This window comes from Pinus tabuliformis, chromosome 9 (genome assembly GCF_031772625.1).
Source record: "Pinus tabuliformis cultivar Carrire ecotype Pingquan chromosome 9, CPIR1, whole genome shotgun sequence".
Lineage (NCBI taxonomy): Eukaryota > Viridiplantae > Streptophyta > Pinopsida > Pinales > Pinaceae > Pinus > Pinus tabuliformis.
In genome coordinates this window covers 1,116,447,431-1,116,519,519 of record NC_142307.1, presented here as the reverse complement: position 1 = coordinate 1,116,519,519, position 72,089 = coordinate 1,116,447,431, and the positions used below count along the sequence as shown (strand labels likewise).

The following is a 72,089-nucleotide window of genomic DNA, read 5'->3' as shown; positions in this document are numbered from 1 at the left end:
AGTGGTTAGTCATTTTGTAGCTGGTAGATTAGTCATTGCATAGTCTTGTTGTAGGCAATTTGTAATTCGATTTTTATGCAATAGATTAGCTTTGCTTTCAGCTCATTCTCAAGCTCTCCTTGTGGACAGTTTTGATGTAACTTTTCATTCTTGATTAATAAAGATGAATCCAGCTTTGCACCAGCTCTAAATCTCTCTTGGGAGGCTGTAGCTCTTGGGGTTGGGCCCATCTCAAGCGCCCAATACCTCCCTTGTTTATCTTTATGTGTTTGTTGTGTTCTTAAAATAAAATCTGCTCTTTAGACTTACATCTTGCTTTATTATTTAGATTTCTTTTGATGGTTAAAGTAGCTGTTTATGTTAGCATATATTGATAGGATATTGACAAGGAAAAGCTCTACAAAAAGGCCATCAAGTACCTTGGATCTCACCTCTCCCTCAGTGGGATAATGAGCTGGGACCAATGTAACCTTGCTGCCAACAAAAACACTTTCTTTGCTTCACCATGCAATCATTAGTGTTTGAATCTCATTTGCAGAACTCGATATCAGTTTGGATGCATGTTTAGGTTTATAATCACTTAGTTTCATAGTTGTTTCACATAGTTTCACTGCAAATAAACTTCTGTTCATTTCCTTTTGCTGTTAGGTCAAATTAGAGTGAAGTAACTAGGTCATAGGTTTTATAACTAGATCTTTGTTTTCTTGCATATCTTTGTTGGTTCAGTTGTAAACACTATGCAGGGCATCTCTATCACCTCCTCGTTCATCTGAGCCTCGTCCAGATCAGCTCCTCCATCACCAAGTCTGTTTCCTCATCTCCCATCTGCTCTTTTGCCACGTAACCCTACCTTCTTGCTTTTCCATTGCCTAAACCTTCGTTGATGCAAGTCAGCCTTCCACATCATCTCACCACTCCATCCATCAGTTCCTGGGTCACTTCAGACCCCCATCCTACCTCCATAACCATCCATGCATCTTCCGTCAACCATCCATCCTCAAACATCCCATTTCAGAACATCCTGTAAAAGAATCACAGAACATCCTGTAGAAACCCCTGCAGACTTCCTGTAGAAGTTCACAAACACGGTTGCATGTCATCCAGACTTTGTGAAACTCTCAGAGAGAATGTCAGGTATCCCTTAGACCCTCTATGTACCATCCCAACCTTTCCCAAAGCATTTCATCCCTTGATCCATCCCTGCACAGTGAAAAGCTAGTTAGAAGCGCATGCGTGATAATTCTAATAACTTAATCAAAAATACAAAAAGATGTTTTCTTCAGATAGTGATAACTTAGACACATGCATTTTACCTTCTTAGAAGTAATGGCATCTCTTTCGGTAGTTGGCATGCTCTCCTTTGCATCGGTAGGACTAGCTGGTAGAATTAGGGTTTGCTAGGGTTTGTGTTTCTTTTTGGCTTTCAGTTTCTTTCTGCAAGTAGATTAGCCTCCTTTGAGTTAGCTTTCGTCCATCAGTTAAAAATCTTCTTCTAAGAGCTCATAGAAGTTGGCTTGAGCCCCTAGCGGACTTGTGCCAGCTGACCAAGTGACAGCTGCAGCAAGAGCTAGTACTTGTGCATACAGCACCGTCGCTTCCAAGTTTGTTACGAACTACCGGGTTGATAAAACTAAAGAAGGGAGTTCCAGGAGTTGTAGCATTATTGCTACAATACTGGAGCCCACCACAAGCTATCCAGCTCTCAGTACAATCCCTCAATGCTGCTCATAGACTGAATAGACACAACATATGCCTTCCCTCAGTCCTCCAAGCGTCCTATTTCCTTACATAGTTTCTCCTAGGTCCTCTGGATGCTGCCTGTGTGAATTCACCTCTCACACAGCTCACCAAACTCAGAAATAATTGCGCAATCTCCAGGGAATGAATTCCTTCTGCATGCAAGAGATATCCTTAATGGAATATTCCTGCAATTGATAGTACATTGTCCCATCCTCTGATCTCAACTAGTTCTCTGACTGAACTGACATGCATGAGTTATTTATGAGAGAATATTCAGTTATCTGAAGTACACTAGTTACATGCATGCATGCATTAACTAACTGAACTCACAATGATTTCCATAAACTGTTGGAACTAATCTAACTAGACTTAACTCAGTTAACTAAGATAACTAATTACAACTGAAAGTACAACTCATCCTAATCTCTTTAATTAAGGGATAACTTCCTCAATCAAAGGGATAACTGTTGCATGTCTTCACATAGACTTCATGTTTGATTTTCTCTAACTAATTAACTCAAGATGAATTAATTAATTATTTTTCAAAGAGATGCTAAGATCAAATTCGAATTTTAATTCTCAATTTTAGTTCAAGGACTAACTAAAATTGGAATGTATTCCGAAATGATATTTATAGCAATGCTATTTTTAACACTTCTATATTTAGCATTTCTTGTTGCTATTTTCAACAAATATGACACTGAATTATTGATAATGGGAGTTAATAATCATGACAATTTTTTTGATTAAATTCTTTGGGTTTTATGTCATTTTATCTCCAAAATATATAGAGATAATTTTGTTGGTTGGAACAAAGCTACAAGTTATAATAAGAGAGTTGGCCTTAGAAATTCAAGAGAGCCATGCTGTAATTAAATGAACCCAATTGTGCAACCAACAAATAAACTGAGCCCTCAACCATGTTGTGTACCAACATCTAACTCTTCTATATTTTGGCTGAATTAGACTACCACATATTTCTAAAGTGTTGTCACTTTTATTTTACTTTCTTCCCATCTTTTTGTGGAATGTGCAACCACATTTTCAAAAAATGCTAGATTCTGCGAGAAACATGAAACTCTGAGCATTATCAGATGCACTTACAATCAATGATTTTAATGCAGACTTACAATCAATGATTTTAATGCAGACCAAAAATGATTTTGTATAAAATCCGTAATCTTCAACAAATTAACTAAATTTGAGATCTCTTTGATGAAAAATGAGGACTTTAACTTTTACATCCTTGTACTTATATTCATCATCAAACACTTGAATTTAAATTGGATTTTTTTTCCAAGGTTTTCATCAATATAGTGCTGCAAAAGAAAATTTTAAGATGTTAGAAGTTGAATATTTCAATTTTCAATTGCCAATGTTTTACATTGAAGACTTCAATTTTAATCGATACATTACTATGATGTTGATAAATTGATAAATTAATTGAATCATACCTTAAGTTTCAGTTTACAGTGAGATCACACTGAGAATAGAGATTTTCACTGAATTGAAACACACACTTTGAAAACAAATACAAAGGCAATACAGGTTTGATAAAATAAATCAGTATAAATTTGCCAAAGCAATCAAAGAGTGGTAAAAATACCCTCATAAATCCAATTAATGTTAAAGCATCCACTAAGAATTTTGAAAATATTTCCCATTGTGCACAAAAATATTGGGCTAATATGACACTAAATTATTGCTTATGGGAGTTAATAATCATGACAATATTTTTGATTGAATTCTTTAGGTTTTATGTCATTTTATCTCCAAAATATATACAGATAATTTTATTGGTTGGAACAAAGCTACAAGTTATAATAATAGAGTTGGGCTTAGAAATTCAAGAGATGCATGTTGTAGTTAAAGGAACCCAACTATGCAGCCAACAAATAAACTGAGCCCTCAACCATATTTTGTATAACCAACATCTAACTCTTTTCTATTTTGGTTGAATTAGACTACCACATATTTCTAAAGTGTTGTCACTTTTATTTTACTTTTTGCCCATCTTTCTAAAGTGTTGTCACTTTTATTTTACTTTTTGCCCATCTTTTCTTGGAATGTGCAACCATATTTAAAAAAAACGCTAGATTCTATGTTTAAGGAAAATCTATTTAATCATTTAAGAAGCTCAGAAACCATGTGTACATACATTGAACATCTGATGTGAAGATGTGTTTGTTTTTATACCGCACAGTGCCACCTTGTTGGTTTCAAAATAACCCACAGTACATTTTTGTATCCAAAGTTGTTTTCCCACAACACATAATCAGTTCTCAGGCTTCAAATATGCAATATTTGAAGCCTATTGGCCTTTGTTTTAACCACCAGCAGAAGAATACAACTTGGAACTGAATTTCATTTTCATTACGGTGAAGGAGAGGACGGTTTGAAGTTACAATCTTCTTTTTCACAGTAGAAGAAAACATGGCGTGCATTGCCTGCACAGTGTTGTATTCACGGCGTTGCCTCCTTTGAGTGTCAAGACAATATATATATTCTGAAAAAGCTTACATTGTTGCTACAATAATTTCTGCACAGTGCACGTGACTATTCTCATATCAACATTTTTCTGGAATTTAATGGAAGATATTGCACATTAGGTCAGATGTCTCTTCAACTCCTTGTTGTTTCTATTGAAACTACACCTGGAATATCAATTTTTTCTCAGTTTATTGTAACATGTCACATGTTAAGATGTTAGAAGTTGAATATTTCAATTTTCAATTGCCAATGTTTTACATTGAATACTTCAATTTTAATGTATACATTACTATGATGCTGATGAATTGATAAATAAATTGAATCATACCTTCAGTTTCAGTTTACAGTGAGATCACACTAAAAATAGAGATTTTCATTGAATTGAAACACACGCTTTGAAATAAAATACAAAGGCAATAAATGTTTGATAAAATAAATTAGTATAAATTGGGGAGAGCGATCACATCGTGGTAAAAAAACCCCTTATAAATACAATGAATGTTAAAGCATCCACTAACAATTTTGAAAATATTTCCCATTGTGCACAAAAATCTTGGACTAATATGACACTGAATTATTGATAATGGGAGTTAATAATTATGACAATTTTTTTGATTGAATTCTTTGGGTTTTATATCATTTTATCTCCAAAATATATACAGATAATTTTGTTGGCTGGAACAAAGCTACAAGTTATAATAACAAAGCTGGCCTTAGAAATTCAAGGGAGGCATGTTGTAGTTAAAGGAACCCAACTGTGCAGCCAACAAAGCTACAAGTTATCATAACAAAGTTGGCCTTAGAAATTCAAGAGAGGCTTACTGTAGTTAAAGGAACCCCAACTGTGCAGCCAACAAATACACTTACCCCTCGACCATGTTGTGTACCAACATCTAACTCTTCTATATTTTGGTTGAATTAGACTACCACATATTTCTAAAGTGTTGTCACTTTTATTTTACTTTATGCCCATCTTTTCCTAGAATGTGCAACCATATTTTCAGAAAATGCTAGATTCTCTGTTTAAGGCAAATCTATTTAATCACTAAGAAGCTTAGAAAGCATGTGCACATACATTGAACATCTCATGTGAAGACGTGTTTGTTTTTATACCACATAGTACCACCTGGTTGGTTTCAAAATAACCCATAGCACAATTTTGTCTCCAAAGTTGTCTGCCCACAACAAATAATCAGTTCTTAGGCTTCAAATATGCAATATTTGAAGCCTATTTGATGCAGGAGCATCTGGCTAACAGGGCAAAGACGGAAGCAAGGTTGACATGGTTTCTGAAAAGGACAGAGAACACAGTTCGCTGGATGGATAGTATATCTGTCTTTATTTTATTTTACTTTTCTTTTTAAATTGCCTAAGAATAATGTAATGACTTTTAATTAGGAGCAGTAGTAATTAGTTAGAATCGTTTGTTTCCAAACAGTTATATTACTGTTGTAAATGCATGTAAAGAAAAATGTGCTAGCTAGCTATGAAGAAGTTCCACATATGAAATAACTGATATAACCAACAACACAAACTAACAGCAGTTACAAAACTGTTTGAAAACAGTGCTACAAAAGGAGAGAAACAAGCCCATTACAGGGTTCGACTGTGTAAAAGAAATTAACAGAGAAAAGGAATATAATCATTGTTCAGTGCACGTATAATCCTACAGCGTCCTCAATGCTGTGTAACTTTTATTTTTATTTTATGATGTGAACATTGTTAATATACCACTACAGGTTCTGAACCAAAAGGAAAAGATATTCAAGTCGGATGAAGAGCAACAACGTCCAGTACAAGCCGCACAACCAAAACGTTCAGGCATACATAACCATAACAGGTATGTGAAATTACGAGAGCGATTCAAATTTTATTTCAGCACAAATTCATAGGGTTACAAATACAGTCATCCAAAGTCCATATATATTCACATTCTTTGCTCAAAAATTACAAGACCGAACCCAGTTCGCAGACGTGGGAACTGACCCAACTACAGACAGAAGCCAACCACATAAAGTCCTAACTCGTTTCCTAAATCAACAACCAAGCCTAATAACCAAAGAACCGGGAACAGACAACGGCTCAAGGCCAACGAAGAACAGACAGACCCTACAAGTCGGAAAACCCAGACAAGCAAACTACAACAATAGAGCGATTCTACCTGTATTCGGTTCGGGGTAGCTGAAAGTCCAGGCATCAAGACCAATGAGCGGCTCCACCTGCACAAAGACAAACAGAACGAGGATTAGGTTCCACAAACAAAAACTAGAGAACTGGAATCAAAAAGATTGAATAAAGGGAATGTGTGTCGTTACCTGACAGGCAAGCCATAGTTGCATTTCTCACCTCGGACGAACCTCCTGCTCACAAAGGAGCCAGGCCATTAGACTCAGGAAAAACAGGGAAGGGAAAGTCTAGCACGAAACAGGGACTTACCAGGCGGAGTTGACGGAGGAACTAACAGAGGACGCCACCATAACCCTGTCGAACTTGTGAGCCAACGAACCAGAGCCGAAGCGAATGTCACCAAGAACCATGCAGCTCTCGACTAACTGTAAACCCTTGTGAATCACAGGCAGAAATTGATAAAAACGCACAGAGGCAGAGACCCACTAGGGCAGAGTACATACACACAGTGACAGAGAACATATACGCATACAAATTCCATAACGCAAACCTTACCAGGGTTTCAACGAATCGCCGAGCGAACAGTAGCATACAGGCCGAGTCCTAAAATGACCGAGACCGCGAACACAACCAGGAGCACATCACTCAGTCGACCAGGCGGACAAAACTCAGAAACTCACAACGAAAACCACAGAAGTCGCAAGGGATCGCCAGGAGCTCGCAGAGCAAAAGACCGGAGGTAACAATGAAAAACAAATGAGCACGAAGGTGTAAAACCCCAAACCAAGGCGGGTTCGCAAAATCCTGAGGAGGGACAGTTGTCCAATAGACAGACAATCAGGGTACACACACCGTAACCCAAATCAATACCGCACAGATTAAAAATCAATCAACACTTATATCCAAAATCCAATTCATTATTATATATATTGTGGGTACATAACACATCAGCACATTGACGGCGGGACCACGTGGGCTGGCCCCATCAAGTGGTATCAGAGCAGCATTTTAAGGAAGTAGAGGAAGATGGAAGTACAAAGACGAGGACGTGGGAGAGGTGCACACAGAGTAGCAGATGAGGGCTTGAGAGAACAGTTGAGAATCCTTACTGCTCGCTTGGAAGCAGTAGAGGCAGGTAGGCGAAGAGACCCGGAACTTGGGGATGATAGTGAAGACGAGGCAACAACTGTTACAGATGGGTCAGAGGAAGAAGCCCCGGAGTTAAGACTGTTGAGATCGGTACTGTTAGCTAGCAGCAAACCCAAACCTGAGATCCCTAACTATGATGGCAGTCTGTCCGCAGATGTTTTGCTGGATTGGGTAAGTGAATTAGACAAGTATTTTGAAAATGAGGAGATCAATGAGGACAAAAGAGTTAGATTTGTTGCGACTAAATTAAAAGGACACGCTGCCTTATGGTGGGATAGTGTCCAAGCGGACAGGAGACGAATGAACAAGTTGCCAATAAGAAAGTGGCCAAGGATGGTGGCAAAACTGAAGGGCAGATTTTTGCCTAAAGACTACCAGGTTGAGCTTTATCGACGAGTGCAAAATTTAAGGCAGAAAGGTATGACTGTAAAGGAGTACACAGAGGAGTTTTACCGTGTAAATTTACGTGCTGGTTATACGGATGATACTCCAGAAAAAACAGCGAGGTATGTGAATGGCTTGAGGTTGGAAATATTGGACGAGATCAGTATTCTCTCTCCCCGAAATATAGAAGAGGCCTTTCAGAGTGCTGTAAAGGCTGAAGAGAAAATTAACAGGAAACAGAACAACAGGAGAGGGAGAGGAAATGGCAGAGGACGAGGACAGTCCTATGGCAAAGGGAGAACTGCACTAACAACGAAGAAGGCAGTAGTTCCAGAGCTTCAGGGACAGCAGAGAAGGGAGATAGCACCAGAGGAGGTCGGCCATATCAGCGGGGAAGAGGAAATGGTCGCGGAAGGGGGACTAATGTCCAGTGCTATAGGTGCCATAAGTGGGGGCACAGATCCTTCGAATTCCCAGAAGTTGAGCACGCTGGCCAGAGGGGAGCATTTGTTGCACAGCCTGAGGAAGCTGAAGCACAGCCCCAGGAGATAGAAAACGTGGCAGAAACAGGAGAGGCTTTAATTTTGAACAAAGTGTTGTTGAAGCCAGCCAAGGAGGTGGCTGAACAGACCCAGCGAAAGGTGTTGTTTCAAACAGTTTGAAAATCACATGGAAAGTGTTGTAAATTGATTATAGACAGTGGAAGTACAGACAATTTAGTTGCCACCGAAATGGTGGAAAAGCTGGGATTGAAGCGGCTTAAGCATCCCACACCTTACAAGGTGTCGTGGCTACAGAAAGGCCACCAGCTATTAGTTGATGAACAGTGCGAGGTTGAATTTCACATTGGCAAATACCAAGACACGGTGGTCTGCGATATTATGCCAATGGACGTGTGCCATATACTGCTAGGGAGACCGTGGCAGTATGATCGGAAGGTGACGCACGATGGGAAGACGAATTGTTATAAATTTGTGAAAGATGGGATCAAACATATGCTTGTACCCATCAAAGAGGAGGATGCAGCAGAACCGAGTGGAACAAAAACATTGTTAATAGGAGGAAAACAGTTTGTGAAGCAGATTGAGGAAAATGAGGTCAATTATGCGATTGTAAGGAGGACAAAACCGATGTTGCTGAACACAGAAAAGTCAGAATTGCCTGCAGAGATTCAGGAGCTGTTAAAAGAATTTAAAGACATTGTGGTTGATGATCTACTAGATAAGTTGCCTCCCAAGAGGAGTATTAGCCATCATATAGATTTTATACCTGGAGCAAGCCTACCGAACAAGGCAGCGTATAGGATGAGTCCGAAAGACAATGAAGAAATTCGTAAACAAGTGCAGGAGTTGCTGGATAAGGGACTGATCAGAGAAAGTTTGAGCCCTTGTGCAGTACCAACAGTACTCGCACCTAAGAAGGGTGGAGAATGGCGAATGTGTACAGATTCGCGGGCTATTAATAAAATTACTATTCGATATAGATTCCCCTTACCCAGAATGGATGACATGATGGATTGTCTTAGCGGAGCAGCTTATTTTACGAAGATTGATCTGAAGAGTGGTTATCATCATATCAGGATTAGGGAAGGAGATGAGTGGAAGACAGCTTTCAAGACCAATGAAGGGTTGTACGAATGGCTGGTCATGCCATTTGGATTAAGCAACGCTCCCAGTACTTTTATGAGATTGATGAATGAGATGTTAAAGGAATTTATTGGCAAGTTCGTGATAGTTTACCTTGATGATATTTTGATTTTCAGCAGAACGAAAGGAGAACATCTTCAACATGTTCGAAGGGTGTTAGAGAAGTTACAGCAGAACAAACTGCTGATAAACTTAAAGAAATGCACTTTCCTGCAGAAGGAGCTGGTCTATCTGGGGTTTGTAGTTGCAGAAAATGAATTGAAAATGGACCCCGAAAAGATTGCAGCAATTATAAATTGGCCGTCACCGAAGAGCTTATTTGAGGTACGTAGTTTTCACGGACTGGCAAGTTTTTATCGGAAATTTATTAGAAATTTCAGTGAAATCTGCGCACCAATGTTAGAGACCATCAAAAAGGCCAGTCAGCCTTTTTGTTGGACCAAGATGGCAGAAGACAGTTTTCAGCTTTTGAAGCGGAAGATCACGGAGAGGCCAATCTTGAGGCTGCCCGATTTTAATAAACTCTTTCAGGTTCGGTGTGACGCAAGTGGAACAGCTATTGGCGCTGTGCTCAGTCAGGAAGACAGACCAGTGGCATTCTTTAGTGAAAAACTAAATGAGAGCCGGCAGAAATATTCCTCGTATGACAAGGAATTTTATGCCGTGGTCCAAGCTTTAAAACATTGGAGGCACTACCTGCTGGGCAATGAGTTCGTATTATTTTCTGATAATTCGGCATTACAATATATAATGCAACAACACAAGTTAAACCATAAACACGCCAAATGGGTAGAATATTTGCAGAGTTTCACTTTCGTGTTAAAACACATAAGTGGGCAAGCCAACAAAGTGGCGGATGCCTTGAGAAGAAGAGCTTTGCTCTTACAGGAGAGTAGCATACAAGTGATGGGGTTCAAACATCTGAAGGATTTGTACCAACCTGACACAGATTTCAAGGAAGCCTTTGAAGCCTGCCAAAATCCCGTATTGAGGAATTTAAGCCCATGGTTAGACTATAATTTACAGGAAGGATTATTGTTCAGAGGTGGGCAGTTATGTATTCCGGATTGTTCAATGAGGGAGAATATAGTACGAGAGAAGCATAGTGGTGGATTAGCGGGACATTTTGGCATCAAAAAAACTTTGGAGCAACTCGGACATTTTTATTATTGGCCTAAAATGAGCAGGGATGTACAAAGATATGTAAATAGGTGTAAAGTCTACCAACTGTCGAAAGGACACAGTTAGAATACTGGACTTTACACACCACTACTTGTTCCAAGCAGGCCATGGGACTCAGTCAGCATTGACTTTGTCCTAGGACTGCCTAGAACGCAGCGGGGATATGATTCAGTAATGGTGGTGGTAGATAGATTTTCGAAAATGGCTCATTTTATTCCTTGCCGGAAAACTAGTGATGCCACGTATGTGGCACACCTGTTTTTCACGGAGGTTGTTAGATTACATGGCCTACCCAGATCTATCATTTCAGACAGGGATGTAAAATTCACAGGACACTTTTGGCGCACCCTGTGGAAAAAGTTGGGCACGCAATTGAATTTCAGCTCTGCGTATCATCCGCAGACTGATGGACAAATGGAAGTGGTGAACAGGAGCTTGGGGAATTTATTACGGAGTTTAACTGGAGAAAATTCACGGTTATGGGATCGAGCTCTCGCTCAGGCAGAATTCGCTTATAACGATTCGCCCAATCGTAGCACCAGACACAGCCCATTTCAGATTTTGTATGGCATGCATCCTCGGGGAATACATGAACTGCGAGATTTGGGAAAGTTGGAACGGAGAAGCGCGGATGGGGAAGACTTTGCTGAAACAATGAGCGAACTTCATGAAAAAGTCAAATTAAGGTTGTAGGACAGCGTACAGAAATACAAGCAGCAAGAAGATTCAAAGTGAAGAGAGGTGCATTTTAATGTTGGGGATGAGGTCCTTGCGCACCTGCGCCGGGAACGGTTTCCTAAGGGCACGTATAATAAACTAAAATATAAGAAAATTGGTCCATGCAAGATCTTACGTAAATTTTCAGCCAACACTTACGAGATTCAGCTGCCACCTGACATAGGCATATCACCTATTTTCAATGTGGCAGATCTATTCCCATATAATGCCCAAGCAGAAGATGATAGTGTGGTACAGCTAGAACGAGACACCCAACTTGGAGACAGTTCTTGGAAGAAACAATTGCCTTCGGCCCAGTCCCATGAGATTGAAGGGATCCTCAGTACCCAGGTAGCCAAGAAGACACGTAGGAAAGAATATCTACGTTACCTCGTCAAGTGGAGAGACCGTCCAATGGAGGACAACTCATGGCTCGACGCGGCGCAGATACAGAAGGCTGGCTATTCGGTGGAGGAACTCATGGAACGGAGCCATGAATTTCTTTTACCCCGGGAGCCTGATGCAGGAGCATCTGGCTAACAGGGCAAAGACAGAAGCAAGGTTGACATGGTTTCTGAAAAGGACAGAGAACACAGTTCGCTGGATGGATAGTATATCTGTCTTTATTTTATTTTACTTTTCTTTTTAAATTGCCTAAGAATAATGTAATGACTTTTAATTAGGAGCAGTAGTAATTAGTTAGAATCGTTTGTTTCCAAACAGTTATATTACTGTTGTAAATGCATGTAAAGAAAAATGTGCTAGCTAGCTATGAAGAAGTTCCACATATGAAATAACTGATATAACCAACAACACAAACTAATAGCAGTTACAAAACTGTTTGAGAACAGTGCTACTAAAGGAAAGAAACAAGCCCATTACAGGGTTCGACTGTGTAAAAGAAATTAACAGAGAAAAGGAATATAATCATTGTTCAGTGCACGTATAATCCTACAGCGTCCTCAATGCTGTGTAACTTTTATTTTTATTTTATGATGTGAACATTGTTAATATACCACTACAGGTTCTGAACCAGAATGAAAAGATATTCAAGTCGGATGAAGAGCAACAACGTCCAGTACAAGCCGCACAACCAAAACGTTCAGGCATATATAATCATAACAGGTATGTGAAACTACGAGAGCGATTCAAATTTTATTTCAGCACAAATTCATAGGGTTACAAATACAGTCATCCAAAGTCCATATATATTCACATTCTTTGCTCAAAAATTACAAGACCGAACCCAGTTCGCAGACGTGGGAACTGACCCAACTACAGACAGAAGCCAACCACATAAAGTCCTAACTCGTTTCCTAAATCAACAACCAAGCCTAATAACCAAAGAACCGGGAACAGACAGCGGCTCAAGGCCAACGAAGAACAGACAGACCCTACAAGTCGGAAAACCCAGACAAGCAAACTACAACAACAGAGCGATTCTACCCGTATTCGGTTCGGGGTAGCTGAAAGTCCAGGCATCAAGACCAACGAGCGGCTCCACCTGCACAAAGACAAACAGAACGAGGATTAGGTTCCACAAACAAAAACCAGAGAACTGGAATCGAAAAGATTGAATAAAGGGAATGTGTGTCGTTACCTGACAGGCAAGCCATAGTTGCATTTCTCACCTCGGACGAACCTCCTGCTCACAAAGGAGCCAGGCCATTAGACTCAGGAAAAACAGGGAAGGGAAAGTCTAGCACGAAACAGGGACTTACCAGGCGGAGTTGACGGAGGAACTAATAGAGGACGCCACCATAACCCTGTCGAACTTGTGAGCAAACGAACCAGAGCCGAAGCGAATGTCACCAAGAACCATGCAGCTCTCGACTAACTGTAAACCCTTGTGAACCACAGGCAATAATCGATAAAAACGCACAGAGGCAGAGAGCCACTAGGGCAGAGTACATACACACAGTGACAGAGAACATATACGCATACAAATTCATAACGCAAACCTTACCAGGGTTTCAACGAATCGCCGAGCGAACAGTAGCATACAGGCCGAGTCCTAAAACGACCGAGACCGCGAACACAACCAGGAGCACATCACTCAGTCGACCAGGCGGACAAACCTCAGAAACTCACAACGAAAACCACAGAAGTCGCAAGGGATCGCCAGGAGCTCGCAGAGCAAAAGACCGGAGGTAACAATGAAAAACAAATGAGCGCGAAGGTGTAAAACCCCAAACCAAGGCGGGTTTCGCAAAATCCCGAGGAGGGACAGTTGTCCAATAGACAGACAATCAGGGTACACACACCGTAACCCAAATCAATACCGCGCAGATTAAAAATCAATCAACACTTATATCCAAAATCCAATTCATTATTATATATATTGTGGGTACATAACACATCAGCACATTGACAGCGGGACCACGTGGGCTGGCCCCATCACTATTGGCCTTTGTTTTAACCAATAGCAGAAGAATACAAGTTGGAACGAAATTTCAATTTCATTACAGTGAAGAAGAGGACTGTTTGAAGTTATAAGCTTTTTTTCACAGTAGAAGAAGTAATAAAATGTTATTTTATTTTTTGTTAAGGATATATTATATAATTACAAGCTACCATTACAGAAAACACTTCCAACTGATCACAATTTATGAGGGAAAATAATTTTGGTCTAATTAAACAAGTAGTGGGAATTCACATATTAACCATACTTATAAACGATGGCTAAGGTTGGATGTGAGTTCTCTTCGCATGTATTAATAAGTTGTATTTAATATTTTCTTAATTACAATATCAAGTTGATTTATGAATTCTCTAGAGCTGACATCCAAATCATCTACTTGGTAATTCTCATCTCAAGGTTTGAGACTGGATCAATGGCTCACCACATTATATGTTGTTTATATGATGTGTATCTTCTATGGCTCTCATCATGATTTGTTTATCTATTTATTTATAAAATAATATATGAGCTAAAAAATGTTATTGCAGCGATTATGAGAGAGTATTAGACCATCTTGGTGAATTTAATATAAGTTTCACAACCCTATGTTCATATATGTATTCATGACCTACAGATTACATGTCTTCCATATGTTTGATGAAATGTCTCTCACAGTTAGGCTTGGTTAGGTCAAGCCCTTGGTCAAGTTTTATGTTAAAGGATTTTTCTCTATGTCATTCATTATTTTGGAAATTCTCGTCAAGTTTTGGGTAGTAATATGGAGTCTAGCCCTCAAAAGGTGGCACAAATTTTGTGGTTTCAGGCTCAAAACTGATAAATTGGGACTGCAGTTGCATGGATGCAGTGTTATGCCTATGACTCGAGGCCTATATTTTCACGGATGCAACGTTAGTCCTGCGACTAGAAGTCTAGGTAAGTGAAAAAAAACCTATCTCAGGGTTTGGACATGTGGAGTGGTTTTTTAGCTCCTAAGGGTCTTCTAACTCCTGAGGATGATCAATAAGTTTTTAGTTTTAGCCCCCAATTTCTTAATTGTATATAGGATGTTGGGTAATATAATAATAACTCTTCATCACATGTGTACCCCAATAGACTGTTGAACTTGAGTAAATGTGGGAGGAGGGTGGCTACATAGTGGTATGAAAGCATGGTTCAAACACTTGGACTAGGTGGGTGGAATGTGTTTGTCATGCATGCATGTTAGTTGTCTATGTGATTGTTATTCATGCATTGTGATAGTCATTGTTGCCGTTTGTGTCATCATGATGCTGATATGTTGGCTGAGATAGAGCAAGAGAAGCAGATTATGAGAGCAAGGTTGCAGCAGTGGACTTTGGGGTAAGAGCAGATCATTATACAGGTTTGTATGTTTAACATGCAGGTACGATGGTTAACGATTGTTATATGCATTATGGTTATATACATTCTTGTCATCCTATTTTTGTTGAGGTTACATGCATGAAAAATGTTAGGTGTTCAATGTCGTCATATGCACATGCATTAGATAGTCATGTATGGTAGTTAACTTGTTATTATATGGCTAGATTTTTCAAGGAATTGGAATCCCTTGAGAGATGATATGTGTACGTGTTTAGTTACAGGTCATGGTGCTACGGATGACAAGGTAAGGCAATGGGTATATTGTATATTTATTTATGCACTAACAATTCTGTGTTTATGGCAATATGATGCAGGGGATTGCATGACAAAAGAGATTGCTATGAAATATTGAAAAAGGCTCAGGTTGACCTTTCCCTTGGAAGCACTAGGAACCCATGGGGATTGAGTTATGGTGCTTGTTGCTATTTTTTCCTTTTGGTGCTTTGTGAATTTTTTTCACTTGATTTGCAATTTTTTTTATGTTTGGTGCATGACCATGCCACTTTGTTTGTGTTGTTGATTCTATTGGTTTTTCATGGTTTTCTTCTTGTTTATTTCACGTTCTTTCCTTTTATGTTTTGAGGGTATTGGGAATGGGCTGGGGAAAGAGGAAGTTAATGGAGCTTTGGGAGACCTGAACGAATCCCAACAAGTAATATAAGACTCAGATGAAGCTTGGTGCATGTATAAGGGAAGTTGAAGGTAATAGTATGAGAGTCGGTTGACTTGGTTGGGTCAAATGGGATAAATGGATGGTGGCAGGTCAGTCATGTGGAAGGTAAGCAAGGACACTAAGGTGAATGTATTTGAGGAATTATATGCCTTGGATATGTTGGGAACTATTGTTCGCAATGTTGTGCATGTTGTGCACACATAAAGGGAGTTCTCTTAACCTTGACCTTATGATATCTAGTAATTGTGTTGTGATTATGATTATGTTAATGTGCGTGTGTATATATGTATGCTCGTGAGGGATCATGATTGTTTTATGTTATGTTTATAAGTATATATGTATGTCTGTATGATGGAAATAGAGGGGTCACACCTGAAGAACTTCCATGACATGCAAAGAAATATGAGAATGCACCAACAACAACTTCCTGAGGTATCTCACACGACCTTAAAGATTCATCACCTAGACTCATCATATAGGCCATGCCATTTGAAGGGCTCACTATCTCAACCCCCATTGAAGTGAATACCCCAACATCGTAACCCACATCCCTAACACAATTAGCCCAAAAAAAAATCATGGGTTTCTGAGGGGGAAAAATTTACAGTAAACTCTAAGAATTAGGATATATGAGGAGCATGGAGAGAAGCTTAACCAAACCCAAAAAAATTCCCTCAGAACACCTATACCATCAAATAAGTTAAGCATAGACATTATGATACCAAACTTTCTCAAGAGAGACATCCAAGAAATCCAGTTCAAATATCTAGAAAAAAAACACAAACGTTGCTCACAACCCTCACAATCCACATATAGGATTCCAAAAACCCTCAACCCATGACCTAGGAAAACAAAATAGAAGAAAAGCGAGATTAGGGAGAAAATGACTTGCAGTACTCTACAACCTAGTTGTGACTGAAGGAGGATCGTCTCAATAGGATGTCAACGTCTAGGAATAGAATCCATGACGCACCTTCCAAGCACAACTTCAATGCCCTCTCACCACCACATCCACAAGACCTCAACACGCTAATAAGCCACCATCACAACACCAAAATCACTCACTCGACATCAGTGTACAAGATTTCCACCACCAACACGGAGGTCCAAGTCTCGACTGCACCTCCTCCCCTCTTGTCTCCAAAGAATGCCCAAAACATCATCTTAGGAGCTAATTTATAACAAAAGGTAGCCATTTGGTGCCATGCATGCCATTGCATGCTAGGGGATAACAATGCTCCCTAATAATAAATGCCCATCATGTCCAAGGGTGGCATTCTCAACCCCCCAAGGGACCCTTATCAATGCCATTCACACCCCTATTATGGGATAAAATATCTTAATGTCAATATTTTTATTTTTCATTCATTTTTCATTGTATTACATATTTTGAATACATCATATTATATAGTTTATATTTAGATTGGTTAAATTTTTTTAATATACTTGTTTTTTTATGTGATGATGATTAACAGGTATTAAGATTGAAATTAGTTTATTGCACTTTATATAGGAAAATGATTGTTTGAAATTCCTTTAAAAAAAAAACTTTTGAAAAATATTAAAATAAGTGTTCCAATATCATTATAGTTTTGTTCAAAGGTTGATAAATTGAGATTTAAATAAGATTGAGATTGAATATTTAAAGATAGATTTTTTCATATTCAACCAACCTTCTTACATATATCAATTTTGAAGTTAAAGGTTCAAGCTCATGAAGCTTTATTCTTATTTTAGTAATGTGAATTTTCTCATAATTGCCCTCATTAAACCCAATCCACATAAGTCATTGGTTCTTATTGAAATACATCTCAATTTAAATTATTTGTTTTGGTGGACTTATAATTTTTAGGGTCTCTAGTGAGCTCAAAATCATATATACAAAAAACAAAGTTGACCCACATCAAACTATAACATTGTTTCATATTAAATTTTTTATTTAAACAACTTAATTTCATTATTTTTTAAAAACAATAATATAAATTTATGATTTTACTATCTTATAATTTTCATTCTATTTTTCTTTTTAATTATAGATTATGTTATTTATTCAAAATTATTAAATTAAAATTTATATTTTATTATTTGTAAATTTTAAATTCAAAACAATAAAAACAAAAGCAAAAATAAATATTTAAAAGTTTAGTGGGCAACTCAATTGACCAATGTGAGTCCTAAAAAATCTAAAATATTCAAGGTTCACATTCGATGTTAACTAGGTCTACAGAGAGGAGAACAAGTAGTAGATCTCGAGAAGGAGAACATGTAGTAGACCTCCATAAGGAGAACAAGTAGCTATATGTCAAATGAGTTGTTGAAGAAACAACTAAAATTTATATAATTTTCATTACATAATAACATTATCTAACATAATAAATTAAAATATAAATCTAAATTAAAATCTTTTACCCATTTCAAGCAAAGATTATTATTTTATTTTTAATAAAAATAGATATCAACAAACATTTAATATTCAACCTTTTGCACATTTAAGAAAAAAACATTATTTTATTTTCAATGAAAATCGATATATACCTACATTTAATTTTAAGGGAAAATATATATTTAAAAGTTTAGTGGGCAACTCAATTGACCATTGTGAGTCCTAAAAAATCTAAAATATTCAAGGTTCACATTGGGTGTTGTAACTAGGTCTACAAACAAGAGAACAAGTAGTAGACCTCCATAATTTTAGGTCTAGAGAGAAGAGAACAAGTAGTGGACCTCCATAAGGAGAACAAATAGTAGACATCCATAAATTTACTAGTAGCTACATGTCAAATGAGTTGTTGAAGAAACAATTAAAAATTTATATAATTTTCATTACATAATAACATTATTTTCAAACTTGAACATAATAAACTAAAATATAAATCTAAATTAAATATATTGAATCTTTTACACATTTCAAGAAGAAAAATATTATTATTTTTTTAATAAAAATAGATATCAACAAACATTTAATATTCAATCTTTTGTACATTTAAGGGAAAATCATTATTTTATTTTTAATGAAAATCCGATATATACCTACATTTAATTTTAAGGGAAATTGATACCAAGAAATTCTTACTAACTACATCTACCTTCCTTCCTTAGCTTTTAATTGTACTTTCCATAATTTGAAAAGTGTATCCCTCTCACATTTAATTTTAAGGGCAATTGATATTAAGAAATTCTTAGTAACTACATTTATCTTGCTTCCTTAACTTTTAATTGTAGTTTCCATAATTAGAAAAATGTATCTCTTAAGTTTTTGATATTAAGAAATTCTTAGTAACTACATTTACCTTGCTTCGTTAACTTTTAATTGTAGTTTCCATAATTAGAAAAATGTATCTCTTAAGTTTTTGTTGTATTTTCCATAAAGTGTTAAGTGTTTAGAACCATAGAAAGTTATTTTTAAAAAATATAAGATATTTTCTTAATTAAAAAGGTATTATTTTAAGTTTTTTATAAAGCAAATCATAATCATAATAAATAGTTCCATAGACATTAAATATATGTTTATTTATTTTATAACATTTATTTATTGCAGTGAATATATATCCCAGGGACTTTTTGCAAATAATACTTAAATTTATGAATTGTACCTCAAATAATTTGAAAAGTGTATCTCTTAAATTTTTGTTGGACTTTCAAAAAAGTGTTAAGTGTGAAGAAATATAAGATTTTATCTCAATTAAAATGGTGTTATTTTAAGATTTTTATAAAGTAAATCATAATCATAATAGATAGTTCCATAGACATTAAACATATGTTTATTTATTTCATTGAATATATATCACAAGGACTTTTTGCAAATAATACTTCATAATAATACTTAAATTTATCAAGTGTAGAATTTTATGTGGCTCTATTCTACTTATTCAATTTCACTAAATAGGGATTTTTGTAAATAATACTTAGTCTAGTTTTTATTAAAGTTTGAGGTTAAACTTTATAGGAATAAAGTTCACTAAATTTTGAATAATTTTGTTAATAAAATTGTAAATGAAGAAAGGTTTTGAAAATTAATATTGTAAAAAAAAATTATTATCAATAAAATATATAAAATTATAAGATTTGAAATTTTAAGAAACTCTTGTTATAAAAATTTGTATATTAAATTATTAGAGTTAATACTTAAATCCATTAAGTGTAAAACTTTATGTGGCCTCGTTCACCTAAAGACATTTTATTTTTTTATTTAATTTCACTAAATAGGGACTTTTTGTAAGTAATAATTGGTGTAGGTTTTATTAAAGTTTGAGGTTAAACTTGATGGAGATAAAGTGAAGATAGAAGTTAAATTATGAAATCACTAAATTTTAAATTTTAGATAATTTTACTAATAAAATTTTAATTGGAGAAATATTTTGAAAATTGATATTATAAAAAAAATATTAAATTTAAAATGTAAAAGATTATAAGAATTGAAATATTAAGAAATTGTTGTTATAGAAATTTGTATGTTAAATTATTAGAGTTAATACTTAAATTTCTGTCTTGTAAAATTTTATGTGGCTTCATTCACCTAATGACATTTGATTTTGATTATATAGTTTCACCGGATAGGAACTTTATTTACTTTTATGTGGCTCCATTCACCTAATGGCATTTGATTTTGATTATATAATTTCACTAGGTAGGAACTTTATTTACTTTTATGTGACTACATTCACTTAATGACATTTGATTATTGTAAATAATACTTGGTCTAGTTTGTATTTACTTTTATGTGGCTCCATTCACTTAATGAAGTTTGATTATTGTAAATAATACTTGGTCTAGTTAAACTTTATATAGAGATAAATATTTTAAAAATTGATATTGTAAAAAAAATATTATGAATAAAATATAGAAGACTATAAAATTTGAATTTGATTTAAGAAATGTTTTGAAAATTAAAATTGTAAAAAAAAAATTATATGTAAAATATAAAAGATTATAAAATTTGAAATATTAATAAACTCCTAAAATTTGTATGTTAAATTATTAGAGCTTGCATAAGGGGAAGAATCTAAGTGGAGAATAATTGAATAAATTTGTAAGAATGACTTATATATTCAATAGTGATTGAAAGAATCAATACATAACCCAACTAAATTAAACTTAAGTGCATGTAAGCATTAAAGCTAGTGATGAAAGAATCAATACATAACCCAACTAAGTTAGCTTTAACTGCATGTAAGCACTTAAAACTTTTAAATTCTAATAAGTTAGCCTTAACCACTTATATATTCAATAGTGGCACTTTTAAATTCTAATTAGTTAACCTTAACGACTTATATATTCAAACTTTTAAATTCTAATAAGTTAGCCTTAACCACTTATATATTCAATAGTGACACTTAAAACTTATAAATTCTAATAAGTTAACCTTAACGACTTATATATTCAATAGTGATTGAAAGAATCAATACATAACCCAACTAAGTTAGCATTAACTACATGTAAGCACTTAAAAGTTTTAAATTTTAATAAATTAGCCTTAACTGCATGTAAGCACTTAAAACTTTAAATTTTAATAAAAGATAAAACATTTAAATTCTACTATTTCACTTTTAATAAAGAAGCTAACTAAAGAAACTATGTACTTTAAATAAAAAAATTAAACATTTAAATTTTATTTTACTAAATCTAAACATAATAAAAAAAAAAACAAAAAACAAAAAAAACCATTTAAAATTAAGTACAATAAATAAATGATAATTTGATTATTTTACTGAAGCTAACTAAAACAAAGTACTGTAAATAAAAAAATTAAACATTTAAGTACCCCAAATAAGTAATAAAAATAAATAATAAAACATTTAACCCCCGATCAAAATAGATAGATGGATCAATTTGTTCTCTCCCTCTTCTTTGCTCATATTGTCCCTCTTTGTCCGTTCCAATTGAATCACGATACTCTGTACATATAAAAAAGTAGGATCGAGAACTCAGAAGTCAAGATTTGATGGTGGGACTGATAATTCGGCACTAGTCGGAATCTATTCATCCTATTCCATCCGAATCGAAATGGGATAGATTATCCCAATGATAGATCTATAATTGCAGAGTTGAAGTAGATCCAAACGTTGCAGAGGGTATCTCGAAAGTAGATTCGAATTGAGGTTCATAAGATTGATGTAATAACTAGATGATGTCGCTAGAGGGAAGGAGGGATTTTTGGAGTGTAACGAGAAGGGGGGGAAGGTGGGAGTGAATAGTGTGTGAGAGAGAGTCATACTGGTGAAAGTTGGGTACGCGTAGGACTAACTGAAGGTGAAAGTGTCTCTCTAATTGGCTTTTGGGATCAAATCTTTTGCTTTGAGGGGCGCCTTAATCTGGCTATAACAGTTGTGGTAGGGGGGGGGGGGGGGGGGGGCGCTAGAGCCAGGAAGGAGGTCGCAATTGCCAGCCAGGAGGTGGTGGTCATTGTAAGCCCGACCCCCCACTACGAACAGCCCTTGGATCAGTGCAACGAATGGGATGTATTTATCCATCTGCTCACATGGGAGCAGAGCAGGTTCGAAAAAAAATCTTGGAGTGTCCCGGGGTTGGGCCAGGAGGAAGCTAACTAAAGCTAAGTCCTATAAATAAAAAATTAAAATATTTAAATTTTATTATTTCACAAAAAAAACAAACATTTAAATTTTATTATTTCTTTGAAAGTTTACATTATATAAATCAAGCATTTAGATTTTCTAATTTCTCAGTACCGCTACATTATGTAAATCAAATAAAGACAGATCGTTGAGCCGCTATAAGTCCCACAGCGTTGGCACCCAAATCAAAGTCCAATGTCATCGTTGAGCTGCGAATTCGAGGGTTGGCACCCAACACTATGATAGTGGTTAAGTATTTGAATTATTTTCTCAGCAACGCTTAGCTATTCCTGTGAATGCATGAAATCATGTTGCTTTTGTCTCATTTGGTGCATATCAATAGCTTTGCTTTGGTGAGGAAAGAATTCAAATACAAAACCACTATCATGGCCTTCCAACTTGGAAAACCACTATATTGTAAAAGGAGTTCTTGTGAGGAAAGTCATGACTGAGACTTTCAGTCGGAGTTTGGAAAGAAAACTGGGGCCTCATCACTTTCAGTTGGAGTTTGGAAAGCGCATAGAAAACTGGGGTCTCATCACTTTCAGTTGGAGTAATGGGAATGATACCAAGCAGAGAAGTAGAGTGGAGAAATTCTACCATTTATTAGTACGGAAGTGTATAGACATGGGGAGTAGTCTACCTGGGCGGAGGAATTGCCCACATAAGCTTCTTCTAATATGATCATTGTACTTGTTGAGCTTGATACAAGAAGTAAACCCATTCAAGCTTTGAACATAACTAATCGTTATAGCTCTAATAAAAAGGGAATGTGATATGCCTCATTTACCTAATCATGATATGCATTATCCAAGATAGTACCCATGCTCCTCCACTTTTTGATACTGCTTAGATGCAATTTCAATTTTCAAGTACCCAACCAATTTGACTTGCTCATGGCCTCTGCTTCACAATCCCCTCCATTTTTGTTCGGTACATTCTCCTCCTCATCCTCATTAGCAATTACTCCCTGCCTCTACTAGATTAAATTGACTAGATTAAGTTTATAATACTTAACGGTTCACATGATCTTCAAATTACACGAATGTCCCTTTACAACTTCTTTATGTGCGTATTTTATTTTCAACTTCTTGTCTGCTTTTGCTGTCAATAATGAGCTTCCAAGAAGTTAAGAATCAAGAATTGAACAATGTATCGACCCTACAAGGTTCAAGCCCTTAACTTCTTGAGGGTTTTTCCAAATGGTTTTAATATTGTTTGAGGTGTTGACTGCATGCTCTTGTCGAATGTATTCATTCTTCAAGTATTCAAATGCATTCTTTACTTGGATTTCAATACTAAGATGTTATGTATAGATTTATACATTAATACGAGGGTTTCAAACCTACACTTGTGAATTGTTCTCATGTTTTTTAGGCACCATCTATGGAATCTTGTCATTTGATGATAATTGTCTTTAGCTTTTGGAAATATGTGAAAACTACAAATGTGAATTGCTACCAATGACTTTTAGGCACCTTATGTGGAATATTTGTCATTTGGCAATAATTGCTTCTATGTGAAAATTGTTTTGTCTTTCTTGTGCTTGTCTTGTTTCACTAGGACATGTAAAGACTAAGAAAATTGATCTTATTTTCCATTGTTTACAATGACTTTCAGGCACCATCTGTGGAATCTTTGTCATTCGACAATAATTGCTTTTATGTGAAAACTATTTTGTCTTTCATGTGCTTGGCTTGTTGCACAAAATCCTCCTCATAGCCCCTTGCTCATTTATAACTGACAATAAAATTATCTTATCTTATCCAGCACCATCCTATGTGATCCTGTTGTTATCTTACCTAAGGCATAGGAATCTATTTCAACACACCTGTAGCATGGTTTAGAGAGGTTTTTGAAAAATTTGTTCTACAATTAGCCTATGAGAATATCGTGTTGTTATCTTGCCTAAGGCATACTAATCTATTTCAACACACCTGTAGCATGGTTTAGGCAATTTTTTGAAAAAATTGTTCTACAAGTAGCCTATGAACAAGAATCCTTCACTGCCATGGGCCGTTGGGAATCTTTTGCTAGCTCCTTTTCTCTTATATGGATCAGAGTTCGGTCCAGATAAAGAAAGGAAAGGCCTATACTGGTTTTGTCTAAACATATGGCAAGGCCCATTTTTATCCAAATAGATCAAACAAGGTTCACCTTAGACTGCATCACCTTTGAATTTCAAGAAGCTGCAGAGCTCAGTGTTAGTTACAAATCTCATGATAAGGCTCTAATCCCATATAATTTGAATAGTGAATACATGTTAATAAGGAGGATACTAAGCTCACAGTAACTACACCTTTCTTACTAGTCTATCATATTCAATAAGGTGGAATACCTAACGAGTAAAATATAGCACAAGTTCCATACTAAGGGTGTATACATATTATCACACATCTCTCATTCCACACATGTGACACTTGGTACCAATGTTATAGATTCCTAACCTCTTATAAGCTAAGAGTAATGAAACTAGTATCCATATTTGACAGATATTTTCAATTCCCATTGATTCATTGATCCTTGTTCATGTCTGATTCATACATATTGATGAAACGAATAATACCGGTAATAACTACAAAGTGTGTAATTACTTTGCTTACTTGTTCCCTTATCATGGTAGTTTGATTCCCATATGTTCCTAAGCTCATACATGATATGAACTAGATATATCTAATCCCTTTGTTGGTGGATTGGGTTGATTCCCTTCATATGAGCTTCTACATGATTAGAAGCATAGTGATTTAAACACGTAGATTGGTTAAGCTATTATGCTTGCATCTCCATTACATATGGTAGAAATATTCACATTTTTCACTAGCTTATACATTACATGAAAGTTACATCATACATATTACCCTAATTAATAGGGGTTAACCTTAAGCAAAAATTGGCTTATATACATAAGTAATCCATGGTCTTAGTAATTCCATGGGTTCCAAGTACGGTAAGCTTAATAATAATAATAATGCTTAAAAAGTGATCTCATTCATGCTCGTTAAGACACATATTATTGGTAATGAACACATATGTATTACATGTATCATTACTAATAGTGTTTACGCTTCAACACATGGGCTGAATTAGACATGCCCGCTCCCCCGAAGGCCGGGACGAGCTACCTTGCCGCCAATCTTGTTTATTTTCTTTTTCAAAGGAGTAATCAAATCTTGTAAACATGCATTAAGACATTGCTCGACTCGTTCATCGATTATAGCTCTTTCGTTTTTGGTTTACAAACTTTGGATTACATTCTACTTATATGTCTATAACTATTAGGCAGTCATGTCAGCCCTGCCAGGACAATAGGTGGAAACACTCCGGGCGTCCGATATCAAACCCTAGATCAGACAGTGCAGAGGCGTTGGGTTAGTTTATGCCAACCGCCTCCTCCCGGTCTCCGGTCAGAACCCTCTCATTCGACTTTTTAGGGTTTGCATTGCTTCATCGAACCGTTTACTGGGCAAGAGTAGATTTTGGTCTTTCCCACCCTGCCAGTCAATGATTCGGAGTGTTCACCAGAGTTGAGCAGGGGTTTTCTTGAAGAGTCTTCCAATTCATGCTGCCAACCACTGCTGCGGTAGAAGGCAAGTCTGTCAGCCATCCGAGGGTTATATGAGCACCAATAATCAATACGGGATCAGAATGCGGCGACTTACAAAGGGAGTTTTTATGAAGAGCAACGTTGCTGCCGCCTACTTTTGCATTTATCTTCAATCTGTAGCTCACCTCTGTAGCTCACCTTTAGTTTGGGTCTGAATGTTGTCAATGATTTCGCGAAGTTGTATGATGGCATGGGGGATTATTTCCAACTTCGCGAAATCATTGACAACATTCAAACCCAAACTAAAGGTGAGCTACAGATCGTGCTGGCTACAACTACCTGAAGTTTATATGTGACATCGAAGTGGCACTGATAACGCAGTGTTGTTTATGAAAGCGTCCCAATGATTGGCCCGTTCAGTATTGAAGATAAATGCAAAAGTAGGCGGCAGCAACGTTGCTCTTCATAAAAACTCCCTTTGTAAATCGCCTGGATCTGGGCATTCTGATCCCGTATTGATTATTGGTGCTCATATAACCCTCGGATGGCTAACAGACTTGCCTTCTACCGCAGCAGTGGTTGGCAGCATGAATTGGAAAACTCCTCAAGAAAACCCCTCAGGAAAACCCCTGCTGCCGAGGAGAAAGACTCACAAAAGACCACCGCCATGATACCTGAAAGGTCGGACATAGTGTCAACTCTGGTGCACACTCTGAATCATTGACGGGCAGGGTGGGAAAGACCAAAATCTACTCTTACGCAGCAAAGGGTTCGATGAAGCAATCCAAATCCTAATCAGAGGAAGCAGAGCAGCGCTGGTTACAAAGTCGGATGAGAGGGTTCTGACCGGAGACCGGGAGGAGGCGGTTGGCATAAACTAACCCAACGCCTCTGCACTGTCTGATCTAGGGTTTGATATCGGACGCCCGGAGTGTTTCCACCGGAGTAGTTTACCTAGGCGGTAGAATGGCCCGTTTTTCGGCACCGGCCGGAAAATCGTCCGGCTCCGGCCACCGGGAATGTCTTCACCCTCCACCACCCTCTCGGAACTCCGCCACCCTCCTTCTCCGCTTGTCCGCCACCCTCCCTGGCAATCCTGACATTCCCCGCCACCCTCCCTGGCAATCCTGACATTCCCTGCCAGGGCCTGACAAGATATCGGATTCGGATCGCAGGGAATGGAGCCTGACATCCCCTGACAGACTAGCTAGTGCAGCCGCGGTGTATGGTTCGGGAGCTCCTTATTCCGGTTCCATTCGAATTGTCACCCGCGCTGGTATTACCTTGTTGCATAATCGCCAAGATTGCAATGCATAATTCTTGACCCGGAGAATCACTCCATTTCTTTTTCTGTCTGGTGGACCAAATTTCTTCATCATCATCAGCCTCATCATTTCCTTAGTTTTTCCTGCATTTCATGGCCATGGAGTCTTACTCGCCCTCCGAGAACTCTCGCTCTCATCTCCATCTCTGTGCTTTGGCAGTGTTTCAGAATTTGCTGAACGAAGGTACCCAATGAATTCATTTGGTTATTTCTTACTTTAATTTTATTGAAAATTCAGTCACTTGATATTTGGGTCTTTTTAATTTCAATTCAGAGCTTATCAAGAGTATTCATCTGTATCAACTGGGAGATGGCACCGTTTCCGCTGTTCAACGAGAGTTTATGTTCTGCCCCAGCTCCTATAAGCAGATATGCCGTGACAATATTCCACTTGTTCATGCTTGTGGAAAGGAGAAGGCACAGGAGTTCATGGCGAATCTGAAGGAAGGAGAAGAGCGCGGACTTTGGATTTGTATTCTCCATTATAACTGCAATCTCAGCCCTGGCAACTTCATAATTCCCAATATTCTAAACCTAGCCAGGTGGGCATTGCACGGCTTTGTTAGAAAATTATAAATAGCCTAGACTTTATCAATTAATAATTAATATATGTCTGTATATATATCTAGGTTTTCACTATAAATTTGAATGGAGCTGCATTCGTATCCATGCAGAAACCCTGCGCTGAATGCCATACCAGAACTAGCAATTGACCTCGATCGCGTTGCAAGATACGGACAAGCGGTAGATTCTTCTCACCCTCAGAAAAAAATGGGCGAGAAAATATTAAACTGTGCATTAGCTGACACGCAGTCCAGTTTCCTTAGCATTGAGAGTTTTTGGCCTGCTATTCCTGGCTTAACAACTGTGCAGGACTGTATTGATGATGCAGTCAGTAGGTCCCCCATTGTTGTTGAATGTACTCTGCGCATCGATCAGATCGATGAGTCTTATGGCATCAGAAACATCTGCAAAGAAGATAACCCTAATTCTATCCCTAACCCCAGGCAACCAATCACCTCATACCTGAAAGGTATGCTGCTATTCTTTTCCTGTTGCTTACATTTTACTCTTTAATTTTATGAATATACACCTAGCAGTCATCAAATTAAAGGATCCAAACCGTTGTAGTTTATGAAGGACAGGGACACTTGACATTAGTACTGCAAATGTCTGGTCATTGACTTATTTGTAGTGGCTCAGAATCACAGACAAGTATAATGCTTGCGTTTATCTTATTTGTGTGGCAGGGTGTTCATCTTGTCACCCAAATGAAGTAAGCTCAATCACTTGCAATAATTCAAGATACCTTGAAAAGGAAAACCACACTGCTGATCAGAAGTCAAGTCTAAGTATAGCAGACATGGCAGTCTTCCAGTCAATTGAATGCAGCCATGCACCACAGAGTTCAAAGAATGATGCTTCTGAGGATTCATCAATGTTATGCTGTAAGAAAACTAATGTGGACCTTCCCAGTAGTGCTGGTGTAAAAGGTAAGAAGAGAAGGGCATCAAGTGAGGAGAAAGATGAGAATAGGCAAATCCACCGAGCACCCACCCAGCGTGTTGCCAACATTGCACTGAAGGATCTTGCAAAATATTTTGATGTGCCAATCACTGAAGCTTCAAGGAGTTTGAAGGTAGGGCTTACAGTCTTGAAAAGGAAATGTAGAGAATTTGGCATCCCTCGCTGGCCACACAGGAAAATCAAGTCGCTTGATAGTCTCATACAGGATCTACAGGTAACTTCTACGGCTTTTATATTTGCTTTAGGAGCATCTCTGTATCCTTGCAGTAACGTTATAATATCATGCACATTGAAATTGTGGTTCTTACTCGGTGAGGACACCATTCTATTATGTCATTTCATTTAACTACAAAATTATGAAAAATAGTAGAAAACTTGAAGCTAGTTCAATTCTATATTAATAAAGCGATGGTTTTATATAGATCGATGTCTTTGTTTCTATCCTCTTGATAATGGTAGCTTATGAAAGGACTAAAGATAAATTTCACTAATAAAATAAGAGAAGGCATTTGTTCAGCTACATTATGTTTATAACAAGTGATTTGTACTGTATGTTTCAGTCGGAGATAATTTTCCTATTGATTCAAATTGAATGCTTGATTTGGGGCAGGAAGAAGCCAAGAGACAGGAGAGAGAAGATAAGGCTGCAGCTATGGCAGCCATGAAAAGAACAAGAATATTGGAAACTGAGAGACAAAAGATTGAGAAGAAACCTGGAATAGACATCCAAAAAGACACCAAGAGATTTCGACAGGACATATTTAAGAGAAAGCACAAGGCAAGAGCTCTTAAAAAGAAGTATGATTGAACAAAGTCTTCCGGTAGAAATCACATGAGAGAAGATGGAGATCCATCAGAAGAAGTTCCATCAGTTTCCACCATCCTAACATTGATGATAGATAAAGCCAGAACTTCCCCATCTACCAATTAATTATTTGTGTCTATCTTTTGTTTTTTGTGACAGAATTTTCAGCAAATAAATTCTGACAACTTCCACAGTTTATTGCCAACAAATTTGATGCAGAACGACATGAACTCTTTTTGTGGCTTGGTGCAGAAATCTTACTTCGTCAATTTTTTGTCAAAAAGACTGTGCCTATGAATGTATGAGGTGTTAAATTTCAAATGTTTGGAGATAAGTCAGTTTGGTTATTGACGATACAGATGTTTGTAACGCTATAAATTTTCAAAGTCATCAAAGCAAGGCAAGAAGTCTATTCATTGTTGCCCAAATGCTCTCAGAACATGTATATGGACAAAATATCCATCCATTAAGTGATTAATCGATATAACAGTAACATTGAAGTACCCACAAATTGCAAATTCAATTTTGAATTCTTTTATATTTAGAGGCTCTGTGGTTTGTATATCAATTACTATTTGCATGTGTTTAAGAACCAAACCCTGCTTATGTACAGATAAGCTCCTTTGTCATAGTTCTTTGGCAGCTATCATCCATCATGTGAATCATAATTCCTTTTAACTTATGTAACTAAATCAGCCAAGCTGGTATCCAACTCATCCTGTCTCTGGTTTGTCCATATCACGATCATCCAGTTCTCGGGATATTGATCCAACTGCATTGTTGAATTGTTCTGTCAGCAAGTTCAGATACTCTGACACCAAATTTCTTGCCGGCAGATCATTTATGACTAGTACTACATTTATCTGTTTACTCTTAAATTTTCCTGCCACAGGCTCACACTACTACATTCAAATTTTCTGTTTGTCTTTAGAGATTGATTTGAATTTTGCACCTAATATGTTAATTTGTGCAATACATATCTTTTGTAAGGTGCATGTACACTGAAAAATGTAGCGACTGTGGAGCATTTGCCAATTTGTCATTTACCATTGTTTTATGCTTTTCATTCCTTGAAAGAGGATAAACTCCATAGGTTTGAGCTTTTGCAGTTTGTAACACGTCATTTATGGATATTCGTGAAGTTTATAACATGCCATTTTTTGGGAGGATGTAAACTCCATGCCTTCGAGTTCTGTCAAGTTTGGAACATGCCATTTTTTGATAGATGGTAAACTCAATTTCTTCGAGTTTATCCGGTTTGTAGCATGCCTTGACAGAGGCTAATAATCCGACTTGGAGCTTATCAAAGGCATAATCAGTCTTGATACATAACTCTTATAGTACAGATTGTTTTATTTTAGTTTATTGTTAGGATTTCATTCCTTAAAGCTGGTAGCTTTATTTCTCTGTAAAGTTGATCATTTTCAATGTAATAGGGGTTGGCTTTCGGGCCAAAGGGAGTAGTCTACCAAAAATCAAAGAAAAGGGTGTTGATTGCTTTGCTAAACAAAATCTAACCCATGTAGCATGCTTACAATAAATCCTCACTTAATTATATTATATGACTTGTCAAGATCAAATTCAAGGAAGTGAGCCTTCTTACTCATCTCCCTGGCCAATTTGATGCTCTGCAAGGTGATAATATTCTTTCTTATGATTTTGGAAGCTTGCGACTTGAATCATTTTCTTAAAATGTTTGTAATAACCTTGTGGGAGACATTGAGGAGGGTTATAGGCCTCCAGCCTCAAATTTCTTGGCATAGTAACATACTACAATGTTGACATCATCATAGTTTTATATCATCTCATGACACAAATGATTGGGAAATATAGAAAATATATTTTGTTAAATATTGATTGAATCTCATATCAAGGTTATAGTGTCTAAGTCACCTTTATGAAATTGTTGAAGTGATTTGCCTCTCCATTAACAAACTCTGGTTGATCAAAGACATGTTCACATATTTTAGAAACCTAAATGTGAGAACTAGATTGAGATTAAATGAAGATGTTCAATTCTGTGTACAGTTTCACCCATTGCTTATATACTTGTTTTAGTCCCTTTTAGCATTCAGTGAGTGAATTAGTGATCTAAGGTACCTTTTTTTTTCTTTTCTACTCTGCCTTATGGACCAGCATTGATCTCTTTTATATTTGCCTATGAATGGCTTGACATTGGTAATTCAACTATATGAATGAGTTATAGCTCATATTTAGCATGGCTCTTATTGATTCTGTCTGTATATCATTTAGTTGTGGCACGGTAATAGAATACGGTTATTTGCTTTTCTAAAGCATTAAACAAAGAGTGTGATTTGGTCACAAAATGAGAAATTTTGAATAATAATTCTAACGGTGCATCCATTTTCTATGGCTTCATTTCAAGCTTAAAAAGTGTATGTTGTAAATTTGTAACTTCCTTTTGTATCTATACACTACATCTCTGGAAGGGCAGGAATGGAAGTGAACAGATTCTTGAAATCTGCAAATGAATCTTCAGAGGAACAAACAGTGTTGTAGTGGGTAATAGACTGTCAAAGGATTTGATAAAGTGAACAAACAGTGTTGGAATGGAAGTGAACAGATCTCTTTTATATTTGCCTATGAATGGCTTGACATTGGTAATTCAACTATATGAATGAGTTATAGCTCATATTTAGCATGGCTCTTATTGATTCTGTCTGTATATCATTTAGTTGTGGCACGGTAATAGAATACGGTTATTTGCTTTTCTAAAGCATTAAACAAAGAGAGTGATTTGGTCACTATGACATTTTTCTTAAAATGTTTGTAATAACCTTGTGGGAGACATTGAGGAGGGTTATAGGCCTCCAGCCTCAAATTTCTTGGCATAGTAACATACTACAATGTTGACATCATCATAGTTTTATATCATCTCATGACACAAATGATTGGGAAATATAGAAAATATATTTTGTTAAATATTGATTGAATCTCTCAAATCATGGGTATGTGTCATGATTGGGAAATATAGAAAATATATTTTGTTAAATATTGATTGAATCTCTCAAATCATGGGTATAAGATGACCAGATGTAGATTTGTGGTTTTTCGAAGTCAATAATTGAAGCCCAGTTATAGTTGAATTGGAAACATCCATTGAAACTTCAGTACACATTTTCAGGTTAAGTTTGTGTTATGTACTATCGATAATTGTCATATTTGTGCCTCTGGAAACATATTAATCTCGTTAACTGAGTTTCTTTGAATAAACAACTGTTAGTTTATTTTATCAGTTTACATGGAATGTTAAATTAAACAAAGCCATAGTAGCTTTAAACAGGTGCATTTTTCATTATTCATATACATTCTTGGAAAACACCACTTTGAAATCAATCTTTGTTTGTGTTAGATATGGATAATGACCTAGATGAAGCATATCTATGCCCTCTTAATTCTGATGTCATGGAATCTAGCTATATCTGAGCTCAGATAAATTTATTAGTCGTACAAGAAGACTTCATTAATAAATCTAGGGACTTCAAGTTCTGATGTGTAGTGATTTCACATCTGCTTAATAGGGAACTATTTCAACAGCTCTTTGAAGTTTACAGAGATTTGGTGTCTTTATCAATCAATAATACTTGATAGCCCAATTGGGTTTGATACATGTATGCTTTATGATTATTATTGCCAGGTCTGAAGGCTTAAGTTATGAAATCATTCATTTTAACTGTCATCCGAGTTGGAATCTAAACATGAGTGGAGAGGTTCACTGCCCTACTCAGATTTTGTGGCAATTCCTGTTACTTTATGCTCATCCTTCAATAGTACCTATTCTGCAGATGAGCTACTTTCACACATATATTATAGCTGTTATCAATCAAATTGTGCACCCTGTTTAAGTTAAGACAAGACAATCAGTTAATCACTTTGAAGTTTGGAGATATCAGAAAATGTGATTTCTATAAAACACTCACAACAATAAATAGGATACCCTTCATGGGGTTCATATTAAAAATTGCATCCTGAAAATTTCACTTAGCATCTCCAGTCAAGTTAATAAATCATGTCAACCACATAAAAACAGGCTGGCCAGTAATCCCTTGATAATCCGTGAAGGTCTAAAGGTTCTAAGTCCATCAGATTGTAATTACATTAAAGCATTTAGCCATTATCTATGAAAAGGCTAATGGGGTTGTGGTTCAGCGGTGAAGAATGTGGCATGCCAGACCACACACCAAGGTTCAACGGCAAAGACAGCGACATGTCACAATGACTTTTTGGATGTGCTAACGTGAATCTTGATACTTTGAAGATTCAAGAACTATTGAGTCAAGAACTAATTGTTATTCTTGCGCAAAGCCATTAAGTACTATGTGGATCAACTAAAATAGGAGTAAATGACGAGTTAATGGCAAATAAGGGCATTGGTTGCATCTCAATTTTTAGAATCACTAGAGGTAAGTACGTAATTGACTAGATGAGGGCTAGTTGCTACCAGCAATGCCATAGGTAGTGTTCATCCACGGCCTTCTAGTAGCCAGCAAGCAGAATGCCAGTTATCGACAACATTGGTTGCCTTAGCCTCATTAGCTGCTAGAAGCAGAGTACTAATAGCCATCAAGGTGTGGGGGGATCTGTAAGAATGCTATTGACATTAAATAGAATCTCTTTATGATTTGAGTTCAATTTTGAGCTCATAAGCCAAGGGCTCAAATGTAGCTCCATTCTTATCAAGCACCGACATTCTCACCTTGGCTTTGGAGGTCAGTACTAGCCATTTATGAATTTGTCATCGCAGTTCACTCGCTCAAGCTTTTGCTCATAGTAGTCCTAAATGACCTGGGGTCATTCTCTAAATCAATTGACTTGGCAAAGACCATAATAGGAAACATTATTGGTGGATATGATTCCACTAGAGACATGTTGATTCATAATGAAAAGGAGTAGTGATGAATAAAACCCACGATAGCCTGACCTGATCCCTCTTATATCCCTTACTCCATATCGAAACCAGAGACCAATTACAAGCTCTCTGATGACTGCGTTAACGCCAGGTGATAACCTCCCACATGTAACAATGGCAGCATGGACTTCATCAGGGCTAAAACGTATCTCAGACCGAGGCCCTGCTCTGTGATATAGTACTTGTGTTTCCCTTGACATTCTCTGGATATCCACAACAATGTCCTCCATTACCATATCGTTCTCAGTCACAAAAAACCCTTCAATGGGGCGAAAATACTGGTTATGCATAAGAGGATTTCCAAAAGTGGGTACATCCTGTAAATATTCTCTCAAGTGGGGAGTACCCTGAATCCTCTTCTGCGCATGACATTTTATGACAGCCCCTGTTGTTGATGGCTCCCTTACTTTTCTTTTGCATTGCAGATATCAGGAAAGAATGCAATGAAGACAGAAACAGAAGATTTTATAAAATTCAAAGATGATGATAACGATGAAAGCTATTAAATCACTCACAGATGGTAAGGAATGAACACACTATATCATTCAGGCACGATAATAACAATAACAATGTATGTTATATAAATGAAAAGAAACCAGAGAAGATGGTATTCCTAACTGAAGTCACGCCTGCTGTTCGTTAAACTCGTTTCAGAAACCAGAATTAGCTGTTCCAGAAACTAGAGTTTTTTTCAACCACACTGGCTATAACTTCCATTAAAAAAGAAGATAAAGACGAAATTTACAGACAGACCCACTGAGTGCAACAACCAAAGTGTCCATTATTTTACAGTGAGAGGAATAATACACTCCACTGAAGCCCACGAGAGCAGAATCTGCCAGTGGCTTCCGCTGGCCTAAATCACACTTAAAAGTTAAAACATAATATATGGATATCATCCATCCTGTAAAACCATTTATCATACGACAATACACATGCGTTAACAGACCTCTCAGCCTTAAAGTTTAAGCCCCCTCTCCAATATGCTAGGCTAGGCTGGGCTGTTTCTAGGAGCGAGTTTTGAAGGGAATGGCACGAATGATCATCTGGTGGTAAATAGCTGCCAAGCCAGCGCCCAAGAATGGACCGACCCAGAAAATCCAATGGTCATCCCAAACATGAGACTTGTTGTAGATGATGGCAGCTCCCAAGCTTCGGGCAGGGTTGATGCCAGTTCCAGTGATGGGAATTGTGGCAAGGTGAACCAGAAAAACTGCAAACCCTATTGGAAGTGGTGCTAGCAGAGGAACGTGAGAATCCCGGGCGCTTCGTTTGGCATCGGTAGCAGAGAAAACGGTGTAGACCAGAACGAAGGTTCCCACAATCTCAGCACCCAAGCCATCTCCCTTGGTGTAGCCATGAGCCACAGAGTTAGCACCTCCACCGTCCGCTTGGTACTCGCCTTCCATGAAGCCCTTCACAACACCAGCGCCACAGATGGCTCCCAAGCACTGACATATCATGTAGAACACAGCCCGGGGCAGAGACAGCTTTCTGGCCAAGAACAGCCCAAAGGTCACTGCTGGGTTAATGTGACCACCTGAAATACCGGCTGTGCAATAGACGAGACAGAAGATCATTCCCCCAAAGGCCCATGCAATCCCCTAAATTCCAACAAATCCAGTGCAAACATTATCGGCCCTCTTGACACCCATGACCGTGAGGATCGTGACGTAAAGAAACAAGAAAGTCGCCATGAACTCTGCAATACCCGCCCTCCAGAAGGACCATGACGCCAACTCCCCGGGTTCGAACAGTGGCGCGGGATCCGGCTCCTTGTAATCCTTTTCCCTCATCTGTGCCGCAGTCCCCAGCGGCTGCCTCTCGGAATACTTGTTCGCCCCGAGCTTAACGTCTTCTTCTTTTCCTTCCATTTCAACACAAAGAACCAGAGGATTCTGAGACTGTCTGAACTCAGTCGAAACAAAGCCAAAATAGTGCAGCAAATGCAGAAACTAGACTTTAGCTGTTGTAGAATTTATGACCAGAAGAATTGACCGGCTAAGGTCTGGTTGTTCAATTCAGTTAAGGTATATCGCTGATTCTCCGGATACACCGCGGCTGCAATAGCTCGTCCCCGATCGGAGTAGTCTGTCAGGGGATGTCAGGCCCCATTCCCTGCGATCCGAATCCGATTTTTTGTCAGGCCGGGGGCAGGGAATGTCAGGATTGCCAGGGAGGGTGGCGGAGAAGCGGAGAAGGAGGGTGGCGGAGCTCCGAGAGGGTGGCGGAGGGTGGAGACATTCCGGTGGCCGGAGCCAGAACTCGAAGGCATGGAGTTTACATCCTCCCAAAAAATGGCATGTTATAAACTTCACGAATATCCATAAATGACGTGTTACAAACTGCAAAAGCTCAAACCTATGGAGTTTATCCTCTTTCAAGGAATGAAAAGCATAAAACAATGGTAAATGACAAATTGGCAAATGCTCCACAGTCGCTACATTTTTCAGTGTACATGCACCTTACAAAAGATATGTATTGCACAAATTAACATATTAGGTGCAAAATTCAAATCAATCTCTAAAGACAAACAGAAAATTTGAATGTAGTAGTGTGAGCCTGTGGCAGGAAAATTTAAGAGTAAACAGATAAATGTAGTACTAGTCATAAATGATCTGCCGGCAAGAAATTTGGGGTCAGAGTATCTGAACTTGCTGACAGAACAATTCAACAATGCAGTTGGATCAATATCCCGAGAACTGGATGATCGTGATATGGACAAACCAGAGACAGGATGAGTTGGATGATTTAGTTACATAAGTTAAAAGGAATTATGATTCACATTGATGGATGATAGCTGCCAAAGAACTATGACAAAGGAGCTTATCTGTACATAAGCAGGGTTTGGTTCTTAAACACATGCAAATAGTAATTGATATACAAACCACAGAGCCTCTAAATATAAAAGAATTCAAAATTGAATTTGCAATTTGTGGGTACTTCAATGTTACTGTTATATCGATTAATCACTTAATGGATGGATATTTTGTCCATATACATGTTCTGAGAGCATTTGGGCAACAATGAATAGACTTCTTGCCTTGCTTTGATGACTTTGAAAATTTATAGCGTTACAAACATCTGTATTGTCAATAACCAAACTGACTTATCTCCAAACATTTGAAATTTAACACCTCATACATTCATAGGCACAGTCTTTTTGACAAAAAATTGACGAAGTAAGATTTCTGCACCAAGCCACAAAAAGAGTTCATGTCGTTCTGCATCAAATTTGTTGGCAATAAACTGTGGAAGTTGTCAGAATTTATTTGCTGAAATTTCTGTCACAAAAAACAAAAGATAGACACAAATAATTAATTGGTAGATGGGGAAGTTCTGGCTTTATCTATCATCAATGTTAGGATGGTGGAAACTGATGGAACTTCCTCTGATGGATCTCCATCTTCTCTCATGTGATTTCTACCGGAAGACTTTGTTTAATCATACTTCTTTTTAAGAGCTCTTGCCTTGTGCTTTCTCTTAAATATGTCCTGTCGAAATCTCTTGGTGTCTTTTTGGATGTCTATTCCAGGTTTCTTCTCAATCTTTTGTCTCTCAGTTTCCAATATTCTTGTTCTTTTCATGGCTGCCATAGCTGCAGCCTTATCTTCTCTCTCCTGTCTCTTGGCTTCTTCCTGCCCCAAATCAAGCATTCAATTTGAATCAATAGGAAAATTATCTCCGACTGAAACATACAGTACAAATCACTTGTTATAAACATAATGTAGCTGAACAAATGCCTTCTCTTATTTTATTAGTGAAATTTATCTTTAGTCCTTTCATAAGCTACCATTATCAAGAGGATAGAAACAAAGACATCGATCTATATAAAACCATCGCTTTATTAATATAGAATTGAACTAGCTTCAAGTTTTCTACTATTTTTCATAATTTTGTAGTTAAATGAAATGACATAATAGAATGGTGTCCTCACTGAGTAAGAACCACAATTTCAATGTGCATGATATTATGACGTTACTGCAAGGATACAGAGATGCTCCTAAAGCAAATATAAAAGCCGTAGAAGTTACCTGTAGATCCTGTATGAGACTATCAAGCGACTTGATTTTCCTGTGTGGCCAGCGAGGGATGCCAAATTCTCTACATTTCCTTTTCAAGACTGTAAGCCCTACCTTCAAACTCCTTGAAGCTTCAGTGATTGGCACATCAAAATATTTTGGAAGATCCTTCAGTGCAATGTTGGCAACACGCTGGGTGGGTGCTCGGTGGATTTGCCTATTCTCATCTTTCTCCTCACTTGATGCCCTTCTCTTCTTACCTTTTACACCAGCACTACTGGGAAGGTCCACATTAGTTTTCTTACAGCATAACATTGATGAATCCTCAGAAGCATCATTATTTGAACTCTGTAGTGCATGGCTGCATTCAATTGACTGGAAGACTGCCATGTCTGCTATACTTAGACTTGACTTCTGATCAGCAGTGTGGTTTTCCTTTTCAAGGTATCTTGAATTATTGCAAGTGATTGAGCTTACGTCATTTGGGTGACAAGATGAACACCCTGCCACACAAATAAGATAAACGCAAGCATTATACTTGTCTGTGATTCTGAGCCACTACAAATAAGTCAATGACCAGACATTTGCAGTACTAATGTCAAGTGTTCCTGTCCTTCATAAACTACAACGGTTTGGATCCTTTAATTTGATGACTGCTAGGTGTATCTTCATAAAATTAAAGAGTAAAATGTAAGCAACAGGAAAAGAATAGCAGCATACCTTTCAGGTATGAGGTGATTGGTTGCCTGGGGTTAGGGATAGAATTAGGGTTATCTTCTTTGCAGATGTTTCTGATGCCATAAGACTCATCGATCTGATCGATGCGCAGAGTACATTCAACGACAATGGGGGACCTACTGACTGCATCATCAATACAGTCCTGCACAGTTGTTAAGCTAGGAATAGCAGGCCAAAAACTCTCAATGCTAAGGAAACTGAACTGCGTGTCAGCTAATGCACAGTTTAATATTTTCTCGCCCATTTTTTTCTGAGGGTGAGAAGAATCTACTGCTTGTCCATATCTTGCAACGCGATCGAGGTCAATTGCTAGTTCTGGTATGGCATTCAGCGCAGGGTTTCTGCATGGATACGAATGCAGCTCCATTCAAATTTATAGCGAAAACCTAGATATATATACAGACATATATTAATCATTAATTGATTAAGTCTAGGCTATTTATAATTTTCTAACAAAGCCGTGCAATGCCCACCTGGCTAGGTTTAGAATATTGGGAATTATGAAGTTGCCAGGGCTGAGATTGCAGTTATAATGGAGAATACAAATCCAAAGTCCGCGCTCTTCTCTTTCCTCCAGATTCGCCATGAACTCCTGTGACTTCTCCTTTCCACAAGCATGAACAAGTGGAATATTGTCACGGCATATCTGCTTATAGGAGCTGGGGCAGAACATAAACTCTCGTTGAACAGCGGAAACGGTGCCATCTCCCAGTTGATACAGATGAATACTCTTGATAAGCTCTGAATTGAAATTAAAAAGACCCAAATATCAAGTGACTGAATTTTCAATAAAATTAAAGTAAGAAATAACCAAATGAATTCATTGGGTACCTTCGTTCAGCAAATTCTGAAACACTGCCAAAGCACAGAGATGGAGATGAGAGCGAGAGTTCTCGGAGGGCGAGTAAGACTCCATGGCCATGAAATGCAGGAAAAACTAAGGAAATGATGAGGCTGATGATGATGAAGAAATTTGGTCCACCAGAAAGAAAAAGAAATGGAGTGATTCTCCGGGTCAAGAATTATGCATTGCAATCTTGGCGATTATGCAACAGGGTAATACCAGCGCGCGGGTGACAATTCGAATGGAACCGGAATAAGGAGCTCCCGAACAATACACCGCGGCTGCAATAGCTAGTCTGTCAGGGGATGTCAGGGCCCATTCCCTGCGATCGAATCTGATATCTTGTCAGGCCCTGGCAGGGAATGTCAGGATTGCCAGGGAGGGTGGGTGAGAAGCGGAGGAGGGTGGCGGAGCTACGAGAGGGTGGTGGAGGGTGAAGACATTCCTGGTGGCCGGAGCCAGACGATTTTCCGGCCAGTGCCGGAAAACGACTGCCTAGGTAGACTACTCCTTATATTATTAAGCTTACCCTACTTGGAACCCATGGAATTACTAAGACCATTGGTTACTTATGGATATAAGTCAATTTTTGCTTAAGGTTAACACCTATTATTTAAGGTAATATGTATGATGTAACTTTCATGTAATGTATAAGCTATCACTATTATGGGAATACTTCTACCACATGTAATGGAGATGCAAGCATAATATCTTAGCCAATCTATGTGTTTAAATCACCATGCCTTTAATCATGTAGAAGCTTATATGAAGGGAATCAACCTAATCCACCAACAAAGGGATTAGATATATCTAGTTCATATCATGTACGAGCTTAGGAACATATGGGAATCAAACTACCATGATAAGGGAACAAGTGAGCAGAGTAATTACACATTTTGTAGTTATTACCGGTATCATTCGTTTCACCAATATGTATGAATCAGACATGAACAAGGAATATGGATACTAGTTTCATTACTCTTAGCTTATAAGAGGTTAGGTAATTATAACATTGGTACCAACACATGTCTCGAATGAGAGATGTGTGATAATATGTATACACCCTTAGTTATGGAACTTGCACTATATTTTACTCGTTAGGTATTCCAGCTTATTGAATATGATAGACTAGTAAGAAAGGTGTAGTTACTGTGAGCTTAGTATCCTCCTTATTAACATGTATTCACTATTCAAATTATATGGGATTAGAGCCTTATCCTGAGATTTGTAACTAATACTGAGGTCTGCACCTTCTTGACATTCAAAGGTGAGGGAGTCTAAGGTGAACCTTGTTTGATCTATTTGGATAAGAATGGGCCTTGCCATATGTTCAGACAAAACCAGTATAGGCCTTTCCTTTCTTTATTTGGACCATACTCTAATCCATATAAGAGAAAAGGAGCTAGCAAAAGATTCCCAACAACCCATGGCAACGAAGGATTCTTGTTCATAGGCTACTTGTAGAACAAATTTTTCAAAAAACTGCCTAAACCATGCTACAGGTGTGTTGAAATAGATTCCTATGCCTTAGGCAAGATAACAACACGATCATCTCATAGGCTACTTGTAGAACAGATTTTTCGAAAACCTCTCTAAACCATGCTACAGGTGTGTTGAAATAGATTCATATGCCTTAGGTAAGATAACAACATGATCACATAAGATGGTGCTCGATAAGATAATATAATTTTATTTTCAGTTATAAATCAGCAAGGGGCTATGAGGAGGATTTTGTGCAACAAGCCAAGCACAGGAAAGACAAAATAATTTTCACATAAAAGCAATTATTGTTGAATGACAAAGATTCCACATATGGTGCCTGGAAGTCATTGTAAACAATGGAAAATAAGATCAATTTTCTTAGTCTTTACATGTCCTAGTGAAACAAGATGAGCACAAGAAAGACAAAACAATTTTCACATAGAAGCAATTATTGCCAAATGACAAATATTCCACATAATGTTCCTAAAAGTCATTGGTAGCAATTCACATTTGTAGTTTTCACATATTTCCAAAAGCTAAAGACAATTATCATCAAATGACAAAATTCCTCAGATGGTGCCTGAAAACCATGAGAACAATTCACACGTGTAGGTTTGAAACCCTGGTATTAATGTATAAATCTATACATAACATCTTAGTATTGAAATCCAAGTAAAGAATGCATTTGAATACTTGAAGAATGAATACATTCGACAAGAGCATGCAGTCAACACCTCAAAAAATATTAAAACCATTTGGAAAAACCCTCAAGAAGTTAAGGGCTTGAACCTTGTAGGGTCGATACATTGTTCAATTCTTGATTCTTAACTTCTTGGAAGCTCATTATTGACAGCAAAAGCAGACAAGAAGTTGAAAATAAAATACGCACATAAAGAAGTTGTAAAGGGACATTCCTGTAATTTGAAGATCATGTGAACCGTTAAGTATTATAAACTTAATCTAGTCAATTTAATCTAGTAGAGGCAGGGGGTTATTGCTATTGAGGATGAGGAGGAGAATGTACCGAAATCCTCCTCTTTGGCCTCAGCAGTGCTGCTGCTAATGAGGGAGATGTTGCGCCTTTAGAGCATGAGGATGAGGATGTACTGAAATCGTTCTCTTTGGGCTTAGTTGCAACTGCTGCTAATGAGATGGATGTCATGCCTTTAGTTCAGTACCATTTATTGTTTGGCACAGTCAAGGCAAGAAGTCAAAAATTGGTAAAAACAATCGAGATTATAAATGCAAATAAGGTTAATCATGAATGAGCAAAGGGCTATGAGCATGATTTTGTGCAACTTGTAGAGAGGGCTCCCATCCATGGGACAAAGCCCTAATGATCGTGAACAAAAATGGAGGGGATAGCCATGAGCAAGTCAAATTGGTTGGGTACTTGAAAATTGAAATTGCATCTAAGCAGTATCAAAAAGTGGAGGAGCATGGGTACTATCTTGGATAATGCATATCATGATTAGGTAAATGAGGCATATCACATTCCCTTTTTATCAGAGCTAACAATTAGTTATGTTCAAAGCTTGAATGGGTTTACTTCTTGTATCAAGCTCAGCAAGTACAATGATCATATTAGAAGAAGCTTATGTGGGAAAGAAGTCAAAAAATTGGTAAAAACGATCATGATTATAAATGAAAATAAGGTCAATCTTGAATTAGCAAAGGGTTATGAGCAATGTTTTATTATTCCTACTTTGTGTGTCAACAAAGCACGGAGATCAACAAAGCATGGAACAACGTGATAAGTTGTAGAAGCCCGCTATGACACATAGATGAGTCATTCAATTATTTCCTCAATAGAAGGCATGTTAATGGCTATGAGATGGTGGATAACGACTATGAGAGGTGGAGAGGGGTCATGATATTTGATATCTCATTTGGGATGTGCAATAAGGAGCTAGCTGCCAGTTTTTCCCTTGAAAAGGGATGGAGAAGGGATTTTTTTTACTCACCAAGAATCTGTTTTCAAGTGTCAAATTTTGAGGTATCAAAAGCACTGAACTATAAAATCATGTCCTTGTAAAAAATTTCAGAGGAATGAAATGGTTGATATAGAAGTAATCATGCCCACAACTATAAACACTTCATTTTAGCTCTTGCATTTAGATAATGAGTTGTTAGAATGAGCCACATGGTAGGAACATAAATTTTGGCAAGAAACACCATAAGCCTTCACATTTTTTTCCCTTTTCAGTGTATCAATACTATTTGACTCTGTCATAAGAAGGAAATGTAGAGTTCCCAATTAGCATTGAAACAAAGTGTTTTTTATCAGTCCTGTATCACAGTAAATATAGTAGAAAATGACCTTGGAAAGTACAGGTCAAATACTCAAGATTGGGTTGAGCATGGTTTCTTCATGCTCACAATCAAAGGAGTTAAAGAAACTTACTAGTGTGTATGAAACTTGTGGTTTTTTCACCCATAAAGCTTTCCTGTCTTTCTTTGTTTTGGAAATTTTTTATTGTTGATAAGGATTCATCTTTGCTATGCTGCAGGCAGCATTAGACCTACTGCCTTGGACAACATAATGTGATGTCTAGAATGGAAAGAAAAGATCAACCGAAAAGGTTGTTGTTCTACAAACAACATTAGACCTACTTCCTTGGGAAACATAATGTGATGTCTAGAATGGAAAGAAAAATTCATCTGAAAAGGCAAAAGAACCAACTGCTAGATAAACCCTTAAAGAAAAACAACATGAAAAATCTTTCAACCAGTAGTTGAAATGGAAAGAGTAGGTCAACCTCGAGGAAAAACCTTGAAGAAAACTATATAAAAGGAAAAAAAGGTCACATCTGCTGTGAATGAACAACCTTTGCCATTTTGGAGCTTTTTTTTCCTCTTTTCTTAGCGTCAAAGGAAACTTGAGTTAAAGGAGACGTGTTTTCTTATATCGAGCTCTTGGAAACATTGCAGGGATTAGACAGTTCATTATTGAAACATCCATAGGATCTTGACTACCACCTCCACTGCAAGAAAGAAGTTCAATGGTAGTCAATCACCTACCACCCATCATAATGCCAACAATCTTCTAAGTAATGTCTCATTTAATATAGTTATGCTTCATTCTAGCTCTCTAAATCTCTGGATATACATGCATAAATCTTATTTTAGATGGTCACATACACCTATTTAGGACATGCCATTGAGACTACGATAGACTATGATATCGTACTTATTTTTCCAACATGATACATATAGGTGAAAGATTAAAAAAATTGGCCAAGTTCAAAACCACTTGACAATAAGATTGGAAACATGTTTTAACAGAATAATTTTTTAAACAATAATCATTTTGTCTATTTGGGAGACAACAAAGTAATAATTCAAACACATTTGTTCTAGAAAGTGTTAAAAAATACTCCATATTAAAATACTACCTTAGTATAACTATACATAAAAAACAGAGACAACGATCATTTGGATTGCACAGACCATACAATGAAACTCAATTGGGATCTGCCATAAAATTCAGCACAAAGAACTCATAATAGCAATAAGGTCAAGATTCCTAATTTTCTCCCTGATAAATAGTCAAGACAGTGCAGTGAATACCATAGAAATAGACAACACTAACTATATTAGTCAAGTGTTATTCATTATACTTGAATGTAAGGTGTGTTTACAATCAAGCCTGTAGAAAACTTCCATTCCATAGTTTTAACCCATTCACAGTAATTTTCTTTGAGGCTCGTTGGCAATCATTATAATATGCACAGGACCATAACATGATCGTTCTTATATGCTTCATTTTCCTGATAATTAGAAGAATATTCATAATTTATATTTATGGTTTCAAAATCCCAAAATATTTAACAAATCTCACAAGTTTCAAAAGCCCTCTAAAATGAAAAATAGTAATTAACAACTGGTAGCCATTTCTGGTAAGTTTTAAATACTTTCTTCTTTTTCCAGGTTGTTTGTTGTTCATGGAAATTTTTATTTTTCCTCATTTTACCATCATCCCTTGAATTTTCCATAAATACAAGTATTTAGTGTTTCCATCTAATATTCTTTGATGACTGCTAGAAGCTTTCGTCACTAAAAAGTGGTATAGAAGTCAAGTAGTTCATGACTTCAAGAGTACTTGAGTATCCCAAATAAATATAAATTAGGATTATGAGTCAAAACCGGAAGCGTGGATTAACAAATACTGCATTCACACATTGAACAAGAAATCCAGAGAAATTCAAAGTCCCAGGATACTTTTATCTATGGGCTTCATTCAACAGCCTCCCAGGTAGAAGGTTAGTAAATTAAAGAGTCTATTAATGCACATTAAGCAACCCGTTTATGAAAGTAAAAACAATGTAATGCTAGATTAACACCCGTTGACATTGAAAAAGGACAATATATACCTGTAATTTAACTCATTTCAACCAGTTGTCAAATCAATAAAATTGAGAACTGCAATTATGCACTGCACTCTATACCAACACCTCAACAAATATTTCACGGAATTGAATATTAATCAAATTCTAACCTGGCAGAAATCTTTGTCTGGATTCGTGATAAACAAATGAATTAATCACTGTAGGAAAAGCGAAATATGACTGATCCATCAATTTTGTGTAGTGCTAAATTGAATATGGATAGTAGCACAAACCCATCGAATAAGGGTGGAGCTTCATAGATTAAAGAGAATTAATACCATACATGTTTTGTAGTATCAATCTAGAGGCAACAAGCATCTTAAACCCTGCAATGTTCTCTACTGCAAGGTTGAAAAATGCTGTAATGAGGCCAATGCAAAGGCCAATGCCCATTTCAACAATATGTATTGAAATATTTCTACCTTTGTTCTCGATCTATAGTCCTATTTAAATAGGTCATTCTCTATAATATTGCTCATTCATTCACAAAAAAAACACTGCAAAGCACCAATACTAGTAATAGGGAAAAAAGTCAAGGTTGTTGCAGAAGCAAGGATAACACTAATCAGAGCATATCTGGTAATAGCGACAGTAGTAGATACAACAACAGAGACATAGTCAACAGAATTTGCATTTCAAGCAGTATATTATCCATTTGACTTCGACCCCTACCTCCCCAAGACATCTCCCATATAACATGTGAGGAGGGATCACTCACTTTGATCCATAGGCTTATAATAGGCCTATAAATAAAGCCTATCAGGAATCAGATCTATGCAGGGTTACCTTTGTCGCACCACTCCTTCCTATATCGAGTGATTAAATAGTTGGGTCGACTGTTGTCTCACCTCCTGTGGCATAGAAACCTATCATTCTTGGCATTACCATCATGTCGTACCGATATAGAGTATGGTACTTGGCATTGCCAACATGTAGTATCATAATAGAATGTATTGTGAGGTAAATAATTTTTATTATTATATTAACTAGTTAGTATTTGTTGACCAATGGTAAGTGTTACAAGTTATAACCCTAAATAAAGAAAGAAAGAAAAAACATACAAAAAAATTCTTTTAACACATAAAAGAAAGAGCTAAACCAATATTGCATATTAAAGGAGCTTTACAGATTTCATATGAACACAGTGACGATATGCTTCACTATTTTCAGAAAAGAGAGCTTAGATGAAAATAAATCTTTTGTTATCACATACTAAGAAAAAAGAGAGAACATATACTAAATTCCATATTAACCTTAACCTGAAAAGAGTACAAATTTAAATGATACTCGTTATCATATACTGTGTGGTCATCATATCCATTATGGAGGACAAGTTCGTTCCACCCTAATTCAAGCCTCGGCAAGAACAAACAGTCTGATTCATATTTTACCCCAAAAATGATTTATAAAATTACAGTTTCATGTACAGGCCTAGGGTAGGCCGTATCTATCTTTCCCTAACACAATTAATAGCAGAGTAAACCCTAAGGGTACATATTGTATTCCTTAAAAAATACATGTCGATGGCCACAAAATATATTGTTGAAAGGCTACCACAATGGAGTCAGGCTTCAGTACATCCGCAGACCTAAAGATTTTTTTTCAAGAAAAATGAAAAATAATGTTTTATCACCTTGAAGATGGAGGAATAACCAAAATTAAAAAGAGAGAACTCCCATTCTGAATTGGCATACCAATTCCCTTGGCAGACCGTGGAGGACCTTCATACAAAGGAAAAAAATGAAACAATCGTTAACAACAGGTCGAGTATGCAGAGAAACACCGCAGAGAGGAAAACAAAAACCGACCGACCCTAATCAGTGTTAAGAGGATAACATGTAAGGGTCGCTTGGCCTTCTAGAGATGGGGAACAATTCCGTGTAGGTGAGTAGGCAGATGTAGAGTATGTAAATAAAAATTTTGCAAACTGAGAAAACCCTTAATAATAAAGAAGGAGAAGGAAACATTTTATATATATATATATAGAGAGAGAGATTACCATGTGGAACCCTAAAAAATCCCTTAATCTTGATGAGAGAGAACTTCTTAATAATAAAGAAGGAGAAGGAAACATTTTATATATATATAGAGAGAGAGATTACCATGTGGAACCCTAAAAAATCCCTTAATCTTGATGAGAGAGAACGTGGAAGTGTAGGCCATCGCTCCTCACTAAGAATTGTGGGTTATCATAAAATATGATTATTCCAGAGAAAGGTACCTGTGTGAGGAAAAAAATTATAAAAAAATAGTCATAATACCCCTCGGTGGAACAACTCGAAGAAAACACTTCACACCTCAAGTACCCTAGGGGTTTTGGCGAAGAGCAGAATGTTAACCTCTGTGACAAACAAAAAACATGAAGTGGAAAATGGCAGAGCCTTCTCTCAGATGCGAGCAATGTGAAATGAAACCTAGGGTGACACTATTCCTCAGTTACGGTTACCCTAACCCTAATCCAGGCTAATGCTGACCCTTGGATAAAAAAATCAACAGATGTAAGGCCAGGATTTTTACCATGCAACTCATTTAATCTGACCCTCGAACCAATAACTAGTCTTGTCAAGGAGTGCGTCTAAAGTATTGGAGACAAATATTTAAGAGAAAGTGATACTACACGAAGAGAGAACAAATGAAAAGTTGTAAGTTTAAGACTCAAAGTGATAAGATATGAAAGTGATATGTAGGAGTGCATTGCCAATAAAATCCATAGTGCATTTATGATCAATTCACAATGTTCATGTCACTTTTTCTGTATCAATTTTTTTTGGTTGCTCATGTCACATCACAATGTGCACATATAGAATCTTGATGTTGATTCACAATATAATATTTTGGATAATGCTTGATAGGTTCTAGGTACTAGGAATTATTTGTAATCGAATCATAGTTATTTTCGTTATGGTTATTTTCCATTATGTAATTTTTTCACATAAATGTAATTTTCCTATAAGATATATACTTTAAATATGATAGTTTGTTTTTTTCTTTAGTAGCATGACCTTTTATTAGTGCTTGTTTTTCAGCAGCATGACCTTTTATTAGTGCTTGTTTTTCAGCAGCATGACCTAATCTTATACAGTGAGATGTTGGTTTCACATGGTTCTCTGCAGTCGACTTCCTTTTATGTTGGACATCATTCATTTATTGTGGTCTCTCGTTTTCGTTTATATTTTTATTAATAGTGAATTGTAGTGAGGCTCTACCATGGCCAGAAATTTAAGAGAAACAAAGTGTTTATAAATCCCATTCATATCTTATCTCATAAGGAAAAGTTGTAAGTTTAAGAGTCAACTTGAAAAGATTGAAGTGCTAACTATATTCCTACTTGTAATTGTATTCTTTACTAGACGATCATATGACTTGTATATAGTAGCTTAGTATTAATAAAATAAATAATTTAATAGTATTCTTTTATAAAGAATAATAATAGCCACTTTTAAAAACAAATAATAACAAATAAAGTTTTCTTAAAACTACATAACCACAATTGCAAAAGAGTCAACACAGAATTAAGTTCGTAGTGAAAACCTGTAAAAATCCCAAGCAAAGCCACAACTCAACTCTTTTGTATAGTTATAAGAAAACTCACTAATTCAATATGGGTGATAGAAATAATACAAAATATATCTAATAGAAGAAAAAAAATTTAAAAAAGAATGATATCTTTTCTTAATCATTAAATTAAATTAATGGACAAAACTCATATTATTTAAATATATATATATATATATATATATATATATATATATATATATATATATATATATATAATCCCTTCAATATTTTTAACAAACTAATTTTCACTTTTTTATATATATTTACTCAATGAGAACCTTTAGTTTCAAATTATACAATGGTACAAGTTGTATATTTCATCCATGGCCACATTTGTCATTTTGTAATATTTTAAAAAATAATTTAAAGCTATGTTATTGTAAAATGTTTTATAAGGATTTTTTAAACTCATTAATTATGTTTGATTTTGTATATCTAATACACTTTTTTAATTAAGTAAATATATATTCATCCTCAAATAATTTTGAAATGTATTTCTATTTTCCTTACCATCTAAAATAAGCTACAATGATTTTAGTTTATGAGGAAATAATACAACTCCTTAACTCTTCATTATTCAAGGCTAAGAATTACATTAACATTATACGTTGAGGGTTGGCATGATTGGTAGCTTTTATTGTGTGAAATTTTAAGGTTTTGACATCAAATCTCATTACTTACCTTGAGGCCTACACATGAAAGACAAAATTTTGGGTCAAGTATAATAGCTCTTGTGGTCTAGAAAATCTCTAAATCAAACTTTGGAAAGACTTGTCCATATTTAAGATAACCTTGGGAGTTATCTAACTTTCCCTACAAGAGGAGATAGACTTGAAAATGCTATAACTTGTGTTTAGAAATTCCTTGTAGATTCAAACTGCACATTGTAATATGTTAAAAAAATTGACTTGAATCTACTCTATTCATCAGTGGAAACAATAAACGATCGATGAAATCACGAACCATATAAGAGAAATAATTCAATCACACATAATGCCATGATTTTCTGTGGAAAGCCACCACTATAAACCCACCCTATCTTTATATTGTTTTAATAAGAAAATATGAGAAGACTACAATGTTTTTCTCAAGCCCAAGCAATCTTTTCACTATCTCTATCTATCTCACTACTTTCCAGACAAGCTCAATCCAATACTTTAGCCAATTCTACTCGCTGCCAAGCTCCTATTTCCTTGCGTTGTTTCCTTGGGAATTAACCCATATTTAATTGGGAAATCCCACAGTTATGAATTGCGTAATCCTCATAGGCCTTCCTCTCATTGCATGCACGAATTGTACAATTCAGATGATTATACAACATATATTACATTGTCCCTAAACTCCAATCTCAACTGGGTCTTTTTGTGATCTCACATGCATGAGTTAATTATGAGTGAATCTTTAATTTACTGATCATTGCACGTTACACCCCACTACTGCAAGTTACACCTCACTACTACAGGTTACACCCCACTACAATAAGTTACACCCCACTATAGTAAGTTACACCCCTTTGCTGCTCGTTACACCTCACTACTGGATCTCCAACTAATTCTTCCATCAATTGGAACTAGTTTAAGTGACTTTAACTTAGTTGGACTGAATTAAATAATTACAACTCAAAATAAACTCAACTAGTGGTCCTAATTGGAGGAGACACTCTACATGACTCTAGTTAGACTGCCAACTCGAATTAACTGAGATAACTAAGTCAAATTAACTTAGTTAAGTATTAGAAGTTGTCATGAGATATGGAACTACAATTTAATTCCTAATTTAATTTGAAGGAAAATTAAATGAGCATTTTCTTGTTGCATTTTCAACACTCCCTCTCAGCAAGAAAGGGATTATCCGCTACCCCAATCCTACCTCTGTGAAACACGAATTTGGATCTTGACAATGCCTTTGTCAAACTATTTGTACCCTTCTCCTCTCAAGGAATGTACTCTAGAAACATGATTCTCCTTTGCACATAAGCTCGTAGATGGTGATACTGAATGTCAATATGCTTGGACTGATCATGAAAAACTAGATTCTTAGAAGTTTGATACAACTATGATTGTCACAGTAAATCACTATAGGATCCATATTCTGACCAAATAACCCAAAAAGGATCTTCCTCATCTAGATAACCTCATAAGTTGCTTGGGTAGCAACCATGTACTCTACTTTTATTGAACTAAGTACAACTGATCTTTTCTTCCTACTGTACCAAGAAACTACTGTTGACCCAATACTGAAGATTTCACATGATGTGCTCTTCCTTTCAAATGGACTCCTTGCCTAATATGCATTTTTGAGGCCTTGAAGCCTCACTCCCTTTGTTCGTATGTACCATATGAGGTATCTCAACACATGTTTAACTGCCTTTCAATAAATTTTGGTTGGGTTAACCATGGCTTGACTAAGTTGGTTAACTACAAAACACATTTCTAATTGTTTGTCCACCAAATACATAAGTGAACCCACAAGTTGTCTATAAATAGTAGCCTCCACTACTTCACCTGAGGTAGCATCTTCCTTCCTCCAATTCCTTGCTAGAGGAGTCTCCATGGGTTTGTTTCTCTCCATGTGGAACTTCTTCAGTATCTCATTGGCATACTTTCCATGAGAGAAGAAAAGTTCCCCATATCCTTGCCAAACTTCCATACGAAGAAAGTAATGCATTATCCCTAGGTCCTTCATCTCGAATTCTCTTGCAAGGTCCACTTTGCAAGATTTTATTAGCTTCTCGTCACATGTTAGAATCAAATCATTGACATATAGTGCTATAATCAACAATTTACCTTCAGCCACAATATGGTAAAGGTTCGCATCTGCTTCACTTTCAGTGAAGCCCAACCTGGTGAAATAGTTTTCAATCCTAGCGTACCAAGCACGGGGTACTTGCTTTAGTCCATACATCTTTCTCTTGAGTCTACACACATGCAACTCTCTGTTGAAGGTCTCAAATCCTTCTGGGTGCTCAATATATGCCTCTTCCTCAATCATACCATTAAGGAATGTTGTCTTCACATCCATGTATTTGCTATCCCATCTATGCTGATAGTGCTAGAATAGATCTGATTGAAGAGTACCTTGTTACTAGAGCAAAGGTTTCATCATAATCAATTCCCTCCACCTCAGAGAATACTCTCGCCATAAATCTAACCTTTTGTTTCTCCAAATTCCCATTTGCTGCTTGCTTTACCTTTTAAATCCATCTGGAACTCACCACTGACTTGTCTGTTGGTCTTAGGACCACTTCCCAAACATTGTTTTTGATAATGGAGTCATACACCTCAACCATGGTATCAACCCATACTAGCTGATGCACTGCTTCCTCGAAAGAGGATGGCTCAACCTCTACACTCTTTCTCATTAGATACATGTATCCAGTGTACCGATCTAGTGACCTCCTCTATCTGTGCTGTGATGTGGGTGCTCCCACATTATTTCTAGCATCATGCATCAATCTGGCAGCATCTTCGGTGCGCTTCCTTCAATCTCTGGAAGTCACTGCATGAGTGGGTTCTTCCACTTTTTTCTCTTCTACGTGTGGCTCCTCCAAATCATCCTATCCTTTGGAGCTAAAAGCTCCTCATCTACATGTAACTGAATTTCCCTCTCAAGGGTACATCTCATGCCTTCTCTTCATCGAACTTCACATCTCTACGAACCACTGCCATCCTGTTCGATGTCAGGTACACCCGATAGTTGTGAGGTGTATCAGTGTACCCCACAAATATGTCCAACATCATTGTTGGCTCTAGATTTTTCCATGCATCCTTGGTAACATGATAGTATACTAATGAACCAAATATCGTGATGTGTGCCACATCTGGTTTCTTGCCTAAAAAAACTTCTTCTCGTGTACTCATCCCAATAATTCAATGAGGACTTTTGTTCTACAAATAAATGGTTTTGTTGCATGCTTTATCCCATAAGTTCAACAGTAGGCCCTGATCATGTAACATTGCTCGTGAAACTCCCACAATACTTATGTTCTTCCTTTCAACCACCCCATTTTGGTGTGGGTTATGAGGTGTTATTAACTCCCGTCGAATGCCTTCTGATGCATGGAAGTTATTGATTTCATTCAAAATATATTCTCCATCGTTATCGCTTCTGAGAGCTTTAATTTTCCTACCAGTATTTAGCGAATGCTTGATCTTTCCTTTGCATGAAGAAAATACAACACTTACAAGAAAAATCATCAACTAATATAACATAATACCTGTGCTTGGTTGTGGAGGCTGTCGATAATGGTCCACAAACATCTGAGTGAACTCTATCAAGGATTTCTTGCGCTTGACTATCTATATCATGAAAGGAAGCCTTGGTGTACTTACCCAATGTACACCCTTTGCATGTGTCTCTCTGCTCTAGTGTACCCTTGGGAAGTCCTATAGAAATTTGTTGCATGATCTTCAAAGGTCTGTGGTGTAAGTGACCCAATCTTCTATGCCACAACTCGTCGATGTTTTGGCTCTACACCTTCTCTGCTTTTGTGCTCAAAGTAGCGCAGTCTTCTACATCTAATTTGTAGAGGTTCTTCACCTGAACCCTGATCTGCTTCACCTGTCCTGAGGCTATGTGATGAAGGAAATCCTTTCCCTTACTAAATATCACACCGTAGCCACATTCCTCCAACATGGAAACTAAAACCAAATTCTTCTTCAAAACTGGAACATGCATGACATGTTTTAATGTGGGAGGAGAACCAGACTCCCTTTGAAAGGTAATAGTATTGATATGGGTTGTGTTATACCTCCCACCATCTCCCATATCGATGTGCATCTAGAGGTTTTTCTCCTCCGAGTCACTGAAGAACTCTTTGTTGTCAGTCATATGGAATGAGGCTCCACTATCCCGTTACCACACACTACCCATCACCGATGGCACCATGCAAGCGATGAGGGTGAAATCAAACTCGAATTGTGAAGGAAGAGCTTCACCTTCCACTCCCCCTGAGGGATTCTTACAAACCTTCTTGTGCCGACACTTTGTGGCATATTTTCCCAGCTCATGACAATGAAAACATTTAATCTTCGACAAGTCCTTCTTCTTGTCACCCTTACTGGAATCTTATTTTCAATGGGATGACTTCCCCTTCCCTTTCTTTGCCTTTCTAGCGAAGGCACAATTATCCTCATCATCATGCTTGGATGAGTGTTACAGGGAAAAGTGTCTACACAGAACTGCTTATCCCACTAAGGTGTGATAGCTACCCTAGAAACAAACAAAGCAAAGCTACTTTCGTTTTTCCTTTATGAAGTATAGATGAGAGAAGAACAAAGAAGACCAACCTCTGTCTTGCGCTAATCTCCTAGTTTGATTCCTCTCTCTCTTGATAGTCTTTCGTTACTTGTTCCCTTGCACGCCTAGCTTCACAGAGTACCTGTAAGATCACAGTAGCATAGCACTATACAAGAAAATGGATCTATAATCATAAACAATCTAGGATCAGATGTAAATTGACCATACAAATGCAGTAAAAATAAATGACACAAGAATATGGAGGAAAACTTGAATAGCTTTTATTGATAAACAAGAAAGAGCCAAGGGGAGTTACAACCAGTTGTTCTGACCCAACATCATCCTCTGAGCAAGGAAGCCCCTCTTCACCTCATACAAAGCTTAGATCACCCAACAATCTGATGTTGTCTCAAGAAACCAACAACAATTCCTTACAATATGCAAAATTCTAGCCTTTGGATCTCTGGGATGAGGGATCCATATATAGATATCTGTAAGGGAGATGAGTCAGCTTGTGATTTGATTAGTGTCTTCCCTCTGATAGTTCTTGCTTCCACTTGGAGATTGATGATCTCTTACTCATCCTTGGTCGAATTCAGAGAGGCAAGTGTCACAGGAGAAGTTTCTGGAAGTTTCCATGCCTCTCCACCTCGCGGAATGACACTGCCATTTGTCACTTCTCGCCCATCGCACCCCATAGAAGGGCTTTTTGAAATGCAACGCACCCACACAGTGTGTTTAGGTGAGATGCAACGCACTTTGCCTATGGAGCAGCTGAAATGATCCTGTTTTGACCAGTTCTGAGCAGTTTTTCATGGAGAACTTCTGGGAGAAGCTGTAATCAGTTGACCTTGTTCCTTTAGGGGTTATAACAACACTTTTAGGGACTTAGGAGCCCTTGGTTTATGGAAATTTCATGCTTGGGGTTGTAGTGCCCAAAAATGTCTATAACAGTTGCCCCCTAAAGCATGAGGTCGTTAATCTTTTTGATATCGGGTGAAATGCTTTATTATGAGGATCCGAAGTTCTTTCAAGCTGGGAGGAGACCTGTAATAAGATACAATACAATACATTATCTTCATAATATTTTCATGATCTAGCTGAGGCGGGCATTCCCATGCTCAGCTTTATAAATTAATTTTTATGTACATAGGACAGACAATCGTCTGAGTGTAGACTGATGATTCTGATAGAGCCATCATCCCTTTGATTGGATGATTATCTATGCAGTAATGATGTACATTTGATGTTTTTATTTCCCTGAATATATATCGCAGCCTGGATGGATGAGACTAGATCCGGGGTCTTCAATCTCGTTCGATCTTCACTCTAAGTACAAGTCTATCCATGTGAGAGATGTTCTGGAGTCGAACATGGAAAGACATCGCCTGATTACCAGCCAATGATGTAAGCTGTTAACATGCGCGAGAGGAATCACCGATAATGATAATGACCCTCAAGGTACTGCAGTACAATTCACGTGGTGTGAATAAAGGACTTGGCGTCGAACACCACGCAAAATCTTTCGGTCGAAGGCCATTGATGTAAACCTGTCGCCGGAAGTGAGAAACTTGCCATTGAGGCATGCAAGCTTCAAAGTACTGAACAGGGTGTTCCTAGATCGCCTTCTTGGATAATGAGCTAATGTCGACAAGAAGCGATCCGCTTAATGAATCCCACATCAATGACATGGAATGGAGCAAATGATTTTAATGGAGGTGAAAACGATCTGATGACATACAGTTCAAGGTGGCGGTCATGAAAGAATGGAGTATGAATGTATTGTAGCGGGTGAGACACAGGTGAATTCTCTGAATGACTTCTCTTGAACATATCGGTGACACTGACATGATGGATTGGTAGCATTACCCCAAATGTGGATGGTGTGATGGGACCATGGTGATGTGACCGGTGAATGAAACAACCCAACCCGACTTGGATGTGGAGTGAAAGTGTCATGTTCAAGAGTGACTTGCTACCAACAAAGTTTTTTCAAGTTTTCTTCCCATTTTTTCCCTAGTCATTGCTGACCAGTACCTCTTTATTTTTGTCAAGCTTGAGGAGGATAACATATGCTTGTTCTATAATTTGCCCTTCGAGCAAACCCATCGCTATGTTTTAACAAGCCTAGCGATAGTGAAACTCGTTCTCGTCTATAGACAAGTTTGTCGCTATTAAGTTTTAACGAGTTTAACGACAAAGATAACTCGGTCCTTTTCAATTTTAGAGAGTCTGAAAAGGAACGTAAAGGAAACTCCAAAATTCCTTTTTCGTCATCTAATCCCTTAAGTCCGAAAAAGTATAAAACAATACAGAAGGGATGAATTTTCGATACTTTTAATGAGCCGAACAAAACAAGCGCTCGATCTTTTTGTGTAATAATCCCTCAGGTCCAAAATGATTAAAATTTAGAGGAGGGATAGCACTTCCGGTCCCTTTAACGAGCTGGAGAGCCCAATGGCTCGGCAATCTTTTCATATTTTACGAGTCAGTTGAAAAGAGCTTAAAGGAGACTCGTCTTTTGAGGAACGAGTGATAAAATTGGGTAGCAACTGATTCCAAGTAAGATTTGGAATGTTCCAATCACGGCAGTGTTACAAGGATGGCTAGTGAGATCACTCTTCGCAGCTGTTCCTCAAAAGGGGTAAATAATCAAATGGAGGTGAATGATCGGCCAATACAGAGTGGAGGTGATGGTGAGAACACGACCAAGGCTTTTAAAGGCTGAAGTACTACATTCACGATGGTTATTTACCGGGGAATAGTTCATTTTTTAATGAGCTTAAACGCGGGGGGAAACATTTGCTCATGGCTTATGTTTATTTTTTAACGAGCTTGAACTATGAGCTAAAACTGATTGATTAATCCAGTCGTATAATAAGAATGTCCCATTTAAAAATGGCAATTTTTAGAGTTTTGCCCCACATCCTTTCTTTATGCAAGTTAGGAAACGACCCATCCTACGAGTTTAAAGGGTTAGAGGACCTACAAATTTAAAAAAATAAATAGTCGCTCTTCGCTTGCATGCCAAAAGGTTTGCATGCCCCCAGGTATAAAATAAAGTTTCAAGGCCACCTTTTGTTCTACTGACAAAACATTTGTTTTATCAGGAAAGGTAATCCTCTTTCAGGTTACCAAAGATTTTTCTATTCACAGCGCAAACAAAACATTTCTTCGGCCATGTCTACCGAAATAGACAAAGGTGAGACAATCCACTCACATAACTTTGACGAGAGAATCTTGTTCCAGTCTAACCCCCTCTTCCAGTCACGGACGGGAGTACAGTCTAGTCATATATCTCTCATGGAAACCTACCCTATACCCGAAGTTTTCCTGTCGAAGCAGACTAGGGTGCATGCCCCCTGGGTTTCAGTCATGTCTCCCGAATCACTCGTGCTCATCAGGTGGACGGATTGGAGATTGATGAGACATTCCTTATGTGAAAAGACCATTCAGGGATGGTATATGACTATTTGCTTTGTGTGATCCGGGAAATGAAAGCTGGTCTACGAGCTTGACCACTCTTCCTTCGTGCGGAAAACACATCACTCTAAAGAGTGATGAGACAATGGCTCCCATGCAATAAATATAGTCTCGTCCAAGGAGTAGATTATAATCCAGGGGTCCTTGAACTACCATTACGTTCATGTGAACGGCTTTCCCTCTCAGTGTTATGGGCACATTGGGAAGGATCCCTAACGGTCGACTGGTTCCTTTGTTAAAGCCTGTTAGATTTCTCATCTCAGGCAAAAGCAATGGTGAACCAAGCGCTTTCCAAGTAGTCGAGGAAATGATACTCACAGAAGCCCCTTCATCTATGATGGTATCAGCCATAACCATTCTATATACTTGAGCAATAATTCGGAATGGTACACTAGCCGGTAAATGGGGTCTGCCTAGTTGATTCCAGTCGAAGGAGACAACTAGGTTGCTTGGAGGTGGGACCGAATAGACAGCCGGGTACGACTCTGACAAACTTCCCTCCTGCAGTAAAGGAATGGGTAAATTGCCCCCATGTTCATCGGAGTCTGTGCTTACGAAAAGAATTTGGATGGTGTCATCCTTATTCTCTTCTGTGATTGTATCATCTAAAGACGGAACCTCTGAAGGCAAGACCGGGTCAACTGCCGCCTCGACCTTTTGACTTTCGTCTGGTGTGGATTCAGATGGTTTTTCTTCGATGATAGAAACTTCGGCCGACCACCTGGGCGGGTCAACCGGATTCTCAACTAGTGACAGACTCGGCAAGAGTTTTTTATATCCAGGAGGAAGTCGTAACGGTGAAATCGGACGATCGTCCAAAACTCTTTTAGCCTCATCTAAGAAGGGACAACGGTGGACGACATGATCGCCTTCGCACAATTTACAAGGAAATCTGTATTTTCCTTTTTGTCCTGGGGCTTCACTTTCACTAGTCGACGGTGTGTTTTCAACATGATTATCAGAGGTTGATGACACCGGGTTGTGCAAATGAGGAGACCAGTCCCTTAAGATCCGAGGGATGCAAGGAAAATCTCTATGATAGTGGTCTCCTTTGCAAATGACACATCAAACTTCTTATTTCTTCTGCCCTTAACTCTTCATGGTTCATCCATGAGGCCATGGCCATTAGTTGTAGGTCCCCTAGCCTGGCATTAGGGTCCCACACATTCATGCCTATGAGGGCCATGTTATGTAGGTAGAATTTTGTCATCTTTTCCTTATCCTCTGATGTTCTTTGGTCACACAGGTCCATAAACTACCCGTAATCTTGGAAAGGCATTGTGCATCTTTGTGCCAAAGTCTTTATCTAAAATTGCAACCATTGGTCCTTGAGATACAGGCCATAGCATTTTGCTGGTGTTCTACATTGCAATAGCTCCATTGACCAGCTGGCCATGCATGCCAGCTGGGTCTCTTTCTCTTGTAGTTTCCTCCTTAATAATTCATTTTGAGTTTCAAGGTGGCTTCTTGTAATTTCTTCTCCGTGTCTGATAGTACTCAACTCTTTTCCCATTTCTTTGAGTTTGTTCTCCATATGGCCAATATCCTCAACTCCTTTGGATTTGGCTATTTGCATCCACCTATGTGTTCTTATTCTCTCTTTCTCTAATTCAAAGAATAGTGGAATTGTAAATTTTTTTGGAATTATCCTTCCTCCCTAAAGAAGATTGTAGTAGGAGCCAAGACTAGGCTAGGGATAAGGTTCTTGTAGCTCTGTTTCTTCCTCCTTTCCCTGTGGCTGTCCTTCCATCCTTGTCTCAAGCTTTTGGGTCTCTTGTAGTTTTGACAGTGTGTACTATAGAACTATCTATCCCTCCTGTAGGACTGTTTTTGGGTCCTGTAGTTCTACCTTTTATTTCCATGTGGGAGATCTAGGAGTCCCCCTTTCATATGTGATAGGTTCCTTGGAAGGGGATTCTTTTCCTTGCGCAGAGGGTGAATCTTCAATTGTAATTGGCACTTTCAAAGAGGGCTGAAGTTTGCTTGTTTTGATTCTTGTGCTCTTCCTAGCCCTAAAATACATGGAGGCCTGCGTTTTCCTCTTTTGTTTTGGCTTGATTGGTGTACTGAGGACAGTGAGAGCAGTTGCTGCCTCTCTTTCCATAGTCTTAGTGGACACTTCTCCTTGTTCTGTCTTTTCTGCCCCTTTTTCTCCTCCTTCTGTCTCTTTTTTTATCTTTGCTTGCTCTGTTTCTTCCTGCTCTATTTCTTCAGCTCTCTCCTCCTCTATCTTAGTTTCTTCCTTCTTCCCTTCTTGTTCTTCTAAGTCACCAGTTGCTTCACTTTCTCCCCCTTTCTGCTCTTCCTCCTCACTGCCAGTAGGACTGATATCATAGGTTAGGGTCTTTATGTCATCTTCACCTATCATGTTTTGAAAGATTTCCCATGCTATAGGGAGTGTAAATGTATGGAGGGCATCTTCCACTAAAATTTTGATTAACCCATGGTGAGCTAGCTGCTCTGAATTTCCTACTTGAACCTTAGTGCTAGAGTAAATGAGAGACTGCAGGAGGAAGTAGGGGATGCTGAGCCTCTAAGGGGATGGAGTGTCCATGCCATACCTTAATTCATGAAGGATTCTAAAGTGGTAACCATAGACAATGTTGTACCTCCCCTCACAGGAAATATATTTGATTATTTGGTAGCTAAACTCATCCCAAGGATATGGTATGCTAGCCCTTCTAATGCCATTTTTGTCCTCTATAGGGGTTTCATTGTTTTGGAAAAAGTTTTTCTTAGCAGCCTGGCCAATTGGTTTCTCATCCTTACTCTAAGGCAGCCCAAGAGGAAGGGTAGTGACCCTACTGATAAATTCAGGGGTTATCTCCATGGAAAGACCTCTTAAGGTGACAGTGGCATGTGTTCTGGTGTGAGGGACCAAAGACTGGGCAAATTCTTGGGAAATTTCCTCATCAAACCCTCAGAATTTCTCAAAAAAGTTCATCCAATTTGCTCTTGTGAATATTTCCACTACTTGGGGATGTGCATGGAGCCTGGAGGAGTTGGTGGGCTCCTTGCTCATAAATCCTCCTGTCATTTTGTTTATACTTCTTTGGGAAACCAAATGTGGAGATGGAGACAACAATTTTTGAAGAAAAATAGAGAAACAGAGGAGACTGTGTTTTTTTAAGAAATAAGCAGAATTTTTTTTATGTATTTCCTCCACCTAAAGGCTTTATTTCCTCCTCAAATTTAAATCAATGCTTGCATATTTTGATATTCAATGGGGGTATGCATGGAACCTACCTCCTCAGCCTGAAAATCATGCTAAAACCTGTGTTTTCTCCCTTCAAAACAACTCACTGCCCCTCCTGTAGAAGACTGCTGTCCCTCCTGTAGAATTCCTGTAGGTGCTCCTGTAGAACCTGTAAGTGCTCCTGTAGAAAATGTTGAGAGCAGGAATATGGGAGATATCAATGGAGAACGATGGTTACGAGGCTATGGGCACATGAGGAGACTGTTGGAGTTGAGTTTCGAGGAGAGAATGGAGGAAAAGGTGATGAGAGTGCTCGGGGAGGAGTACTTATTGCCCTTTATGGATATTTCCGGTGGTGGAGGGTGAGCTGGCAAAGTGTACATTGGCCATTTCGGACTATTGGTCCCCACCTGCCTTGTCATCATGGTCCTTCCTCGTAATAATCCCTCATGATTGCATCGAAGTTCACACTTCTTCCACTACCTATCCTTGACATCTTTCTTGAGTTGACTATGCGCACGTGTGGGTGACATCTTCGGATGAGTGGAGTCAACTAGATGAAGGTGGCCAAGTTAACTGGCTACCTTTCCCTCGTTCAACCTCAACCATCTCATTGTTGTTGCATGCCTTCTAATTACACAAATGCAAACAGATGAGCGGGTTAGTTACTTACCTGAGATCCAAATGTATTTGTTGTGAGGGCTGTGGCTATTTCTCTCTGCTGCATGCCTTTGTTTCTTTTGATGCATGCTTTCTGCTTGCTAACGTGTGGTTGTTCCTTCTGCTGGTTCTTCTCTGGCTGGATCTGAGCTTCAGGTGTCTTCTTCAATCTTCATGTTTGCACTCTCTTGCTGCTGATGTTGGATTTTAATGGGATCAACTGTTACAGGAATTCCGACAAGAGCTCCTGTAGCTGCTTCTCCCCGTGAAACTTCAGCTTCTTTCTGTGCTTGGAGCTGTGAGGATGATGCAAGAGATATAGATAGAGATGGAGAGGTAACAGGTAGGCTTCAGGTGAGGTGGATGGTGTTGTTTCCTTTGTTATTTTTTTGTTTTTTTCTTTTCCTGAAAAACTATTTTTTTCTGTGTTTTTCTTGGACAGGAACAAGAATGATGCTTGGGGTGTGATGCAGGCTTGGAAATGATGGCAAAGAGGTTTGAAGACTATAGGAGGATTTATAGATTTTTTATGAAGCTTCCCTGTCCCTCAAACTACCTTTTATATCCATTTCTAGCTCTTTGTAATTCCTACAGGAGCCTCTTGTAGAAAACACAGTTCTTGAAAAAGAAGCACAGTGAGGTGAAAGAAATGCCAAGAATGATGGAGAAAGGTGTGGGAAGGTAGGATAGGTGCTGGTATTGGTTTTAGGGCTCCCTTAGCACCTTATGCTACTTCCTATAGTCCTCCTGCAAACTTGCAATGCAACTGAAAATTCATTTTTCTTTTTCTCTTTTTTTTTTGAAAACAACTAGGGCCCCTCAAGGAGTTTTTCACCCTAATTTCCTACCCTGGGCGCTTTGAATGGAGGTTTTCACCCAGGGATCTTATTTTTCTCTCTTTTTTTTTGACATCACTGGGCCACCTTAGAAGAGGTTTTCAACCCAATAATGGGACTCAAGCGCCTCATGGAGGTTTTCACTGGAGTCCTTATTTCTCTTATTTTTTTATTTTTCTTCAGTGAGTGGGTGAAGTGGAGGTTGAGACATGCTCCACTACCATCACTGTCTTAGTGAAATTTTCAACGAATTCTTGCTTGGAGAGGGGCTTCTTGTAGACTTTTAACCGGTGTCCATTGAAAAGCATGGGGATGGCTTCATCATCAATGGTTCTGATCAGAACTGAACCATTGTCATTGCATTTCTCCACAGTGTAGGGTTGCAACCATATTGTCCTTAGCTTGCACTTGCAATCTTTGTATCTTGAATCATAGAGTAGTGCCCAATCTCCCTCTTGGAATTGCTTCTCCTTGATATTTTTGTCATGCCATATCTTTCTTTGAAGCTGAACTACCTCTGTATGGAGAAGGGCCTGCATTCTGTGTTCATCCAATCCATTGAGCTGAAGTAATCTTTCTTTCTGTGCATGGCTAAGGTCTAGGTCCAGCTGAGCTGCCATCCTCAAGGTATTGAATTCAAATTCTATTGACAGCAAAGCCTTCTTCCCATAGACCAGCTCATAGGGTGTGAACCCTGTAGTGGTCTTCCATGTTGTGTTGTAGGCCCAAGTGGCCTCAACTAATCTGTTCGCCTAGTCTTTTCTGCTGCTGCTCACTACCTTTGTCAGGATCCCTTCCAATGCTCTATTAGTGACCTCCACCTGCCCATTGGTTTGTGGATGGTAAGGGGTCAAAGTCCTGTGCTTGATTCTATGATGTGTGAGCAGGTATTCAATCAAATTGGAAGTGAACTGACTACCTTGATCTGTGACCAACTGTCTTGGATACCCAAACTTGTAGAATATGTTTTCCCTCAAAAACTCAGCTAATTTTTCCTCTGTCGCTACTTTGATTTCTTTTGTCTCTGCCCAATTTGTCAGGTAATCAGTGCACACAATGATGTATTGCTTTTGCTTTGAAGGAGGGCTGGTAGGCCCCACAAAGTCCATGCCCCACTTCTCGAATGACTCAAAGGTCACTTGAGGTTGCATGGGCATCTCATCCTTTGGAGTAGGTTTCCCCATCCTCTGACACCAATCACATTGGTTGGTATATCTCCTCACATCTTGGTGAAGAGTGGGCCAGTAGTAGCCTGCTTGCAGTATCTTGAAGGTAGTTCTTTTTGCTGCAAAATGACCTCCATAAGGCCCGTCATGACAGGTCAGGAGGATGTCAAAGACTTCCTCCTCTTTGACACATCTTCTCAAGATTTGATCTGGGCCAAGTTTGAAGAGATTGCCCCCAATCCAGGTGAATGGGGCACTTTTCCTTACTATCTTGCTCTTCTCTTTTGAGGAAAAATGTGGTGGGAACTGTGTTGAAACCAAGTAGTTTGCTATATCAGCAAACCATGGAGAGAATACTGAGATAGCAAACAGATGTTCATTTAGCATTTGGTCATCCACCATTCCTTCTTCACCTGTAGGAAAATTTACTCTAGACAAAAAGTCAGCAACAACATTTCATTTACGAGGCTTATCAATAATGGTCAAATCAAACTGCTGCGGTAAAAGCAACCATCTAATAATGCCATCATTTACATCCAGTTTATTCATTAAATATCTAATTGCAGCATGATCAGTGTGCACACAGGTTTCATAGACTGTGATATAATGTCTGAATTTGTTTAAGGAATGCACGACAGCTAGGAGTTCCTTCTCGGTCACTGTATAGTTTAACTTCTCCTTTGACAAGTTTTTGCTTATAAAGTATATGGCATAAGGTAAATTTTCATCAATTTGTCCCAAGGCTACTCCTATTGCTTTGTTCAAGGAATCTGTGTGAATTTGTAAAGGTAGGGCCTAGTTTGGGCCTCTTAGAATTGGGGCAGTCACGAGCTTTCTCTTCAAGGTATCTAGGGCTTCTTGATAGTTTTCCGACCATATAAACTTGACATCTTTACCTAAGAGGCCAAACAAAGGAGAGGCTAGCTTGCTGAAATCTTTAATGAATCTTTGATAATACCCAACTAAGCCTAGGAAACTTCTGACATCTCTCACGTTTTGAGGAGGTGGGACCCTTTGGATGATGGAAATTTTGTTGGGGTCCACCTGCAATACTTGTTGAGATATTGCATGACCTAGCACGATCCCTTCAGTCATGAAAAATTCACATTTTTCCAAACTGAGGTACAGGTTCATCTCAATACACTTGTATAGAATTTTTCCTAGATTAGATAAGGCTTCCTAAAAGTCAGAGCCATAAGGAGTAAAGTCATCCAAGTATATCTCTACTGCATCATGAAATAATTCAGAAAATATACTCAGTACCGCTCTTTGGAAAGTGGCTGGAGCATTACATAAACCAAAAGGAAGGACCTGGTATGCGAAGGTACCCCAAGGACAAGTGGAAGTGGTATTATCATGGTCTTCCAGGCTGATTTGAATATGATTGTACCCGTTAAACCCATCTAGAGAAGAGAAAAACCTTTTTCCTGCTAGACCGTCTAACACTTGATCTATGAAAGGTAAAGGAAAATGGTACTTTTTAGTGTCTTTGTTCAATTCCCAATAGTCGACATAGATTCTCCACTTACCATTTTTCTTTGGCACTAGCACCAAAGAAGAGACCCATTCACTGTCAGAGATGGGATAGATGAATCCTGCATCAAGCAATTTCTACAGTTCTTCCTTAACAATATCTTTAAGTGCTGGATTCATTCTCCTTTGAGGCTGTCTGACTGGCTTTCAACCCTCCTTGATGCATATATGATGAGTACATATTGAAGGGTGCACTCCCTTCATCTCCTTATAACTCCAGGCGAAGGCATCTAGGTGTTTTCTTAGTAAGCTACACAGCTCCTTGTCCTGGGAAGTGGATAGGGATGGATTGATTTTCAAGGTTCTTTCTGGGCTGAACTCTATATTCTTAACACGGAGAGAGGTGGAGTCGGTTGCGTAGAGATTAGTTGAGGGGTTGTTTTGGGTTTCTCTTACTATGTCCTCTAAGGGCGATACACTGGGAGGTGGATTCTGAATCAGATTTTCAATCATATCATCCTCATCTTGCTGTTTTCCCCCCATGGTGATTTCTAATACACAAAGCGGTGCAGAATAGACTTCATCCTCATCTTCCTCCTCCAACCAAAGAGGTAGATCATGGTCTAACAAGGGTTGGGTAGGAGGATATAGGATTAACTGCTTGGACATATGCTTGTTCTTTATGGCCATGTTCCCATCTCGACAACTGATGTAAGCATCGGCAATAGCCAACTAGGGTTTTCCTAGAATGAGAGGATACCTAGTGAGCATTTCCTTTGGCTGGAGAACTAAGAAATCAACAGGGAACTCCCAAGAATCAATGGAGACCATCACATCTTCCACAATCCCTTTAGGGGTCACGGTGGAGCAGTTTGCTAGCTGCAGCACGGTCGTGGTCTTCCTCAAGGAGCCTTGGAGGTTGAGTTTGAGCATTCTGTCCTTTGTCATCACATTAATGGCAGCTCCTAGATCAATCAAGGTGTGTGGGATCATGGTGCCATTGATGTGGACATCAACTACTCGGCTTCCAGGGTCTAGATATTTTGGACAGATTACCTGCGCCAACATCAGGTCAGACAGTTGCCCTATGACATTGATGGTTGGGGCATCTCTTTTGCACCTTCCTGGATGCTTAAAGAACTTCTCTTTGATCAACCTATTATAGATAGGAACATCTTTTATGGCTTGGAGAAGTGGTATCTTCACACATAAATGTTTCAATTCCCCTAGGAGTTCAGTTTCTTCTGGGGTAGGCTGGACTGTCACGGATAGTCTCTCGGGAAAGCGTGGAATTGATTTAGGTTCACTTTCGTCTTTATCTTCCTCAACCTCCCTGGGTGGAAGCTGGGTATATGGGAGAACTTTCCCAGATCACAAGTTAATTTCCTGAATCCCCACAACATAAGTTGGGCATGATGGTTCCCCACTATACACTTGCTGAGGCTATCCGTTGTTCAGGTTCATATTCGTCTGGGCAGGCATTTGGGGTTTCTTTGGAGGAGTAGGAGGTAACGGTTGTGGTTGGGCAGGTGGTGGAGGCAAAAGAGTGGGAAGAGAGTTGTATTGGGGCCTCCACCCCTAATGAGGTGCATTCCACTGAGGTGGTGGCTGAGAATAGGATTGAAATGAATGGTTGGCTAGTTGGGCATGATATTGAGATGTGAAGGACCAATCAGGAGGTGTGGACCAGGAAGGATGAGCAGGGGGGCCCCAAGAAGGTATGGAAGTGGCTTGGTTGGGGTTTTAGTATGCTTGAGATGTCCCTTGCATCCCCTACTGGTATGGTCTAGGTCCATGCGGCCTTCCTTGGTTTATGTAGTAGAGCTATTCAGTGACTCCCTCAGCCCCTTGATATACAGCTTTAAGTCGGAGTAAAGAAGGGCACTTATCTGTAGAATTATTTTCTTCAGAGACTGAGAAAACCTCTATAGAGTTCAATGGGCATTCGTTCCTAGGATGCCTCCTAGTGCATCTAGGGAAAAAAATGGCCAAATCCCTCTCTGCTTCCTCTTGTTTCCTTTTGATATGCAAAGTATCCATTTGCATGGCAAGAGTTTGCAGTATCTCACTCTTGAAGTCTTCCAGCATGTTTCCAATTTCTCCTTTAATGGATGAGTTAGAGGAATAGGTACTAGATATGGGTTGACTCCCCCTACCTTTCTTTCTGGCTACTCTAGAATGGTTTCTAAAAATAGTCTTTATGTCCTTATAGGATAATTGGTAGATATCTCCCCCAGGTAGTAGATGGAGGGTGTCTAAAAGATCTTCCCGAATTCCCCTGAGCAGGACCAACTTCAGAGAATCAGGGTCAAGTGTACACCCAACCCTCTTGTAACTGAGCTGGAACCTCTCCTCATAGTCTTCCAGGGACTGATCACTTCCTCTAGTCATTTGGAAAATTTATTCTTTAGTATATTTTGACCTACAATAGTCTCAATACTTGTTGTTAAAGGCTTGCTGCATCTGAGCCCAAGTTGTGATGCTATTACCAGGTAATCCCATGAACCAGTGTAATGCTACATCCTTGAGAGTAGAAGGGAACAGTTTCAACTTTTTCTCATCTTTTGCATAGTCATAGGTTCGACAGATAACAACAAACTCAAACAAGAAGGTGTCAGGATCTTATGTAGTCAGACCATGGAAATATGGTAGGGCGGAAGGGCTTATATTCTTCATTTTGGTGTCCCCATTGGTCTCTCGAATGGGAAAGGTATCCTCTATTCTCTCTCCATTCCCCCTAACATTTCTGTGTTTAGCGATTGGCTCCAAACGAATGTTTTCTTCTTCTTCATCCCCTATAGGTTCTTCAAATATGTTTGGCTGTCCCCTTAAGGGTTCTTCTTGATCGCAACCACCGAAGAAGAGAGAAGGTTGGCTGTGTGAAGCAGTGGGGGTGTTTGGCAAAATTTTTCCTGATTTATCTCTATTCCTACGAGGCATGAAAGGAAATATTTTTAGTTTGTTTTTGTTTCGTTTTTCCCCCCACTGATAGCACCTGCAAAACTGAAATTGATTGAACAAAACAAATTGCAACTAGCTGAAATGAACTTGCTAAAATGAAATTTGCAGAATTGAAGAGGAAAGCAAGGAAATGCAGAACTTGAAAGAAGAGAAATGACTAGTCTACTTTTGCTGAAATGAAATTTGTAGAATTGGAAAGGAAAGCAAGGAAATGCAGAACTTGAAAGAAGAGAAATGACTAGTCTACTTTTATTGAAATAAACTATTAGCAGAATGTTACAATAGAAAATAGAAGAAAGCAGAAATCACAGAATACTCTGCTGCTTCCCCAGCAACGGTGCCAAAAAGTGGTGAGCACCAGTATTGCAACAATAATGTTGCCTACTTTACTCTTATCGACCCTGTAGTTCGTAACAAACTTGGAAGCGTCGGTGTTGCATGCACAAGTACTAGCTCTTACTGCAGGTTGTTGCTTGGTCAGTCGGCACAAGATCACTAGGAGCTCAAGCCAACTTCTATGGATTCTAGAAGAAGCTCCATATGTGATGAAAGGAGAGAAAGACTACTCTACTGATACTACTCTAACTGCAGAAAGGAGAAATACTGAAATGTAAAGCAAACCAAGTAAATCCTAATTAACCAACTAATCCTACTTTTGCATAAAGCACTATGAAAACCATGAAAAGAATGCCATTACCTAGTCAAGGAAGTAAACAACATCAAACTAAGCTATTGCTGGAAGTAAATGAGCAAAAAACATCTTTTTGGATTTTTATGTATTTTTATGTGAATTTGACATGCATGTATTTTATTGTTTGTGAATGTGGCAGTGAATAGGTGGCATTAAAGGGTGGTTTTGGGACTTGAGAGGATGTAGGATGGTGTGGATGGATCCTAGGAGGTCTTAGGTGGCCTTCTGGAGGCTTTTCCCATACTCGGCCTTCAAAATAAAGCTTATAAGAAAATCTATAGGAGGAAAAACAACGTTCTACAGGAGGCCTACAGGAGGAGGCCGAGAGCAGTTTTCACTGTTTTGAGGGTGTGAGAGTGGGTGAAAAAGGTAGATGAAGATTGGAAGGAGGTGTTACGGTGCCTAGGGTCTACCATGAATCACCAGGAGAGAGAAAGATGATTGGATTTGCTCAAGGAGAGAGGAAGAAGTTCTAGGAAAAATGCAGGAAGCTAAGGCAGAATTGAGGTGAGACCTAGATGACCTATAGGGCATGGATCAGATGGAGGATGGGATGGCTGATAGGCTGGCCTACTACTAGAAGGTATCTGCTGCATAAATAACTGACAATCAACCAATGAGATTAAGCAAGTAATGAAATAAGTGCATCTAGAAAAACAGAGTTTTGCATCAAACTAGTCTAAACTATGATCTATGAAAGGAAATGTTGAGAAATGCTGCAAGAAAGGAAAGCATGAAAAAATACTATTGTAAATAAATAAGTGAGCATGATGAAGAAGTTCTGAAGCAAAGCAAAACTAAACTATTAACCAACTAAAAAGCTGCAAACACTAGAAGTCCTATGAATGAGGAAAATCTATGTTTTTGGGGCAGCAAGAGGGTCTTTGCCTCAAATAATGTTCCCAAAGGGAGGAAGAGAGGCCAAGGCACTGTTGCTAGCCTTTTGGATATTTTATTTATCACTGTTTAACCTTCTATAGAAAGCACAAATGGAAGCAAACTACTGAATCATCAAAAGCAACCTATTCTTAACCATAAAATAAATACATCTAACAACAACCTAATCTACAAACTGAAATAAAACATATAAGTACAAGTAAAGAGGACCTTGGCTGCTTGGATTGGGCCCTAACCCAAGAGCTTCAACCCTCTGTGGTAACTCAATGCTAGCTCAAAAATTATTCCATCTTTATTATCAAAACAATAACAAGATTACATGAAACTGTCAAAATAGTAAGCTCGAAGTTGGAGCAGAGTTTACATAAGCAAAAATACAACAAAAATCCGACAAAAAATTGACCCTAGTCAGGCCCTAGGCCTCTCTACTTATATAAATGAACCTACCAATAGCTTCCTTAAAATCAGGGAGGCTTGGCTCCCAAAACTCGAGATAATCATCAGTCATCCTCCACTTGCTCGACTGCCTTCTAATGCATGACTTTGCTGCTTGTACTCCGAGCTGAATGAAGGGGAATTCGAAGTGAAGGGTAATAAATTAGGGGTATTCCCTCCTATAAATCCTCTCCTTTGTCCACTTTGAGTTATTTTTGCCATTTTTCCATAGGATCTTTGACTTTGACCTCAAAATTCATCAATAATATACACTAAACACATGTTAGACCACATGGCATCATAACTAACTCAACTCACTCTATAAGCATAAATATAATTAGAAAATCATACAATAAGCTAAGAGAATGGTTGATTTGACTAGGTTAGGAGGTAAAATAAGCCCATATAATTACCTATTTATGAGGCTCATCACTATGGAGCTCCTGTATCATCCTAGTGAAGACCTGTTGTTGGTGTGATTGGCATTCTGTGGGATAGGCTTCTACAGGATTTCTTACAGGATGTCCTGTAGCTACTTCTCCCTTAGAATTATTTAATCATGTTGTTGGATAGGGCTGTGAGGATGGTGTAATGAATGGAAAGAAGGAGTAGAAGTGTGTAGAGCAAAGGATACTCAGGTAATGCTCTTACTCCTCTTTGTTTTCCTCTTTTTTTTTCTAAGACTGGCAGAAACTGTTGAAACTGATTTTTTTTGTTTTGAATGGTGAGTGCAGGGATGATGATGGTGGATGAGGTGAGGTGCTAGATCATGCATAGGGTGAATTTTAGGGACCTAAAAAATCTATCATGTGCCTTTGGATTGCTTCCTGTAGGTTTTTCGGGTCACTGTAATTCCTACAAGATCATCCTATAGGTTTTCAGGGGATCCTGTAGGAATAAAGGGGATCTTGTAGAAAACACAGTCTTTACATAAATCGAAGCAATGGAGTGGAAAAATGATATAAATGATGGAGGGATGCATGGTAAGGAGTGGAGGAGATGAATATGTGAGAGGCAGGGTTCCCTTTGGATCCTCTTTTGCTCCTTGACTGTCTTTCTTGCCCACCTACAAATGACAATTATATATTTTTCTCTCTCTTTTTTTTTCTTAAACAACTAGGCTGCCTCAAAGAGGTTTTCACCCTAGCTGTTTTCCCAGGGCGCCTCAAGGAAGGTTTTCACCCAGGGATATTCTTATTCTTTTTCTTGTCTTATTTCTCTTTATTCCTTTTTTTTTTCTTCATCATTGGGCTTCCGCATGAGCTTTTCAACCCAAATATGGGACTCAGGTGCCTCATGGAGGTTTTCACCAGAGTCCTTATTCTTCTTTTTTTCATTTTTAGTGACTTGATGAGGGAGGATCTGGAACTTGCTCCACCATAATCATTGTTTTATTGATATTATTAATG

At 38.1% G+C, this 72,089-nt stretch overlaps 2 protein-coding genes and 1 pseudogene across 4 annotated transcripts; 1 reads left to right on the top strand and 2 right to left on the bottom strand.

Annotated features, from left to right (window-relative positions):
- Nucleotides 1–26,800: 26,800 nt before the first annotated feature.
- LOC149152572 (protein RKD5-like) lies at nt 26,801–30,220 on the top strand. 2 transcript variants are annotated; one of them, XM_089446172.1, is made up of 5 exons: nt 26,801–27,534; nt 27,625–27,892; nt 28,025–28,383; nt 28,601–29,091; nt 29,438–29,675. In XM_089446172.1, the coding sequence occupies exons 1-5, from the start codon at nt 27,444–27,446 to the stop codon at nt 29,540–29,542; spliced, it is 1,314 nt and encodes a 437-aa protein (XP_089302298.1). In that variant the 5' UTR covers nt 26,801–27,443; the 3' UTR covers nt 29,543–29,675. The 2 variants fall into 2 exon arrangements, with proteins under 2 accessions (XP_089302298.1, XP_089302297.1); XM_089446171.1 differs by having other exon boundaries at nt 26,804–27,534; nt 29,488–30,220.
- Nucleotides 30,221–35,373: 5,153 nt separating this feature from the next.
- On the bottom strand, nt 35,374–36,530 carry LOC149152571 (putative aquaporin PIP1-4 pseudogene; annotated as a pseudogene).
- Nucleotides 36,531–37,721: 1,191 nt separating this feature from the next.
- LOC149152570 (uncharacterized) lies at nt 37,722–40,681 on the bottom strand. Of its 2 annotated transcripts, none has more exons than XM_089441084.1 (5): nt 40,204–40,539; nt 39,846–40,113; nt 39,355–39,713; nt 38,647–39,137; nt 37,722–38,250 (listed from the first exon to the last, which is right to left on the bottom strand). In XM_089441084.1, exons 1-5 carry the CDS (start codon nt 40,292–40,294, stop codon nt 38,053–38,055), a joined length of 1,407 nt encoding a protein of 468 aa, XP_089297210.1. In that variant the 5' UTR covers nt 40,295–40,539; the 3' UTR covers nt 37,722–38,052. The 2 variants fall into 2 exon arrangements, with proteins under 2 accessions (XP_089297210.1, XP_089297211.1); XM_089441085.1 differs by having other exon boundaries at nt 38,105–38,300; nt 40,204–40,681.
- Nucleotides 40,682–72,089: the final 31,408 nt, after the last annotated feature.

Bases quoted from the DNA above. Each gene is read 5' to 3' on its own strand.
- LOC149152570 (XM_089441084.1), bottom strand. From the start codon at position 40,294: ATGGCCATGGAGTCTTACTCGCCCTCCGAGAACTCTCGCTCTCATCTC. The intron at 40,114-40,203 runs GTACCCAATGAA...ATTTCAATTCAG, and splicing joins TCAGAATTTGCTGAACGAAG to AGCTTATCAAGAGTATTCAT. The intron at 39,714-39,845 runs GTGGGCATTGCA...GTATCCATGCAG, and splicing joins AATATTCTAAACCTAGCCAG to AAACCCTGCGCTGAATGCCA.
- LOC149152572 (XM_089446171.1), top strand. From the start codon at position 27,444: ATGGCCATGGAGTCTTACTCGCCCTCCGAGAACTCTCGCTCTCATCTC. The intron at 28,384-28,600 runs GTATGCTGCTAT...TTTGTGTGGCAG, and splicing joins AATCACCTCATACCTGAAAG to GGTGTTCATCTTGTCACCCA. The intron at 29,092-29,487 runs GTAACTTCTACG...GATTTGGGGCAG, and splicing joins GTCTCATACAGGATCTACAG to GAAGAAGCCAAGAGACAGGA.